We start from the raw sequence: 72,089 nt of genomic DNA, 5'->3' as shown, positions 1-72,089 counted from the left end.
ATGACCTGTGCCAGATACTTCAGAGGGAATGAACAGAACAGGGCAATTATCAAGTGATGCAACCCATCATCCACTCCCAGCTTCTGGCAGTCAGAGGTTTAGGGACACCCGGGGCATAGGGTTGCATCCCTGATTATCTTGGTTAATAGCTACTGATGGATCTATGAACTTATCTAATGCTTTTTTGAACCCATTTATACTTCTTTCCTTTACAACCACCCCTGCCAACAAGTTCAAAATGATGACTGTGTTGTGTGAAGACTTTTTCAGTTCTGTTTTTTCTTTTTCCATTGTGCTAAAATGAGTTGGTTAGCATTTCCTATTGGCACCAGCAAGCACACACAACCTGCTTGGGGCTGAATGGTTTTCCTTGTTTATAGGCCCTGAACATGACATACTGTACTAGCTTTAGCTTTAGGTTTGTTTTAAACCTGTTACTTATTACTTTCATAGGGTGACCCCTGATTCTTCTATTATGTGAAGAGGTAAATAACACCCTCTTATTCACTTTCTCCACACTATTCATGATTGTATAGCTTTCTATCATATCCCCTCCCTTAGCTGTCTCCTTTTAATCTATCTCATATGGAATCTGTTCCATACCCCTAATCATTTTTGTTTCCCTTCTCTAACTTTTCCAATTCTAATATATGTTTTTGAGACAGGGGAACTAGAATTCAAGATATGAGCATACCATGTGCCCTATTTTTTCCCTTAATGCTTATCATTTATTTAGAGATTTCCCCTCTTTCCTAATGGAAAATGAATATAAATTGCTATAATTTATAGCATTCATATAATTGTTGTTAAACACTTATTTTTTAAGATGAACAGTTCCTTTTTAGTGCTGAATACCCCTCATTGCAAGTTTTTTATTCAATGTCAGTTATTTTTAATAAGGTTATAGATAGACAGGATTTTTGTCTTTTAACTGCAGTAATTACAATGCTCTGATCTTGGATATGCGATTAGTACTTGGGTTTTTCCTTTGCCTTCATGTGATTGCCATTCTATCCAGGTCCACACCCACAACTTTGGAGTCATGTCTACATTTTTGTCTTAATTACATTCAGATATCACAGTCCTCTTAATCTTAAGTGTTTGTGTTCTCTTGATAAGAACCCAGGAAAAAGAATAAAGACATTGTTTATTTTAATAAATTACCCAGTTAACAAGCTTCATAGACAGGCTGATAATTACTACAGCCCCTTTAAAAGAAATAAGCTGACATCATCTACCAAAATTGTATATCAAGTGTCATTTTACTTGTTTGTTCCATTTACATCATTCTTAAATAATGTTAGAATCCCTCAACACATGCATGTGGAGGAGCACATAGTGATGGTGCAGATAGCAAAGAAAATAAATAAAAAAATCTGATTCAAAGTTTTGATGGCTTCTCTATTCTTTCTATAGCTGTTAAAGTCCCTCTGAGGAGTTGCACTGAGGAGGTCTTAGTCTATGGGGAGAGGGAGATTCAACTGGAAACTAAGCTTAGTGTTCAATAGGTTACAAGAAAAAGCTCACAAAAGATGCATTGTGAATGGATGCAAATTAAATAAACCTGAAGCAGATACTCCAACAAAATATACTGCTGACTTCCAGAGTGTGTATGATTTCTGGGATGTAGTAAACACATATGAAATACCTATATACCTGTCTCCTGAAATGTCTAGCCCAGCTGTAAAGCACCAGCATTGCTCCTAGATCTGATTTCTGGACATACCTATATCTGACTGCATACTTCCAAACTAATTTCCCTGTCAAGAAACCATGCCTGCTCTTTCGGTCTCCGGCTGTTTTCTCTCAGTGTCTTACCCTTCCTGAGGATCATCTTTTTTACTGTTTCCTCCCCTATTAGCCTGTGTTTGCTTAGAAGGAATAAGGAAGCCTATTCCCCAAACTGAGCCTTTTCTGAAATATGAAAAGATTTGGTTCCCTCATCCCTTCACCCCACCCCTTTTGTATTTCTCTGAACTTCCTAGTTCCAACTGGGAAAATGCTAGAATTCCACTAAAATGGATCCTGACATGGTGATTTCAGTCTGCATAAAAAGGAGTGTCACAGGTGCACTGGGTCATTTAAGAGAGAACTAGTCCCAACCCCCCTGTGCCTCATTAATAGCCTCACAATGCAGCTGCTCTCTATAAAGAGCCAGAGGACAGCAGGACCAGGATGCTCTGGCAGAGAATAAAAATGGCTGCTGTAGGGAAGACCCCCGAGACACCAGGGGAGTTTTGAGATAGAACCTCAGGGCGGGAGAGGCTGTGGCCAGCTTAAGGCTGGGAGAAAACTGTTTATTTTAAACTTTTTGCCAAGAATCCAGATCCTAAGCATAGGTATTATTTAACAGAAAAAAAGCCTTCTTGAGAGTTATTGAGGTGCCCTAGAGTCACCCATAGCTCTACTATTTATAGTTGTGCTAGCTCTCATTGAACTACCATGAGTATGTGTATGTGAGCTAGTGAAATCACACCCCTAGCCTGTCTGTACGGGTAGCCTATGTTGACTCTACACCACCTGGCGATTCATCTGACACTAAGCTTCACTCAAACAAAGGTTTCTAAATAGTATGCCATCTGTCTTCAATAATTTAACTAAATCAGGAGTTTTCCCTAGCTCTATAATAAGGATGTGTGGGTATGGGTGTGAGTATCCTGTGTACCAATGTTATGACCCCAGAGAAACCGAATTTTTGTTTGGGACATGCAGAGCAAGTAGGAAGATGTTTCCCTATGCCAAAAAGGTTAATTTTAGCATTCATTTGTGAATTGCCTATTTTGTTCTTGTAAGACTGGTGTCCAAAACCAAGATGTGTCCACAAAAAATGGACAGCTAAATGTAGTAAATGATGCAAGCAAAGACTGGAACCATACTCTATACCAAGAATACCTGAGTTATAGAGGGCCAAATTGCCACACTGATACCTTGTGTTGTATACCCCATTGACTAATAGGTTTGCACTGGTGTAAATTGTTACCTCTGTTCCCCTAAAAACCAACCCAGGGTCACACTTGTATTGGTTTTATTACAATGTTGCTGTTGGGTCAGATAGAAAAGAGATGGAGCTTATTCATACACGTGCACATTCACCGTATTCATGCACCCACACAGTTACACAGGCGGAGAGTTACTGGAGACAGCGTGGAGACCGAGAGGCCGAAGCGTGGGAGATCTGCTGTGTCCGCCTGTGGTCATGAATCCAGGCTGCTGAGCAGGTCAAGGAGCAGCAGCTGCTTGTGTGCATGGCTGCTTCCTTTTTCTGGAACTGGGCAGCTCCTGTCACATACAGTGAGTTTTCCTTCTCAAGAAATTCCCAGCTACAGTACGGGAACAAATCTACATGGACACACCCCCAGAACCCGACCAGCGGTATTCTATCTGCTACCCAAGATCCATAAACCCGGAAACCCTGGACGCCCCATCATCTCAGGTATTGGCACTCTTACAGCAGGATTATCTGGCTATTTGGACTCTCTCCTCAGACCCTACGCTACCAGCACTCCCAGCTATCTTCAAGACACCACCGACTTCCTGAGGAAACTACAATGCATTGGTGTTCTTCCTGAAAACACCATCCTGGCCACCATGGATGTAGAAGCACTTTACACCAATATTCCACATGAGGATGGACTACAAGCTGTCAGGAACGGTATCCCTGATGAGGCCACAGCACGCCTGGTGGCTGAGCTTTGTGACTTTGTCCTCACCCACAACCACTTCAGATTTGGGGACAACTTATACCTTCAAATCAGTGGCACTGCTATGGGTACTCGCATGGCCCCACAGTATGCCAACATTTTTATGGCTGACTTAGAACAACGCTTCCTCAGCTCTCGTCCCCTAGTGCCCCTCCTCTACTTGCGCTACATTGATGACATCTTCATCATATGGACCCACGGAAAGGAGGTCCTTGAAGAATTCCACCTGGACTTTAACGATTTCCACCCCACCATCAACCTCAGCCTGGACCAGTCCATACAAGAGATCCACTTCCTGGACACTACAGTGCAAATAAGTGATGGTCACATAAACACCACCCTATACTGTAAACCTACTGACCACTATACGTACCTAAATACCTCCAGCTTCCATCCAAGACACATCACATGATCCATTGTCTACAGCCAAGCCCTAAGATACAACCGAATTTGCTCCAACCCCTTAGAGACAAACACCTACAAGATCTTTATCAAGCATTCTTAAAACTACAATACCCACCTGGGGAAGTGAGGAAACATATTGACAGAGCAAGACAGGTACCCAGAAATCACCTACTACAGGACAGGCCCAACAAGGACAATAACAGAACACCACTGGCCATCACATACAGCCCCCAGCTAAAACCTCTCCAGCGCATTATCCACCATCTACAACCTATCCTGGAAAATGATCCCTCACTCTCACAGACCTTGGGAGGCAGGCCAGTCCTCGCTTACAGACAACCCCCCAACCTGAAGTAAATACTCACCAGCAACTACACACCACACCACAGAAACACCAACCCAGGAACCAATCCCTGTAGCAAACCTCATTGCCTACTCTGTCCCCATATCTACTTTGGCGACACCATCAGAGGACCCAACCACATTAGCCACACCATCAAGGGCTCATTCACCTGCACATCTACTAATGTTATATATGCCATCATGTGCCAGCAATGCCCCTCTGCCATGTACATTGGCCAAACTGGACAGTCCATCCGCAAAAGAATAAATGGACACAAATCGGACATCAGGAATGGTAACATACAAAAGCCAGTAAGTGAACACTTCAATCTCCCTGGTCATTCTATTACAGATTTAAAAGTCACTATTATTGAACAAAAAAACTTCAGAAACAGACTTCAAAGAGAAACAGCAGAACTAAAATTCATTTGCAAATTTAACACCATTAATCTGGGCTTGAATAGGGACTGGGAGTGTCTGGCTCATCACAGAAGCAGCTTTTCCTCTCCTGGAATTGACACCTCCTCATCTATTATTGGGAGTGGACTACATCCACACTGATTGAATTGGCCCTGTCAACACTGGTTCTCCACATGTGAAGAAACTCCCTTCTCTCCATGTGTCAGTATATAATGCCTGCATCTGTAACTTTCACTCTATGCATCTGAAGAAGTGAGGTTTTTACCCATGAAAGCTTATGCCCAAATAAATCTGTTAGTCTTTAAGGTGTTGTTTTTGTAGATACAGACTAACACGGCTACCCCCTGATACTTCAGTTTTCCTTGTGTCCATCACTGAGAAGCGTTCCCAGACCAGTTCCTTTCATGCATACCAGGTTCTTTTTCTCTTTACAGCACTTTGTGATTGCCTTGTCAGGGTAGATTATATCAGACACACCTATCTCCTGTCTCTGGGCTCCTTTCTCCTTGCAGTTCCTCTCTGCCCAGTCCCACATACACTCCCTTGTTCACACTCCCTTATCTTCCCCACACACTCCCTTGTTCACACTCTCTCTGATTATGTGATGGGATATTACACAGCTTGGAAGTTCATAGGAGTGGTAACTTGAAAAGGTTACAGAGCTTGCAAAGGTTACAAAACTTAAAAGGCTATGCTAACAATAACTGAAGTTACAAAGTCTGCAAAAAGGTTGTGGAACTTACTGGTACAAGTTAGATCTTACAATCGCATTTGAGCGGAGGCTTTACATAACATAAATCAGGGCTGAATTTGGCCTAGTATATTTAAGAACATGTTCCTAAAGATATTGAAGCATGCAGTTTACTTACTCAAAAGAAACAATGAGCTGGGAACTGAAGAAACAGGACCAGTTTTCCACTTCCAAAGGTGTAAATCAAGAATGTCAATGGAGTTACATCACTATAAAACTACTGTGAGATAAGCCCACCTAGAATGTTTACTCTCAATATACATGTAAATGAATGTGCAGTCCATACCTCTCTCCCTACAGCTCATGAAGATCCATGCTGTGAGGAGAGATAAGACTGACTTCAGGTAAAAATGTTTTTACCTCACTTTAGCTTTGCCTTGAACTCTTCGATCTGTTTTGCCTACATGCCTCTTAAAGATTGGTTTAAACTACTGTGGTCCACCAAACTGACCCTAAAGTCATTCCACATAAAATGGGTTCAATCTGATCCATCGTATCAAAGGTAAAAGGTCAATGTTTCATGTACTAAGCCACTAGCCTCTGGCATTGTTATTTACAAATATCATGCTGAAATTATGTTCTGAAATTCATGCCTCAAGTCATTAACATCAAGAGGGACATTAGAATTGTATGACCATATGTTACACCCAATTAAGATTTTGCCTAAAAGACAAGGGTTGCCTCTTGGGCACCTAGAGACAAATCCTACCAATTGTGACTGAGGTGGGTCCTGCCTGCTGTGAAACTTATGCAGTTCTGCAGTCCCAGGTGAGCAAATGCTGGGATCCCACCCAGTGAGTGCACTAGCTGCACTAGGCACTCATTCAGTTTGGGTGCCGGGGAGAAAAAGCCAGGGTGGGGATGGTGGATATGAAGCTATATGGATACAGTGACCGCTTCCCCTCACTTGTTCTAAGCTGGTATAAAAGTGACATAGGCACAACTGCAGTTTCATTAACACTTTGGGGATGTGGAGGATTCAGTCTTCTCCTCTCCTCTCCTTCCTGTTGGACCCTGCATTTGCCAAGCTCATTGCAGGAAATATGTTTTTACTCAAGCTTGTTGAGGGGGAAAGATAGGATTTACCCACATAGTGAGTAGATTAGTTTAATACTAGCTCCATAACGGAAGTATAGTTTGACTATTAAGTTCTTGCATATACAAAAGTTAGAGCTTTATATAAACCTAAGATAATTTTATTCTGCTTGTTTTTTTAACTTCCTCTTCTTCCACAACATTAGCTATTCCATTGACAGCTGATGTGTACTCCAGCATTTCCCATCTGACTGGTCCTGTATCATCAAAGCACAAAGGAGAAACTATCAAGGAACAAGAGAACAATTCAGACCCTAATGAAAGGCTGATACTGAGCAGATCAGAGCTGGATATTAAATGTCCTGAAAGTCTCATAGTGATTTGCTAATCACTGCCTGGAGATGGGATATTTGAGGAAAGTGAGTGATAAAGACTCACTCAAGAGTGATGTGCAAGTAATCTCTCCTCTCTAGGTAGTTGACACATTGGGTTTATAGAAATGTACTAGATGGGTTGAGAATGTAATGTATGTGTTATTGGATAGTTATTAACTGTTTATATATATGTGTGTGTGTGTGTGTATATATGAGTTAATTTTTCTTTAAGAGGGAAGATATAAAGATATTATTGTGATTTGGAGATGCTCCCTCATAAGAGACTGTGTTGTGAGTGTGGGAATTTGGAGAGGTGCCCTGGAGGTGAGGGTGGGGAACACCGCATGGCTGTGTGCAGCAGTTCACCAGAGATGCTATCAAGTTTGTTTTATTAGTTGTATTCCTTTCTCATTCACTGGTCTGTTATTCAATGAACCCCAAAATTGTTAGTCACCACCATTTTAACACTGCACAACTCCCTGCCTTACAGTGATATCTCCAGCAAGCCAGAAAGCCTAAAAGGCTAGCATCTGCTGTTTGCTTTTTCTCTGAGGGCTATGACAAGTGCATTGCCAGCAGTTATAAGTTACCAAACAGTTCCTTCTAAGCAAGCACACTTATTCTTAAGGTAAAAGCATTACAGAGAAAGTATTAAAAACGATAAAAGACCTTATGTACATGCTAAAAAGCTTTACCAGAGGTCACCTCCTTAGGCTTTGGTAGGCTTCAGTTATCCAAAACCCACAATTGCTTTTTTCCCATGATTACAAGTTCATCCATCTTAGATCCAGAATCAGAATGAAGGCTAGGCAGATCAGCCATTTCTTTATACAACTCAGGCCTTTGATCTTGGGATTCTGTAACAAGTAAACAGCAGACAATGACCTTACGCTTAGGCCATAGCTTTAAATAGCTTGGTTTTAGTGTAACTGGAGTTGGGGGATTTGTATTAACCTCTCTCTAGGGATTCTGAGATAAACAGAATACATAAACCATGAGTTTGTACTTTGTGCCTTCGCTTTTGAATCCGTTAGGGTCTGTTTAGCAAGAGTTTGGAATGTGAACCTCAGGTTGCTGATATTGTGGTACAACTCCTTTAATGTCATTGCCATTGTGACATTTTGGGAATCACTCAGATTGGTAGGGGGTTCTGTCACTGTCTGCCTTAATGCGGTGTTGCTATGGATCAGATTCTGGGCACCAGGAGCCTGCCCATAAGCACAACGTCTCACCTGGCTTCCAGGAGCTAGTTACTCCATTCAGTTTAACACCAACAGCCCTTCCAGTCCCAATTCTCCTCAAATCTGTCTTTCCTGAGTTCCTGTACCAGACATTCTGACTATTCCCCTGTGCTTCATCACCCCCAAAAGCATGAAAGCAGCCCCACAGTTGTCAATTCACTTTGGCAACCACATTCTACAAAGTTTGCATAACAGAGACCTGTTGTCGGTAAAAATAAACCAAACATTTATTTAATAGAAAAACACAGATTCAAAGATGAAACTGTAAGAAAAGCAAGTATAGACAAGTTACACAAAAATACACAAAGATGCAGCTTCAGGATTTACCTTCTCTATTAGATAAAATCCCTTTTCAAATACATGTTACCTATTGCCTTTGAACAGTTTCCCAATGTGCCCCCTAACTGTTGGGAGGCGGAGAGGTAACCAGTGTTTCACAGACAGCTTCCCCCTTGGTTTCTGGATGAATTTCACTTCAAACACCTTACATTTTAAAAGTGTTTGAAGTTTTCTTTCTTCAGTCACTACAGATATTAAAAGTAGAGTAATTCCCAGTTGTCTTTCCATTAACTTGTATGGCCACCAGGTTCTTTTCCTGGACTGGACAATGGATGGATACTTGAAGTCAGTTTTGTATAAGAAACTGGCTTGGAAGGTGCTCCTCCCTACCTGACTGCTCACTGCCCTGCTGTGAAGTGGTTATGAGGTTTATGAGCAGAGTTTTCTATATACACAAATTTGTAAATTAATAACCACAGTCTGTAAACATCTGTCATAATGAGCATCAAGTTCAGAACATGACAATCTTTCATAAAGACATTACTTAATAACTTCTATTGTACAATAATACAGTAGGTAATAAGTTGGTTTAACTGCTCCTTTTTTGGAGTTTTAACATTCTGTTCTGCCTTTGGGGTGTCTGGACCCCAATTGTCACACCCAGGAAATCCACTTAACCCTTATTGTCCCAAGAGTCCATGCTTGTCTGGCACATTTTCAGTATAATCTTTTGAACTCCCAGATCTCACAAAAATACATACACTTACTACAGTAAGGTCTTCCGAGGATATTGCAGGAAATTTCCATATCTGTCACATATGTCATCTGGGAACTTTTCCAGATGAATTTTGAAAAAGTTAAGTGATATGCCTAAGAGTCTTTTATCTGGAAAAAATGCTATCAGGAATCCTGGAGATCAGTTTAGGAACCTAATGGAACATGGATACAACAGGTAGAGAAGAGCAATTCTTGTCAGAGCTGTTCACTGATAACTTTTGAATTTCCTATATGTTACAGGACCTTCTTTGACATCTACAAATGCTTCACAATGGTAACGTTCTCCCCCCCACACACACACATAGATACAAAACTAAATTTGCCCAAAGATTATTAATTTCACTTTGAGGAAATGACAAAAGATTCAGCCATTTCATGTATCAAAGGGGTAACCGTGTTAGTCTGGATCTGTAAAAACAGCAAAGAGTCCTGTGGCACCTTATAGACTAGCAGACATATTGGAGCATGAGCTTTCGTGGGTGAATACCCACTTCTTCGGATGTGTATAGTGGAAATTTCATGAATCTCATTTGCATTATGGGATGTGCCAGAAACATCTGGACCTTTTTGTTTCGTATCTACCAAACTCACTTGAGGCTGGAGATACAGAGGAGGATAATTTGGACATGGTCTTAGATGTTGTGTTTAAGAAAGTCTTTCTAGAAAATATTACAGATGAGCCATAGGTACAAAATTCTGGTCTGGATTTTATTTAGATTTATTTTATTATCAATCTCCAGCCTATTAATAACCTCTAGGTGCTTATAAATATTTTTCAAAAATAAAGTGAAAAGGCCTCCCCTGGTCCTACAGAAAGTCAGCCACTCATGACCCTAGCTTTCTTCCATAGGATATAAACATACCTACAACATATCAGTCAATCTCCCCATAAAATAATGACTTTTCAACATTACCACCTTAATAACTCCTCTACCTCCTACCCCTCAAAAAATTTCCTTCTTAGTAAGAGCCTAAGAGAATTGGTGACTCGTGCTCTTAAACCAGGAAATGTTAGCTAAATCTCCTCAGATGACTACAGCTGCTGAGTTGTTCCACAGGGAGATTGCCATCTGGATGGTATACAGAAAGTCTTTTTGAATTGGGATCTTAGGGCCAGCAGCAAATTTCAGACCCAGACAGTTTGAATTCAGACACTTCTCTTACTCCCAGTAAAGTTCAAGTAACATCAAGATCCAGAGTCTTGCTTCACGTTCATCTGAATTTTCTGCATAGGGGAGTATAGTGTAAATTTTGCACCTGAGATGTGGGTTAAACAAGATTGCATATATAACTTCTCCTTTCAAACAGGGAACATATTCCAGCATTTATAGACTTCTTTAACAAAAATGACCAGATGTAAGTTTTAAGAAGCAACACCTTAGCTGCAGATTTTGTAATGCTTTTCAAGCAAAAAAATGCAAATAACCAATAACGCAAGTGAATCCAATCCTTTTCTGATACCTATCACTATAAATCTGAGCAACCAGTTCAAACAAGTGGATGTTAACTAAACTGAAATAGAAGGAAATAAAGTCAACCTCTGCTTCTCATCCCTTCTGTTATCCCATATTAAAAGCTACAATACAATACTGTAATAAACCAAAACAATATTCTATGATCTCTTCCAGCTGTAATATTTCAGATCATTACTGCAGGATACTGTACTAATTTATTTAATACATATGGGATATTCCTGCTAAACTTTTCTTGCACCAAACTTTGTCACTTCGTGTAGAATTAACTGGAGCTGAGCAAATAATTCAGCCTTTTTCTGGTCAGGGAACATCTGCAAGCAGATCAATTTTCTTTAATTTATTATTAATCCATAGAAATGTCATGGAGTAATTTTAAATAATGAGCAGTAAACTGAGAATGGTACTTGATATTCCAAATTAAAGTTGTGCTAATTAGTCCTTCGATCATACAAGTCACATGGGTTGGGTCCTGTTTCCTTACTGGATGACTATATGGAGTACTTGTTCTGAATACTCTAGCATGAGTGTCTGACATTCACTTCCATGAATATTCACAGGAGTAAAACTCAATCAAATATGTTTTTTGCAGTATTCACCAGCTCTGGTAATGGTGTTTATCCACATATTCCTTTAAAAGGATTAAATGTGCTCATTTAAATTGGGTTAAACCAAAAACACAACAAGCATGAACAGGATACAACAAATCATAAGTGAAATGCCAGACTAAAAGTGAAAGGCAGATTTTAAAGTTTGCACATGACAATGCTAGAAGTAATCAATGAAGAGTGATGATTGACACAGTTTCACTTTGATACACCTTTATTTTCTTGGGCAGTGACCTTGTCAAATCTCATTAAGTAAAAATGTTTGGGCCTGGCCACTACTTGTATGGAAGGTATCCTAGACAAATACAGGTGTTAAGATCTGGTGGTTGGTCAATTCAACAGATGGCACACTTCCTTCTTGCATACTAGTGAACCATGATATTCAGGAACAATCCTTCAGCAGAGATGAAGAACCAAGAACCTTATGAACTGAAAATCACATTGCAGTTTTCACAAAAGTAAGATTATTGGCTGTGGGAGTTGCCTTCCTCTGCAGGGTGTGGGTGGGGTCCCTTGCTATGATTATCTGTGTATCTCTCACTTAAATATTTCCCTGCCATTACAGGGGCTCAGGCATTGGTGCACCTCAGTCCCTCCTATTCTCTGCCTGTGGCACACAACAGTCCAGTCTCCTGTGGGCTGTAATATTTTGGTCTCATTCCAACTGTGTTCCATGTGCAGGTGCTGAGTGGTGCTGGCGGTCTGGGATATAGAGGAGGACAGACTAGATGATCTGGTATTTCCTTTTGGCCTTAAACTCTGTGACTGTTAACTAAGATGTTCTGGCTGAGAGAAGCTAGGTGACTGCCCAATAGCTGCCTCTAAATTCTTCATTTATTGAATTGGAGTTTCTAGAAATGCCCACAGAGCGAGCGCTAGACATAAACCGACTAAGCAATTGCTTAGGGCCCCAAGCAGCTCAAGGGAGCCCTCAATTGCTTTTTATTATTATTTTCATAAGAACTTGCCTGTTTAGTATTCGGGGGCGGGGGGTATTCCTGCTTAGGGCCCCAGTGGTCTAGCACCACCACTGAATGCCCCCACCTTCTTTTGGAGTGGAAAGCACTGTCTGGGACAAGGGTGGAAAAAGGATTATGCTGCGATGAAGAAATGTCACTGTGACAAACTCGAAGCATAGCAATCTATTAGTTTATATTTTCAAAGCTATCTTCACACTGAAACGGGCTGGGAACTTACTTCGTTAAACACTTAGGTTAGCTGTGATATCTAAATTGTTAACCAGCAACTCTGATAAGTTCTACTGGGGTCTGATGGCCTTTAAAAGGCCACACTTTTCAGAGTGACTTTTAGTTTCTAAAATAAACCAGCCAAACTTTCTAAAAATACTCAAATGTTCTGACTATCATTGCAGACAACTGAATGCAACCAATCTGGGGTTTCTAGACACTTATTTTTTATATAACTTGCTACAAACAAACTAGATTTTTCAATCTGAACTCGAATTTTACAGCTGAGGCTTATTTCCTGTTTCCAATACACTTTAAGTTTAATTGGAGCATAAAGTTAAAGGCTATGGTGCCTGACAGGGGAAAGATACACTGCCTTGGCAGGAACACATAGTGGCATTGTGCTGCAGGCAGGCACAATGTCCTCAAAGAGTAGATATGACTGATGCAGATTTTGTAAATTGCAAACAACCTTCAGAACTTCACAAGGGACAAGATTATCTGTTAGAGCTTTCAACAGGAATAGATGATGTCAAGAAAGGATTTATTGTCTCGATAATATTATATCTGCTGGAAAAATGAGACAGAACAGCTAAACAATCCTCCCAAATTATAAATGAAATTCTCAATGTGGTCTCAGCCCGACCCACTTCTATCTCATTTAAAATCAGCCAGCTCTGATTTTGTAAATGTTTATATATCTACTAGTACTTAAAAGCTTCTAGAGTAAGCTATGCAGTCCGTGCAATACAATTACAAATAAACAAATCAGTAAGAAAGATTAAAATAATTGTTGCTAAAGTTATATTCAATAACACTATCCTAACATGAGCAACAACAAATACTTTCTATGAATAAAAGGGATGATACCAACAGTAATGGTGATCAGTTCCATGGAGGAGTCTATCTTAGGAACCTAACTATTTATTTTGGTCCTTATAGTGGTGTTCTCTCTCATTTATTGTTGAATTCTAACATGATTGTTTATTTGTTTTGTGGTAACACCTACAATGGAATAAAGCTTTCTCCCATGGTGAACACCAAAGCTAAGTGAATGCTGCTCAATGCTGCTCAAAAGAATCCATAAATATTTGCTTGAATTTTGATCTGTCATCACATTTTTCAGGTGTAAAGTTTAATATAAATATCAATTCAATGTGTTGTATTTCCAGCAACCTAATGTAAAATACACACAACTGTTTGTAATGAAAGTATATTTTTGCTCATCCAGCAGGAGAATAGAATCACTATAGGGCTTAATTGCTTGCTCGCAACTAACAAGCAGCTCAAATAGCTAATCCAGAAATGCCTGTGATCAATCCACAGTTAAGGGGAAAAAGGTATTTTTAAAAATAAATATATCTAACAAAATTATCCATAAAGCACATCGTTCTGTTAGTAGAAGGATTGAATTAATCAGATTTATTATTTTTTCTTGCGGATAAGGCACTGACCTGGGACTCAGTAGATCTGGGTTCAAGTCTTGGCTCTACCACAGTCTTGCTATGGGACGCTGGGCAAGTCAATTTATCTGTGTCTCAGTACTCCATCTGTAAAAGAGGTATAATAATTCCTTGCCCCCCCCTTTTTTTTTCTATTTGGAGCATAAGCTTTTTAGGGAAGGGACTGTGTCTTACCAGGTGTATTAAAGCAGTTAGCAAAATGGGATATGCATATCAGCTGAGGCATCCAGGCATTATCATGATACAATATATAAATTAGAATCACAGCTGTGCCCAAAATCTACAGTGTTAGGTGCTGTACATAGACTTAGAAGTCCTGCACCAAGGAATTTACAAAAGTTGGGGATAAATAATTTGAGTAGGGAAAATGGTGGGTTCAGAGATGTGGCTGAGCATGTCTGTCATTGCAGATTCCATTTTTAAGTAGAATTAGGAATCTTGAGTCCAGGAGACTGACATATTACAGACTAGCACCAAACTGGATGTTGTCATTACATTTCAAGTACATCAGCCTTGAGGGTTGCCTTTTAGTTTGGTCTGATAGTGGTACCTTATACATTTTTATAAAATAGGCTTTGAAATGATTGTATTTTTAAGATTATTCATATATTCTAAAGCCAAAATAGACTGCTGTGATCATCTAGACTGACCTCCTGCATAGCACAGGCCCTAGAACTTCACCAAAACAATTCCTATAGCAGATCTTTTAGAAAAAAAAAAACAGCCAAACTTGATTGAAAAAATTGACAGTGATGGAGAATCCACCATTACCCTTGGTAAATTGTCCCAATGAGTAATTACTCCCACTATTAAAAATATACATCTTATTTCCTGTTTGAATTTGTCAGCCATTGGATCATGTTATACCTTTCCCTGTTAAATTGAAGAGTCCATTATTAAATATTCCCCATGTAGGTACTTACAGATTGTAATCAAGTCACCTCTTAATCTTCTCTTTGTTAAGCTAAATAGACTGTGCTTCTGGAGTCTGTCACTATATGACATGTTTTCTTAGCCTTTAATCATTCTTGCGGCTCTTCTCTGATACTCCTGCAGTTTATCAGCATCCTTCTTGAATAGTGGGCATCAGAACTGAGCTCAGTATTCTAGCAGTACTCACTCCAGTGCCCAATACAGAGGTAAAAAACTCAATTCCTACTAAAGCTTTCCATGTTTATGCATCCCAGGATAAGATTAAGTCTTTTGGGCTCTGCATCACACTGGGAGCTCATGTTCAACTTTATCCACTATACCCCCCAAACCTTTTTCAGAGTTATTGCTTCCCCAGATAGAATCCACCATACTGTAAGTATGGCCTACATTCTTTGTTCACGGATGTATAAATTTACATTTAGCCATATTAAAACAAATATTGTTTGCTTATGCCCAGTTTACCCAGTGATCTAGACTGCTCTGAATCAGTGACCTGTCCTCTTCAATATTTACCACTCCCCCAATTTTTGTGCCATCAGCAAATGTTGTCAGTTATGATTTTGTTTTCTTACAGGTCATTGATAGAGGTGTTAAAAACCACCAGGCCACAAACCAATCCCTCTGGGACCCCATGGAAAGCGACCAGCTCAATGATGATTCCTTATTTACAATTACATTTTTAGATGAAGGAAGCTTGCAACACTAATGGCACAAATCAGTATTTTCCACACCTGTGGGTCTCTGTTACCTGTGATAATAACTTCTTCTCACTGTTTCAATAATGTGTTGCTATGGAAATGCAGCCACAAGGTAGCTGGTGTTAATTTAGTTATGGCTAGAAGAATATATGTGGTTCCTTATCTACTACATATAAACTACTTCTTCCCTTCCTTCAGAAAGGACCCTGGCTGCATTAAACGTGTGCAGCTCAGCTGTACAGTTAGGGACAGAATCTGAGAAACCTGTGTAGGAAGCGTTCAACTCCTGTGCATCACATAACTCAATACTGTGGGGGATTCCCTGTACATGGCCATGGAAAAAGATTTGGGGGCAGGGTCAAGGGATGCAATCCAAGCCAAGGCTCTTATAGTCCTAAAGCTGAGGACCGCAGAGTGACTCCATCAAGTGTTATGAAGTTTGGGAATAAAGAAAAACAAAACAAAACCCTCTCCTGAGCCACTGTGGGATAACTCTGAACTTAGCCCAGCTAGTAGTAAATAGACTTGATACAGGGAGTAGTGGAAAGGATTTTCCCTATAATTAATAAGCAAAGTAAGGAGCTTTCCCATATCTTTATCTAAGGGCATAGACTTCCCTCATTTAATATACAGAGTAAGGAGAAGGCTTTAATGCTTATATAATGCTGTAATGCTTTTATAAATGAACTACAGTCCACATGTGATAATTGTGGCCTCTGTGCCCATGGCTGCCAAAGAATTTACTTGGATCACAAAAAAAAAATGTAGAAGGTTAATGGTAATGGGATGTATTTAAAGCAAAAAACTAATTGGTTTCACAGACATTTTAAGCATATTAAAAGCATTAGTACATTAAACATTAACATGTTCCCTTTCTAACTCCTCTAAACAAGGATGGTGTGATAAAAGAGTATTTCAAAATACTATTGGAGTCAGATTAATAGAAGACTTTCAGTATTCTCCAGGAAAGAGGGGAAGAGGAGAAATGTTATGTTCACTGTTTTCATAAGATGAGTTGAGCTACAATAGGTAAATTTAGACCTCTCTTCCTGATGTTATGGTGGCAAATCTGGTTTAATCTACTGTAGCATAATTGGTGACAATATAAAATCATAATCATTACTGAAATGAATATCTGCATAGAGGACTCATGGCCACTGGAGGTGCACGTACCTAAGTTACAATAACTCTGTGCATAAAGGTACTTAGATGAGAACAAATCAATGACACTTTTTTTTGGAATGATAAACTATAAAAACCATGCGGTGTCAAAGTATAAAAGAGACACCTCTCTGATAACATATCTGTAAAATAATCCAGGAGATGGGCTTTGTGTCCACCCTGCATTTGTCAAGAATATTCATTCCTCATCCAGTAGCAGGTTGCTCCATCATATGTCCTCTCTGCCCAACTCTAAAATAAAAAAGAGATACAGAAGAGTGAATAGCACATGTATTGTTTATAATAATCCACACTCTGTTTCTGACAGCGTCTGATTTGCCTTTTGATAATAACAATATAACTTAGCTCTTTTAAATAGATCAGAAGAGCGTTAGCATGCACTAAAGGCACCTGCCCTTATCCAGAGAGTTAAACATTCCTGCTGAACTGAGCCCAACATGATTGCTACAGGGCAGAACCAATTATTTTTAGAACTTTACAAGAGACTATCTTAAAGTTATATGAGTACATAGCATTTCAAGAATTTCAATCATAAATGTGATATATTTGATTTTAGTGAGGCTTTGAGACTGTCCTATATGACAGTCTCATTAGCAAATTAGGAAAATGTGGTCTAATGAAATTACTATAAGGTGGGTGCATAACTGGATGAAAGACCATACTCAAAGAGTAGTCAAACTAGTATCTAGTAGGGTACCACACGGGTCTGTTCTGGGTCTGATACTATTCAACATTTTTATTAGTGACTTGGATAACGGGGCACACTTATAAAATTTGCAAATGACAGCAAGTTGGGAGGAGTCACTTTAGAGGACAAGTTTAGAATTCAAAACTACCTTAATCTGAAATCAACAAGATGAAATTCAATAAAGAAAAGTGCAAAGTACTACACTTAGGCAGGAAAAATCATATGCACACCTAGAAAATGGGGAATAACTGGCTAGGCAGTAGTACTGCTTAAAATGATCTGGGGCTTATAGTGGATCATGCACTGAATATGAATGTACAGTGTGGTGTAACTGCAAAAAGGCTAATATGATTCTGGAGTGTATTAACAAAAGTGTCATATGTAAAACACACGAGGTAATTGTCCTGCTCTACTCAGCACTGGTGAAGCCTCAGAGGGAGTATTGTGTCCAGTTTTGGGTACCACACTTTAAGAAAGATGTAGACAAATTGAAAAGAGTCCAGAAGAGAACATCAAAAATTATAAGAGGTTTAGGAAACTTTACCTATGCAGAATAGTAAAAACTGGATATGTTTAGAAAAAGAAGACTGAGGGGGCACCCAATAACACACTTACAATATGTTAAGGAGAGTCAGAAAGAGGACAATGACTAATTATTCTCCATGTTCACTGAAGATAGGACAAGAGTAATGGGCTTAATCTGCAGCAAGGGAGATTTAAGTTAGATAGCAGGAAAAGCTCTTACTAGAAGAATAGCTAAGTACTGGAATAGGCTTCCAAGGGAGGTTTGGAAGCCCTGTCATTGGAGGTTTTTAAGAACAGGTTAAACATAAACTTGTCAGGGATGGTTTAGGTTTACTTGGTCCTGCCTCAGCATTGTGGGCTGCACTACATGATCTCTCAAGGCTCCTACCAGAGCAGCATTTCCATGATTCTGTGTCTGAGTAAATTAAAATTGAGAAACAATGAGCCAAATTGATCCCTGGTGTGGATATGGCATAAAGAACAAAATGCTTGGAGCTTATGATAGTTTATTCATTCAGATTGTTCATATATCAACTATATGAGGCTAAATGCACTATGTGACCATAGAAAATAACATTTTAGAATGAGATAAATTGTTCTTATGAAATGGAAGATTTAGCTTACAGACTTACACACACACACAAACCTCAGCTGAATAATTCTTTTCTCTTTAGTGTTGTGCTGAATCAAGCTTATAACCTTTTCTCTATAGAAACGAAAAAAGTACCCTTGGTAAGTGGAAAGAATGTCAAGATTCACTATTGTAAAATGGCTAACTTATTTTCTATTAGCCTTCATATTTAACATAGGAATTAAAATCTGATGGGTATGATTATAATTTATACATTACATGGCCTTGTGGAATTTTAAACATATTTATTTATCTAGTCATCTTGTTGTGCCTTCAAACCATGCATTTGTATTAATCTGTTCTTTCCTATTTGTGTCAACAAGAGTGGTTTTGGAAGCTAATGACAAGGTTACTTCTGGAAGCTTTTCATAATTTGCAGCTGTTGACACCTAATATTCTCTATGTAAGACTGAAGCTTTTGTCAGCCTCTTCAAGAAGACTCAATAAGCAAATAAATTACATTGAGCTCCGTTTCTTTATCAGAACAGGATTGTGGCAGTTAAGATGATAATGCCCCAAATGGGAGAACAGCCTCCAATGCTTTGCAATATTCTAAAAATGACACAAAACAATATAATTAGGCTAAAAACAGCCAACTGTGTGGGAAAGCATCTGTGATATTAGTGGAATGAAAATTAAAAATAACTCTTAGATAAAATTATTGCAATGGATATGCTGTACTGTTATATACAAATCAAATTAATTTCAGTGTTCAAACCTTAATTTCACTAACATGGGAGAAAGAACACTTAGAGTTCATGGAATTCATTATAAAGAGATCTCTGAAAATTTAAAACATCTCAGATAGTCACATCACAAAATTAAGGGAAGATAGAGGAGTGCTTTCCATTTGGGGCTGTCAAGATTACATAACCCCTATCGACATACAGCTAAGAGGATTTAAGTTAGTACAAAAATATGTAATTCGAAAGTATGAAAACTGCAGTGATGCAGTCACAGGACTTGTATGAATTTTCTCAACCTCAAAACAAGCCTAAAGAGCTTAAATCTTGGCATGAGCTTAACTCACCCAAAATAGTGACGCATACAAAATATAACTCTGTCGTGTAGCTACAATGACATTCTACATTACAAATAATTCCAAGAATGAAACCAGTTAGTATTAACGGGAGAACTTGTGGTTGTTACAAGTTGAACATTTTCCCTTCTTTAAAGGGCTACGTCCAAAGACCTCTTTGTGTAGGCTATCACCATTCTGTTGCTGGCAGAATCAAAACTGATTGGACAGCTGATAAGGGAATATCCCCAATTTTCTAAAGACCCCTTCAGTTTCAAGACAATTTCAAAGTTAGCCCCTCCATGAAACAAAAAGCAAATCTCTTGTCCTGCATCAGCACCTTGCAAAAACAATAATCAATAAGAGTACACCATAAACAACAAGAAAAAATTAATGACTGCAGATGCAGAGAACATTAACCATAAGTTAAGGGAGGGCTGGAACTGTGGACCTATCCCTTAGAAAAAGGGAAGTTTTACAGGTAAACAACCACAATTCTCCCATTCTCTCTCAGGGCTAGGTCCACAGATCCTCAGTGTAGGATTTTTTCATCCATCACAAAATTCCTAGGGAGGGAACAAACTAATGTCACTGAGATAATTGAGATAATTCCTTACTCTAAGGAATCACCATAGCATTCAGGATCTGCCTGCCAAAGGATGCATCAGCTGAAGACTATCTATCTTGTAACAGGAATGACCAAGTTGCAGTTTTACAGATTTAATCATAAGGGGTCTGCCTTTTCTCAGGCCCATGATGCCACTGTGACATTCTATACCTTGGGGGAGCATCCTGTAACCCCCATATTCCTCATTTTTATATAATCATGATCTTACATATAAAGCATGCCTTGTAAGGTATCAAGGGAAAGGTTATGATCTGCTGAAAGTAATTCTCTACCCATATATGTATATCATTAATGCATATGAAGTTATGAGAATTGTGTTGTATGGTTGCCACTAAAACATGCTGTACATTGGGGAATCAGCCAGATATTAGCTCCCTAGAGGCAACAGCAAGGAAAGTAACCAACACCCGGGTGGGGTCTCAAACAACCCATCAACAACCATTGTCCAGCAAGGGAGCCACAATTCAGTGACTCACCTGCATGAGGCCACACAAGCGGAATTGATCAATCTTGCCTGGAGACTCAGTAATGCCCCGAGACATGCCTGGACTTGTGTTCTACAAGCACATGGACAGAGGGTATAAAACTGAACACAGCGGGCATAAGGTTGGCCTTTTCTCCTTCACCCACCTACACTGCAAGCAGCAAGGACACTCTGAAGACTCCAACTGAGAGGACTGGCCCAGATTTCAAGGGTGAATTTGTATGTTAAGGACTGCAATATCCTGTGGGGTGAGAAAAGCTGCTTAATCTAGATGTTGCCCTGTCTAATAGGATTGAGAGTTTAGACTGCATGCTTATATTATATTTTATTTTGGTAACTAACTAACTTTTTGCCTATCATTTAATATCTATCTTTTGTAGTCAATACATTTGTTTTACTGTTTATCTTTACCAGTGAGTTTGCCTGAAGTGTATGGTAAATCTGCTCAGGTTTTGCAAAGGCTGGTGTTTGTCCACTTTCCATTGATGAGGTGGTGATTCAATTAATAAATCTGCACTGCCCATCTTGAGCAGTGCAAGATGGTATATTCCTGAGGTGCAGTGCTGGGAGCTAGGAGGATTTGGCTCTGGTACCTTTCTGTGTGTGATTCATGAGTGGCTCTGGGAGCATTCATGCAATCTAGGTGAGTGTGGGGTCTTCACATGCAGTTGTGTTGAGTGATAACAGCACCTGGAGAGGTTTGCTGCTGGTCACTAGCAAGGCATTGTGAGAGACAGTGCAGGCTGGAGAGAGCAATGCAACAAGAAACTGATGATTTAGATGTCTTAGCACCTCTTTTTCCTGGATGACATAAGACCAATAAGGCTGTTTTTTTTTTTTATGCTGTCAGTTCTTTTCAGATAAAATGTTAAGGCTTGCCTTATACCCAGCAAATGCCTTATCCTTTGGGTGGGAAGAATGTGAACAAAAAGAAGTCAATGAGATCTCTTTTGACCGATTAAAAATCCAATTTTTGGAAAAAAGGTGGGATCCATTCTCAAAACCATCTTATCTTTGTGAAAGATGTAGTAAGATGGATCAACTGAAAAAGCTCCCAACTCTGACACCGTTTTTGTTGAACTGATAGTGATTAAAAAAATCAGTTTGATAAACAAGTAATATAATCAAACTGATTTTGTAGGTTCAAAGGGTGTTTTCATTAAGGCATTGGGCTCAATGTTCAAATCCCAGTACAGAGCTCTATGCACCTTAAAAGGACACAATAGATTAACTGCTCTAATGAAGTGACATATGTACTTATGGTGTGAAATGTAAAATTTTCTGTGCAGAAATATGGTATTTGTCTGCAAGCCATTATCAAAACCATCTTGTAAAAACTCCAGAACATGAAATGCTTTGACTACATATTTCTTTCTACACCAAGTTTGAATTTAGACCAGATCCTGAGTAAGCCGTTTCTTGATTTTCTCCTACGTGATAATAGAGTTTCAGTGAGACTAAAAAAGTAACCCTTTTGTACTAGAAACTAGAAATGCCAAACTGCTAGATTTAACTTGTTTGGATCCTGGTGAAGAATTACACCCTGGCATAAAAAAATCTGACCTTGGATTCAGGATCAACGGTGGCTCCATTGACATGTTCACAAAGTTGAGAAACTGAGGCCTGCTTACAATACTCCTGCTAAACCATCCCAAAATAATGTTCACTTTTTTTGTTACTGCATCACATTGTTGACTCATATTTAGTTTGTGATCCACTATAACCCACAGATCCTTTTCTGCAGTACTTCTTCCTACGCAGTCATTTCCCATTTTATATGTGTGCAATTGATTATTCCTTCCTTAGTGTACTTTGTCCTTATTTATTTCAGACCATTTCTCCAGTTTGTCAAGAACATTTTGAATTCTAATCCTACCCTCCATTAAACTTGCAGCTCCTCCCAGCTCGGTATTTATAAGTGTATCCACTCAAGAGTTGTTTTGTTCCAAGTTTCTTATCTGAATCATACTGTCCCAAGCCAGGAATGCTGGGCTCAGCTTGGGCAGAAACAAAACTTCAAAGGCATTGACACTGCTATTGCCAGTTAAGTGCTTGTGATTTACTCATCTAAAGCCATAGTCTGCTTTTCTGAATACCTAAAGTGAACTCCTGTAGGAATTAACCTCTAGCAAACAGCAAAATAATCAAAGGCACACATAATATTGATAATAGCTATATCCCATATCTTTCACAGGAGGTATTATAAGAACCCAGCTACAGATGGAAAAATTGAGGTACAGAAACAAAATGGCATACATCTGTCCCAGCCTGAGAAGCAGATATTGGAACAAAACCCATACTTCCTGAGTCCCAGACAATAGCTGCAGTAGTGTTCTTTCTTGTCCTCATAGAATTGTGAAATCCACAGAGACTTGTACAAATATTTTATGTGGTTTAAATCTACATAGGTTTGGTTCTCACCTTTGTTTCTTTTGTTAGTGTTAGGCTCAAGCAAATCCAAAACCTCCAAAGCAAAATTCTGTGCAAACGGATGAGTTTCACTTGTTTTTACATGAAAATCATGAACAATTCTGCAAAACTGATATAAAGCCATACATGTCCTCTTTCCCTTTAAAGCTGTGCACGTTTGCTAATTGTAGCATTTAAATTTAAATCAGTTTCATGTGATTCTATGTGGCACACCGCTCTAACCAATTGAATACTTGATTTAAAAAACAACAACCCCACACTTCAAACATCTGCCTGTTGTTTGTCATTACTTTTTCCTCTTTTACTTCTATTTAGCCCCTCTGATTCTTCTTTTACAGTATCTCAGAGGTAGTACATGAGCCTAATAATATTAGAACTGAAATAAAAACTTTCCAACACATAATATTAGAGCAATTTTAAACTCATGCAAAATAAGATTCACAGCTACATATCTCTTCTCATGCATTTTCCTTTTGAGTGGGCCTTTGCAGGCAGAGAGGTGAAAAACCTGATTAAACATTTTCCACAAAACTTTTAAAGAAAATCTTTGCAATTTCATTTGGGGCAATTTTGTGACCTTAAATTTAGCATCCCTGCAAAATTGAAATTTCATGCGTCATCTTTCCACTCTTTTATCAGAAACGGTCTCATTTCAAGCTAAAATTATTTTCATAACGTGGCCATTTTTCCAATGGATGAGCCCATTTTCAAGTTTGTAACAAAGTGAAAATCCAGATTTTGATTAGTTTTGTTTTTGCAAGTCTTTCACTCTAAATAAAAGCTATTAGAAATCCAAAAAGGACACTCAATGTTGCCAAGTCTCATAATTTTATCATGAGTCTTGAACTATATGGGATTTTCCTTCAAGCCCCAATTCCTGGACTCATGTGAGCACAAAAGAAAGACAGCTTACTTACTGGTAACTGTTATTGTTAGAGAGTGTCACCTCTGCATGTTCACACTTGTGGGATATAGTTTACCTGGCATCAAACAGTGGATTTTTTTTTTTTTAGTGAACAGTGTCCATCAGGCTACTTGCCCCGCCCCGTCCCGCCCCACCCCACCCTCATGGAGCATTCCAACTATATAAAAGGGGGAATGACTCCAGTCATCCATCACTTCATTCTTTAATTTCTGAATTCTTTACCTGATACTCTGAAGAAATGGCGAAGAAGGATGGCGACCATGAATATAAAGAGGCAATACTCTAAAAGAACAACAGTGGCTAGTAATTAACTTCTCCTTCCTCAAGTGGCCTCAGGATATTCCCTCTGGTGGAAGACTAGCAAGACTGTCAGGTAGCCCAGTTTGGGTGAGTGGTGCCACTTGCTGTTGTGTCGGGTGATAACAGGGCCTGGGTGAGGCTGGCTGTATCCCCAAACCAGCTGTGTGTCGGAGAAGGGTGCCGCGGTTTCCACAGCTCCCGGACTGCACCCCAGAGGTGACAACCCATCACACAACTACTATATGTTTATATTAGAGAAGGAAAGTCAAAGAAATGTATGCTGCTCTTAGAGTGAAAAGAGGTGAGGTTTGTTATCATTCTTAGTTCCTGGAGGGAGTTCATTCCACAGACATGGACAGCCCCCAGAGACACATGTGTCTCCTGCACAGATGAGCTTTACTCTTATTTTTGAGAGTTCCATTGTACCAGAAGAATGCAATTGTTGACCCAGCTTCTTCCTGGAGCTCTAGGCGATCTTGTAGATATCTTGGGTCCAGGTCATGAAACACTTTGAAGAAGATAAGGACTGAGACCTTGAATTTGATTTGAAATTCTATGGCAGCCTCAGCACAGGATGATCGGAAGGTTCTCTTGGCCTGTAATTCTGCCTCAGGATAGGCACTGAGGAATTAATTATGTTTCATCCTGTCTGATTCAGCCTTTGTTTTCTGCTACTGGTGCTGGAGATTCTGCCCATCTGTCTTCATCTGGTGTAGGGAGTCAGAAAACCAATCAGTTATGTGTAGGTGATGGGAAGGAAGGGGCTGTTTTGCAGCCAACATGTCTATAACCAAGGCCCTGTAGAATTGCAGGTAACGATTCACTGGGTCCTCAATGCCTCATCCCGAGGATGGGATGCTGTTGTCCTTTATCAGGTTTTGGAATTTGTCAGAGTCTATGAGTCTTAATGGTCAGATCAGCATCACTAGTCTTTCTCGTTGCCTGGGCACTGGAAGGTCTCTGACCATTGCCCTAATGAGGTGATGGTCTGTCCAAGACAATGGCTGTATTGTGATGTATTCTATCTTGACATTTAAGCTGAAAATCAGGTCCAGGGTGTGACTGACTGTGTGGATTGGACCAGAGTTGACCTGTGAAATTTCTAGGGAGGCAAGTAACTAGATGAATTTTTGAGATTTTGCATCTTAGGCCTTATCAATATATGTGTTGAAATTTACCAGTAAACTCCTGTATGAATCCTTTTGTCTATAATTGTCTAGAATTCTACTTTGTATTATAGACGGCACAAATTGTACCCCCTTTGTTGAGGCTGTCTATCTCTTTCCACTAGAAAATTCTGTTTTCCGTTGCTTATAACTTTGCCAAACTTAAACCAATTGGGATGAATTTTTCTATTTTCTATGATTCAGCCTAAGGCAGACACTTTTTTTTAAAGTTTTAGCTAAAACATTTAGAAAATAAAATAGTAAAAAAAAAAAATACCTTTTGCCAAAGTATATAAGAAATGGTTTTACATACATTTGGTCCAGAAGATGTAGCATCTCCTTGCATTAGGGAGATATGAAATGTTGCAGGAGTTTAATGGGTACCTTTAATTATGGCAATTCTTAACTTGGTCCTTGACTTTGCAACTTTAATGTTCTTAACATAGTTTCTTAGATGCAATTATACACCTCTACCCCGATATAATGCGACCCAATATAACACGAATTCATATATAACGCAGTAAAGCAGCGCTCTAGGGGGGCGGGGCTGCGTGCTGTGGTGGATCAAAGCAAGTTCGATATAACGCGGTTTCACCTATAACGCTGTAAGATTTTTTGGCTCCTGAGGACAGCGTTATATTGAGGTAGAGGTGGATTATATCATTTTAATTGACAAGGTCCATAATATGCAAGGATCAAACTAGGCCCCTATCCAATTCAGACTGAAATTCATGAGTATGTCTCTTGTCTTTGTTGGAAGTTGGATCAGGCCTTTACAGATAAGCACAAGAAGATAGGGTTAAATTTGATCTTTCAGTCTAATTTCTGAATTTCTTGGCTTTGGGGAATTTTATTTCACAACCTTAACACTGCATTTCTTGACATTTTAGTGCTTGTTTTCCCAAATTTAATTTTCCATTGTACATTTTTTGCATTAAATAACATGTACATAAAAATAGGAAGATTTTGTAACAGTGTTCTTGTCCAGTTTATCAATGCATACATCAAACATTGCCTACACCTGTCTTTTTCAGAGATTCATAGATTCTAAGTTGAGTAGAGATCACTGTGATTATACAGTCCGACTGTCTACATAACATAGGCCATAGAACTTCCCAAAAATAATTCCTATAACAATAGCATATCTTTTAGTATCTTAAGGGATTACTATTTCCCTCCCTTAGGCTGACTCCACTTCATTTATTTATTTATTTCAGTTCTAGAAGGCTTTGCTTTTAAAACAAATCTGTTCAGCTGCAATTTTTAATTGACTTGGGGGGTGGGGGAGGTTAGATATTGTAGCAGCTCCTGAATTATTAATAGATCAGTTCAGTCCCTCTAAGGCAAGGTTGCTAAAATCAAACCACATCTCTGCACACACAGGGACAGAAGAATCAGGTCATGTTCATGTAAAACATTCTTCACATTCATTGTCTTTACATTTTCAAAGCTAAAACACCCTAAATTCATATTTGTTTCTCTTCTGTGAGATATGCTATTTTAATATAGTGGAGACCTATCTTAGCAAGCAGCGTCAGAACATAGCATACCTGCTGCTATAAGGCTGCAATTTTGTTAAATCTGGAGAAACTGAACAGAGTGCTATTATACCGAACATGACTGCAATATGGAGGGTCAGTTTTTAAGATAACTAGGCAACCAAAATCAAGGGAGCCATGGATGTTACAAGAAGGCATGAAAAATTAATTGCATTTTTTTAAATACTAAGTCCAGTTTCCTGAATTTTAGAAATTTTTAGAATAAGATTTTAGGAAATAAACAAGAGAAATAATATACAATATATATGAAATTCTAGATGAACAGTTAACTATCTCCTATAAGGAGTCACAGTCAACTTAAAAATAACTCCTTGGTCTTCTTTTTACCTACCAAGATTTCAAGTCAGACCTAAGATTACTGTAACTGAAAGGAGATAGTAATAAACTGGGGGGAAATTCTCCATCCGTTTGAAAACACTTCAATTGACTGACTATCCAATGAGAAAGAGTGAAAGTCAATATGTACAACTTCCCCGAGGGCTTGTGTGGACCCTTCTTGTTTATAAAAATATTTCTCTCCCTTGTTGGTATGTGAAAATGTGACTGTAAAACCACATTAACTAGTAAAAGGATGTACAGGCAAATATAGGTCCTGAAACTACTGATCGTCCTTTTTTGGAAAGTGTTTGATTCTTTAAGTGCCATTAATAACCTGAGAATTCATCATACATGCACCAACGACCTTGGGTAATTCTATACCAACAAGCAATCCTCTTTATCCTAGCCCCTCAATGAACTCAGACTCATAAGGTCTTCTCTTCATTAGAATCATTAAACTCACTAAGTTGCTGTTCTGTCCTCAAAGTGCACCATTACTCACCAGGAGCTTCAGGCTTCTAGTCATGGCTCTGCCACTAACTCATTGTGTGGCAATGGACAAGACACTTTACTGCTCCACATTCCTTTTTTCCCATCTTTAAAATAAGGACACCACCACTTACCTCCCCCACAAGTGTGTTGGGAAATTAATATTCATACAATGCTTTGAAAAGCTAAAGCTCTCTGAGATCTTTTTTTTTTTAAGTGAAAACTTTTGTTCTAAATAAATAAGCACCTACCCAGAACAGCTGGCAGATCAAATTGAGAAACACACTCTGTCACCAGCTGTTTTTATTCTGGAATTAGTCATTTGCTGGTGAATTGGGCATACTTGTTGAATATTTGTGTTCATTAAGTAAAATGACGATATTAAACAGCATTTGGAAACGACATATTACAGCAGGGGTAGGCAACCTATGGCATGCGTGCCAAAGGCGGCACGCGAGCTGATTTTCAGTGGCACTCACATTGCCCGGGTCCTAGCCATTGGTTTGGGGGGCTCTGCATTTTAATTTAATTTTAAATGAAGCTTCTTAAACATTTAAAAAACCTTATTTACTTTACATACAACAATAGTTTAGTTATATATTATAGACTTATAGAAAGAGACCTTCGAAAACGTTAAAATGTATTACTGACATGTGAAACCTTAAATTAGAGTGAATCAATGAAGACTCGGCACACCACTCCTGAAAGGTTGCCGACCCCTGTATTACAGTGTACTTGGAGAAATGCACTGTACCAGTTAAAACTGTCAATACTCTTTTCTTTAACAAGGATTCCTTAACAAGCATGATTGGAAGGCCCTGTTTTTAAACATGAACAGATTGTGGACTTTTCAATTCTCATCACTTATACAGTGTTACACTGTAAGCAAACATATGCAGTGTGCAGGTCAAATTGCCCCCAACTTTAGTTATATAACTAGTTGACCCAATTAAATCAAGCAGGAAGTCTTGCCAGATTTGACCTATAACCATATAGTAGCCCACACCATTGTGGGAATCTTGTTCAATACAGACTCATTCATAGGAAAAACTCACATGCACCTGCCTTCGGAGGACTGGGAGCCACCAGAAAAGGGTCACCTTTGAGAATGGCTAGTAGCTGTCAGTGCTCTGCCTGTGGATCATCCAATTATACTGAACCCTCACACAGCTGTCCTCCTTATTTTTGGTAAATAGATTTAAGCCCCATCTCAGCACATGCACTTGGATCCAGTTGTTTCCCAAAATTGTCCTTAATCAGCAAGGCCAACCCAACAGGATGTAAAGAGCAATTTGTAGTTAATTTTTATATTAGTGCTTAGAGGCCACACCCAACACTGGGGTCAGTGCCAGCCAATAGTAAGATAATCTCTTCTCCAAAGATTTCAGTCTCAGATTTACAAAGAATCCAAAGAAAGATAAGTATTCAAATCCCACTGACTATCAATAGAATTTGGGTGCCTCGCTCCCTCAGGAACTTTTGCTTGTCTTTCCCTATGTAGGTTGGGTTTTCAAAGGTTGGGAGAAAAGAAGCATTATTCCCATTTTACACATGGAGAACTTAGACACAGAAAGGTAAGTGACTCACCTGAAGTCTATGGTAGAGCAAATAATTTAACCCAATCTGCTGAATGAGAGCCCATTGTCTCAACAACAAGACCATCCTTCCTCTCCAGGCATAAAGAAAGATAAATACATACAGTCTACTTCTTCTTAGATTCTCTTCCTCCCACTAGATGCTCACTGCCTGATTATTTTAAGTATATAGGATGCCCTAATTTAATAATTTGGCCGGGGGACTCTCATCAACTTGAAGTGTCACTGCAACTTCTCCGTTCATAAGAAGATGTAACTCCAACAAAGTCACCAGAACTGCACCACTTATACCACATCTTAATCTTTGTGTCTGTGTCTTACTAATGTGTACAGAACTAGGGAGGTCAGGGACATGATAACCTTGCTTCCTTTGTAAGGGGTAAGAAAGTTGCATTTTACAAACAGTTGTAGGTAAAACTTTTTTTGATTCACAGAAAAAAATGAGAATATTCACATTGTTAATGGAATTTCACAAGTAATCTTTTGGGACAAAATGTTTTTTGTCAGGAGAGCATCTCCCATCAACATGGTGCAATGTAGACACGTCTGTACATTGACCTAAATTATGTCTACTTCTGTTACGTAATTTACGTAATTTACGTAACGTAAGTAGGATAACTTAGGTCGACTAACAGCTTTAGTGTAGACCATCCCTAAATGACTTGGCCAGGTCATATAGTCTGTAGCAGAACACAAAATTGAACTCACAAGGATGGTCTTGTTGTTGAGACAATGGGCTCTCATTCAGCACATTGGGTTAAATTATTTGCTCTACCATAGACTTCAGGTGAGTCACTTATCTTTCTTTGTCTAAGCTCTCCATGTGTAAAATGGGGATAATGCTTCTTTTCTCCCAACCTTTGAAAACCCAACCTACATAGGGAAAATTGAACTCACGTATCCAAAGTCACAGGCTAGCATTCTCATCACTGAGCCATTCTTCACCTCTGTTTCATCTTCTAGAAAAATGTAGGGATTTTTTCCTGCATAAATATATAGTGTAAACAAGCAATTACTTTTTTTCCATCTCTTTGACATAATGGCACAGATAACATCTGATACTCCTGCAATCTGAGGAAAGAGAGTCATTTTGATCAGAAGATTGTGGCCAAATAAAGATAAGGCCAGAGAACATCCATGGCTGAATGTGTCTGAATCTTTCACTGCTGAATGTTGTGTGTAAATTTTTTGAGATGTTTGGGAGGAACAGATTAGCATATGTAGATAACATTGTGATATTTAAAAAGAAAACTTAAATTAATGTATAATTGGGGGAGGGTTAATGGAAGGAAATACTTTGAGTTTCTGACTTTGGAGCAATTTCTGCTTAGGTAGGCCTTAAAACTCTCAATTTAGTCTTCACCACAGAGGAAATTAGAGATATACCTAACCTGGATTTGGTCTTTTCTACTAATAAAGATTAGGACCAGCAGTGACTGCAGTATAAAGAAGAGGTGGTAGAATAAATGTGGGACTTTTTTTTTCCCCCCAAAGAACTTGATTTTTTTTTAATGGAACTGTAAGTTCATTTCTTTGCCAGTTATAGGAAAGCTGTTACAGACCAGAAAGACATCTTTTTGGGTGGCAGATTATCCCACATCCACCCAGAAGATGGCAGTTTCTTGCACCTTAAAGTGAAGCATCTGGTGCTGGCCAGTGTTGGAGACACAATACCAAATTAGATGGCCATGCAAGTCTGATCAAGTATGACAGTTCCTATGATCCTAATGTTTGGGTCAATGTTATTGGGGGTCAGTGGTAAAAATGCATTTGTTTAATGTAATGTCGCTACACTGTAGCACAGCTGATATAGGTTGTACTTTGAAAAGGGGAACGTTAGAAAGAAATCAAGGGTCTTTTGGAGATAATCAAATTAATGGAAATAATTAATTAATTTTATGGAATTTTTGAATTAAGGTTCCAGTAACAAAAGTCAAATGAAATAGTTACTACTCTGTAAAATCCATTTAAAGGCAAAAAGGCTGAAGCCCTTCAAATAACTTCAAACCAGCACTAGGGCCTTATCCCAGTTTGTTTCTTAATTATGTGTAAGACTTTTTTTGTGATTTACTATACTGAGCAATATGCAGTGTAATATCTTAATGTGCTTTTTAAACAAGATATAACTTACAGCTGCATTCACAGAGCTACGGTGATTCATGCATCATAAATGCTTAGGGTAGATCAGCAGACAGGGCCTAGACTGTGTGGACACATGATACATTCACTGAACTCCATCGAAAATAACAAAACTTTTTTTTGTAGCTTTATAGCTAAAACTCTTCATTTTCAGTTTTTATTTGTTTAAAACTTCCTGGGAATTTCTGTATTTATTCTACCCCCCTGATACTTGTATTTATTCTAAAATTTATAACAGGCAAACGCAGTAAAACCCCAAAATGAAGGGGAGAGTGTGGGGCTGAGGATGTCCAGTACTCAGAGGTGGCAGCATGTGGGGGAGTGAGGGTGCCCAATTACTCATGCCGTAGAAGTTGAGGAAGCTTGCTCCTTGCAGGCCAGCTGCTGTGGGTCGGGTGGTCCTGGCTTCCGTGCCTGTCTCACTTTCCCACTGCAAAGCAGCAGCCACCAACTGGAAGGTACTCTCCTCTGCACAAACGTGCTGTGCCATGTGGTGGGAACTCTGCGAGGGAGACTAAGCTGATAGGTCAGCGGATTTCCAGCACTTCAAAAATTTGTGTGCAAATTGGTAAAACCCAAAGAATGGGTTGTTTTTTGTTTTTGTTTTTGTTTTTTTAAAACAAACAGGATTTTCTTTGGAAAAAATCACTAAAAACTGGAATCAAAGTACCTTACTAATCAGAAGTGTTTTGAAACACCAGAAAGTACGTATAGACTAATCTTCATGATACCATAATATGTATATTTTCAAATGTGCTGGATGTAAAATTATCTTAAAACAAATAATCTAACTCTCTGATTCAAATTCAACAGACCATAATTTGCTGAAGCCAGTGAGACCTGAATAATATATACCCAAATATACCCAGATTCCATTTCTTTTAAATGCTAGGGCTTGGCTCAGCCTCATGCCATATGTTGCTACTATAGGGCCCAACCCAGTTGACATCAGTGGAGTTATTCACATGAATGAAGTTGCTTGTGTGCCTGTGTATTATTCCTGTCTGCTTTATCTTCCTACTTCCTTTTTTCCCTAAAGTAAATGACAAAACTCTGTTTCACCCTGTACGTTGAATAGTTAGTCAGACTCTTGAACTCAAGAGGAAAACAATGCTGACAGAGGTTCCCAATTTTTCACTTTACACTTACCTTATGCTTCTTGGGGAGCTGGAGTACAGAAGTCAATGGGAGAGTGCTCTGTGATCGACTTAGCAGGTCTTCACTAGACCCACTAAATCGACACCGCTGCATTGATTACAGCAGTGCCGATTTAGATGTAAGTATAGACATGCCCTTAGTCTCTTCCTACCCTAGTTCTCCATCTGTAAAGTGGGGATAATAGTACCTCCCTACTTGACTGAGCATTGGGAAGGTAAATATATTAAGAATAAGGTGCTCAGATACTGTGGCCCTAAGTACACATAAATAGACAGAAACTGTTTCCTGATCTGGAAAATTAAGTTTCCAGACCTCAGGCTCTACAATTTGAAAGCTCAGCTCCAATATCTCCATCTGGCTTCTGAACCTCATTAAATAAACTTCTGTACTCCATGTGAGCATGTTGGGGAACATTGGGAGCATCCTTGTCTGCTACAAGCTACTATGCAACCTTACCTTTGGAACATTAGGTCAAATCCATTGTTAGTCTACCATTTCAAGGCTTCCAAACATATGATTCTTTCATAGAATCATACCGTTGGAAGGGACCTCAGGAGGTCAGCTAATCCAACCCCCTGCTCAAAGCAGGATCAATCCCCAGACAGATTTTTACCTCAGTTCCCTAAATGGCCCCCTCTAGGATTGAACTCACAACCCTGGGTTTAGCAGGCCAACGCTCAAACCACTGAGCTATCCCTCCCCCCAACCTGGCTTTCTCCCCATATCTTCTGGGATCCTTATAGGACAACACTGTAAAATGGGTAAGCAGGCTGACACCCTGACACTCCAATATTCACCACTGTCACGTAACACTGATCTACAGCCAAAATGCTTCTGAAATAAATGTAGTCAAACTTTACTAATTCTGGGTCACTGAGAATGAAAATGATGCTTAAAATTGTTGATTGGCTCTAGTTTTCAAGATATGCTATTGGGTCAGTATATACGACCCTTGACTTGGGAACGGCGGAGGATAAGTGAGTTATAAAGGGAAGGGATCTCAATTTAAACCAGAAATGACTAAAATCCATCTTTGACTGGATCTATGAATAAATCTATGACTGGGTTTGGACAGTACTTGCTTTTTAGGCAAAACAATGAATGATGCAATCTGAAGCTGGTATTGCATCATACATGAAAGGAATTGCATCATGTTATTCCTAGAAGTCATGGATGATGCAATCATAACGAAGCTTACATCACTCTGCTGAACAAATTGCCCTATATCAGCTCTAGAAATCATACAGTGTTGTGCTCTCTTATTTGTCACTGTTTGATTTTGCAAAGGGACACATTTCTGTTTAGCCAAAGTGAGCAGAGATGCCTCGTACTTGTGTGAACAGTGCAGATAACTTCTGCTATGTTTGTGGTGAAGTGACTTTTGTATCACAAAAGCGCAGTATAACCACTATGGTTAAGAAAGCCTATCACCTTTATTTTGGCTGCAAAATTGGACATCAGGACAAGAGGTGGGCCCCACACAGATATGCTGCAACACTTGTGCAACAAATCTTCACCAGTGGTTGAACAGGAAAAGGAAATCTATGCCTTTTGCAGTGCCAATGATTTGGAGAGAGCTAACAGATCATACCAGCAATTGTTACTTCTACATGGTGCCTCCAGTTGGGAAAGGTGTGTCAAAGAAGAAAAAGTGGACTGTGCATTATCCAAACATTCCATCAGCTATACGCTCAGAACCCCATGGAGAAGGACTGCCGGTTCCTGATGCACCAGAATCATTCTCACTTGAGTCAGACGAGGAAGAGGAAGAGGATGAAACTTCTGGTCCTGAACCATCAATGTCACAGGACCCACATTTTCTCCCATCCTCCTCCTCTGAACCACACCTCATAACACAAGGTGAACTGAATGACCTTGTCAGGGATTTGGAACTACCCAAGAGTAAGGCAGAGCTGTTGGGCTCCAGACTACAGCAGTGGAATCTCCTGGCAGGTGATGTTAGGGTTTCCATGTTCCGTGACCATCAAAAGGATCTTGTCCCATTCTTCTTCATGGAAGGTGATCTTGTAGCCTGCAACAACATCGATGGTGTGATGGCAGCCCTCAACATCTTTCACGATCCAGATGAGTGGAGACTGTTCATTGATTCATCGAAGACGAGTCTTAAAGCTGTTTTACTGCATAATGGCAATGTTTTGCCATCAATTCCAGTTGGTCATGCAGTCCATATGAAGGAAACCTATGAAAACATGAAACAACTTTTCAGGTGCATAAACTATGACCAACATCAGTGGCAGCTTTGTGGCGATTTGAAGGTTGTTGCTCTCTTGCTTGGTCTGCAGACTGGATACACAAAGTACTGCTGTTTTCTCTGTGAATGGGATAGTCGTGCAAAAGATTCCCCCTACATCAAGAAAGATTGGCCACTCCGACAGTCATTGGAGCCTGGGAGGGAAAGTGTTCAGCATCCACCACTTGTTGAATCAAGGAACATTTTGTTACCACCCTTACGCATCAAACTGGGTCTGATGAAGAACTTTGTCAAGGCCATTGACAAAACAGAAGCAGCTTTCAAGTACCTCCGTGGAAAATTTCCAAGGTTAAGTGAAGCTAAGATAAAGGAAGATGTCTTTGTTGGTCCTCAGATTCGTGAACTTCTTCGAGATAATGCATTTGACCATGCACTGCGTGGTAAGGAAAAGACGGCATGGAAAGCCTTCCAGTTAGTGGCAATACATTTTCTCAGAAACAACAAGGCAGACAACTACAGGTTGTTGGTGGAAAACCTCCTCAAGGTATACAAAAGCCTTGGTTGCAACATGTCACTAAAGATACATTTTTTGCACTCTCATCTAGATTTTTTTCCACCGAACTGCGGAGCAGTGAGCGACGAGCACGGCGAGCGTTTTCACCAGGACATTGCAACAATGGAGAAACGCTATCAGGGCAAATGGAGCCCATCAATGTTTGCAGACTATTGCTGGACAGTGACAAGAGATGCTGCATTTAATGAATACAAGAGACAAGCCAAGAAGCGCCGAGTAGACACTGAATAGGACTAAACTATGTACATAATAGTTTTTGCCTTTTGTTTCATAATAAATTTATTTATATAACCCTTTTGCTGATTTTTAAAGTGTTACATAAACAGGACAGGTGAAATATTATCATGTAAAGCAACCATAAACACATGAAAAGATCTAGGTTTACAATTTATGATTAAAACTCTACTATCTACACAATATACATAGACATAAAATGTAAAAACTTAAATATCTTAGAAACAGTAGCCAATCAGTTGTTTTAATTGTCATATTTGAATTCAGCACATCAAAATACATAATAAATAGCACATTTTATCTCTGAAGCAGACGACTTCTCAAAAATTGTAGACCAGTGTTATTAAACTGATCTGGTTATTAGTTCATTTTAACAGAATGCTTTAGTACTGATGTAGAATCTCCTTTTCTAGATTCATGAGTGTCTGCATTACTGAGCTAGATGTGATTGAGTATTTTGCACCAATGTATAACAAATGCAAGAAATCTGAAATTGAGTCACTGAAATGCGTCAACTGGAGACCTAAGGAGGATACCTTCCATGGACAGTAGGAGATTTCTTGGAACTTCAACCCCCAGAACCAAATATTCTAGACTTATCACTGTGAGCGCTCCAACTTGCCTTCTCCCACAAATGCCTGGTGTTGTGCCCTTTCTTAACACAAAAAAATGATGTTGCAATATTCTCCTTTTAATCTGTAATGCGTGTTGTTTTGAAATAAGTTGAAGATTTTATTGGCATTTTATAGAACAAAATACATACAAATTAGTTTAATTTTAAATATCTGCGACTGGACACTATTTAAAGTGCTCTCAAGCGGCATCAGCCTTAGGCTACAGAATAAGTGAGTTAAGTATTCCCCAATATCCAAATGTTTCCATCACTTTATATCATGATGCTGTCTCTTGTAAACTGAGGTCTTGTTTACACGGCAAATTAGTGTGCAGCAAGCCAGGGTGTGAATCTACAGTACATTAGCTTGTCACAGCAAAGACAAGCCCTTAGCTTCTAAACCTCACACTGTTTTTCTCCCTAGCATAATCTTCCAAATGACTCCCTTCCCTATTTAATCACTTACATATAATCTACCAATACTTTCATCTCATAAAGTTACCATGAAAGTGTTATCTTTTCCAAGTAGTATCAGAAATACACTTTGGCTTTTGTTTAAGCCATCCTCTCTCTTTGAAGTTAGTTCAGTGTACAACAGTGACATACCATTAACACTGAGTCAAAATACATATGTTTCTTATTAAATATCCTACTTTTTCAGCTGCAGATAAACATTTATTCCTTCCTGACATTGGCTTAGATGAGCATGTGTCCAGTTCCAATGTGTTATCCCATTGTCCTGAGTCCACCTTTGTAAACAGATAAAACAGTAAATTTCCCTACAAGTCTTTCTTCCAGGATTCAAAACTTCTGGTATATATTTAATTACCTCCTTTGTCTGGCCAGCTGAATTTAAAAGGTTTATAGCATATGTCATAAATATACACAGGGCAGCTGTACTAAATTGCCTAAGTGGCTCTTTTTCCTAAATTTTTGTCTAAATTACTTGGTGGTGGCAGCAATACCGTCCAAGGACAAGGAAAGAATTTGTGCCTTGGGGAAGTTTTAACCTAAGCTGGTAGAAATAAGCTTAGGGGGTCTTTCATGCGGGTCCCCACATCTGTAACCCAGAGTTCAGACTGGGGAGGGAACCCTGACATGGTGGCAGCGCGGTGGGATCATTTTGAACCAGAAGCACAGGATTTTAAAAGGACACACTTTTTTCCTTTTGGCTTTCTCCAGCAATCCACCTCGTCCCAGTGACCAGTCAGCTGGGCAATGTTTTAAATGTAAAGAGCTGGGGCATGTAAAGGCCAACTGCCCCAAGAACCCCAACAGATTACAGTTCATTGCACTGGGGTTACACCAAAGGTCCTCAGGCCCAGATGCCTCCCAGATACCCTCAGAGTGAAGGGAAATTGTGAGTGTGGGTGGGAAGAAGGTTATAGCATGGAGGGATACTGGAGCACAGATGTCAGCTATCCACCAATCCTTAGTGGACCCCAAATTCATCAACCCAGAGGCCCAAGTGATGATTTAACTCTTCATGTCAAACTCTTTTGACTTGCCCGCAGCCAAGTTGCCTGTCCAGTACAAGGGCTGGTCAGGAATGTGGACTTGTGCAGTCTATGATGATTATCCTATTCCCATGCTGCTGGGGGAAGACTTGGCCAACCATGTGAAGATGGCCAAGAGGGTGGAAATGGTCACCCACAGACAGGCTAAGCAAGCTTTCATGCCTATCCCTGTTCCTGAGCTTTCTACAAGGGCCCCGTCTGTGTTACCAAAGACCCAGACTGAGGTGGTGGAACCGGACCCCATTCCAACATCTGCGACAGCAGTAATGGATCCTGTCGCAGAGACCCAGCCAGAACCAGTCCCAAAACTGGAACTGGTGGAGCAACCAACACCAAAACCATTGCCAGCACTGAATTCAGCACTTGCAATCCCGTCTGCAACTCCAACGACAGAGGGCACCACCGAGCCTGCACTGGCAGCAGCAGCTAAACCTGCACAAGAGGCTCAGCTGGAGTGCACCTGAGGAAAGTGGTTCACAGACAATGGAAACAACGCCATGAACTGCATCACTTCCAATGGGACCAAGCCCAAGTCCACAACCCAGTGAGGAACTAATGTCTCCAGCATCAATGGAACAGTTCCAGGCAGAGCAGGAAGTGAATGACAGACTCAAGGGAGCTGGGACGGCAGCAAGGAGCAATCCACCATGTCTCAGCTCTTATAACAGGTCCAGGTTTGTTATAGAAGGAGGACTCTTATACAAGGAGACTCTTTCTGGTGGGCAGAAGGAGGTCTGGCATCCTCAGAAACAGTTGGTAGTTCCAACTAAGTATAGGGAAAAGCTCTTAAACTTAGCCCACGATCACCTTAGTGGCCATGCTGGGGTGAACAGGATCAAGGACAGTTTGGGGAAGTCATTCCACTGGGAGGGAATGGGAAGTGGCCCCTCTCCAGCCACTCCCCATCATTGAGGTTCCATTTCAGCATGTAGCTCTGGATATTCTGGGTCCTTTCCCTAAGAAGACATCCAGAGGAAAGCTGTACATATTGACTTGCATGGATTTTGCTAGCCGATGGCCGGAAGCAGTAGCTCTAAGCAACACCAGGGCTAAAAGCATGGGACAGGCATTAACAGACATTTTTGCTAGGGTAGGTTGACCCTCCGACATCCTTACAGATTCGGGAACTAATTTCCTGGCAGGGACCGTGAAAAGCCTTTGGGAAGCTCATGGGATGAACCACTTGGTTGCCACCCCTTACCACCATCAAAAAAGTGGCCTGGTGGAAAAGTGTAATGGAACTTTGGGGGCCATGATATGTAAATTCATAAATGAACACTCCAACGATTACGGCCTAGTGTTGCAGCAGTTGGTCTTTGCCTACAGGGCTGTACCGCATCCCAGTTTGGGCTTTTCACCATTTGAACTTGTGTATGGGTGTGAGGTTAAGGGGCCATTACAGTTGGTGAAGCAGCAATGGGAGGGGTTTATGCCTTCTCCAGGAATTAACATTCTGGACTTTGTAAACAACCTACAAAACACCCTCTGAGACTCTTTAGCCCTTGCTAGAGAAAATCTAAAAGATGCTCAGGAAGAGCAAAATGCCTGGTATGATAAACATGCCAGAGAGTGTTCCTTCAAAGTAGGGGACCAGGACATGGTCTTGAATGCGCTCCAGGCACATAAGATGAAAGTGTCATGGGAAGGGCCATTTACGGTCAAGAGTGCTTAGGAGCTGTTAACTATCTCATAGCGTCCCCAACCTCAAACCTAAAGCCTAAAGCGTACCATGTTAATTCTCTAAAGCCCTTCTATTCCAGAGAGTTAAAGGTTCTTCAGTTTACAGCCAAGGGAGGAGATGACGCTGAGTGGCCTAAAGGTGTCTACTATGAAGAAAAAAGTGACACTGGCATGGAAGAGGTGAAACTCTTCATGACCCTTGTATGTATGCAGCAACAGCAGATCAAGGAGCTGTGCACTAGTTTCGTGCCGATGTTCTCAGACACCCTGGGATGGACCGAACAGGCATACCACTCCATTGACACAGGTAATGCTGGCTCAATTAGAGCCCAATCTTACCAGGTGGCTCCTCAAGCCAAAACTTCTATAGAACGGGAGATCCAAGACATGCTAAAAATGGGTGTAATCTGCCCCTCTGAAAGTGCCTGGGTATCTCCAGTGGTTCTAGTTCCCAAACCAGATGGGGAAATACGCTTTTGTGTGGACTACCGTAAGCTAAATGCTGTAAATCGCCCAGACAACTATCAAATGCCATGCACAGATGAGCTATTGGAGAAACTGGGACATGCCCAGTTCATCTCTACCTTAGACTTAACCAAGGGGTACTGGCAAGTATCGCTAGATGAATCTGCCAAGGAAAGGTCAGCCTTCATCACCCATAAGGGGCTGTATGAATTTAATGTGCTCCCTTTCGGGCTGTGAAATGCACCCGCCACCTTCCAGAAACTTGTAGATAGTCTCCTAGTGGGATTGGGAGAAACGGCAGTCGCCTATCTTGACAATGTGGCCATATTTTCATGGGATTCATGGGAAGAACACCTGAAGCATCTCCAGAAAATCTTTGAGCGCATAAGGGAGGCAGGACTAACTGTTAAGGCTAAAAAGTGTCAAATAGACCTAAACTGAATGATGTACCTTGGACACAGGTGGGTCAAGGAACTATCAACCCCCTACAGGCCAAAGTGAATGCTATCCAAAAGTGGCCTGTTCCAAAGTCAAAGAAACAGGTCCAATCCTTCTTAGGCTTGGCCGGATATTAGAGGCGATTTGTACCCCACTACAGCCAAATCTCTGCCCCACTGAGAGACCTGACCAAAAAGAAACAGCCAAATGCAGTTCAGTGGACTGAAGAGTGTCAGAAGGCCTTTAACCAGCTTAAAGTGACACTCATGTCTGACCCTGTCCTAAGGGTCTCAGAATTTCCTAGTAACCACAGATGTGTCCAACCATGGTGTGGGAGCAACTTAATGCAGGAAGGACCAGATCAAGAATTCCATCCTGTCACGTTTCACAGCAAAAAACTGTCTGAGAAAGAAAGCCACTGGTCAGTCTCCGAAAAGGAATGTTACACCATGCATATGCTCTGAAAAAGCGACACCCATATGTTTGGGGATGGTGTTTCCACCTGCAAACCGATCATGCTGTGCTGAAGTGGAAAATCAAGGAAAATAACAAAAAAATTCTTTGGTGGAGTTTAGCTCTCCAAGATTTTGATTTTGAAATACAGCACATTTCAGGGGCTTCTAACAAAGTGGCTGATGCACTCTCCTCTGAAAGTTTCAGAGAATCAGTTGATTAAAATCTTCCTTGAAATGTAAAAAATATTGTTAGTTCTTATATAATCAGTAGTATGTCTAGATGTGCATGTGTCTTATTAACTCTGTTTTCTCCTAGAGCTCCAGGAACAAATCACAGCCAGTGTGAAACAGGCTGTCCAGCAGTGCCTGTGATTTGAGGGGGAGGGGCATGTCATAAATATACACAGGGCAGCTGTACTAAATTGCCTTACCTGTAAGGGGTTAATCAGTTCAATTAACCTAGTTGGCACCTGGCCGGAAGGACCAATGGGAAAAGAAGATACTTTCAAATCTGGGGGTGGGGTGGAGGTTTTGTTTGTGCTCTCTTTGTTTGTTCCCTCTCTGGATGGAGAGAGGTTCCAGGCAGAAAAAAAACATCTCCTGAAAACATACCTGAAATGAGCATCTAAAATTACAAAAATTGTAACTCAGGCAAGGAAATGCATTAGATTCTCTTTTGTTTTATCTTTTAAATTTTCCCTATGCTAAGAGGTAATTTCATTCCTGTTTTGTAACTGGAAAGCAGAGTCAGAGGCGAATCCTCTGTGTTTTAAATCTTTTTATTTACCCTGTAAAGTTACCTTCCATCCCGATTTTGCAGGTGTGATTCCTTTACTTTTTACAAAAAAATAAAATTCTTCTTTTAAGAACCTGATTGATTTTCAGTGTCCTAAAAAACAAGGGGTTTGATATGTGCTCACATTGTAACCAATTGGTTAGTATATTATTCTCAAGCCTCCCCAGGAAAGGGGGTGAAGGGGCTTGGGGGAATACTTTGGGGAAACAGGGACTCCAAGTGGCCCTTTTTCCTAATTTTTTTGTCTAAATCACTTGGCGGTGGCAGCAATACCGTCCAAGGATAAAGAAAGTATTTCTGCCTTGGGGAAGTTTTAACCTAAGCTGGTAGAAATAAGCTTAAGGGATCTTTCATGCGGGTCCCTACACCTGTACCCCAGAGTTCAGAGTGGAGAGGGAACCCTGACAGCATACATTTAAATTAAGTGGCCTATGTAGTATGAAGATTTAGGGTAACACCTTTGTCAGAACCCAATTAATTCGGATGAAGATGGGTTATTTGCACATAACATTCCTCAATTACTTAATAGGGGTGTTAGGATCTGGAAAGATATTAAGGTCCCAATTTTGCAAACCTGCATGTAACTTTTCATGTTTCATCCTACTGAAAGAAAGATCTGTTCATGTTTGCAGGATCAGCTCATGTTTGCAGGATTGGGCCCTAAAACTATAACAGTTGGATGACAGATTTTTAATGTCAAATGAACAAGCAGGCGCAACTCTCCCTGAAGACAATCCACTTAAATCAGGTATTGATTTGGATTACATTAGCTAATCACTGAAGTCCTTTTAGCACTAGGGATGATCAAAAAGTTTCCATCAAAACTGTTTTTCAACATAAGTGAGTTTGATGAAAAAAAATTGTTCACTAAAGTATCCATCTTCTCTAGAAAATTTATTTTTTGTTGAAAAACGGAATGCCCTAAAACTGAAATAATTCAGGTTGGAAATGCTGGCACAGTGTCTCATGGGAGTTGTAGTTCAGGTGTCTCATGTCCCCATTCTCTTCTAAAGGCCAGACTCCCTGGGTGTACAACATCTCCCATGATATACTACCTGCCGTCCCAAGAGGAGAGATTATAGGGCATCATGGGAGAGAGAACCTGACCAGAGAACCTGGCCTGTAAGGAGAATGGGTGCCTCAAACTCTCAAACTACAACTCCCATGAGACACTAGAGCACCACTTTCAAAATATTTTTGTTGTTGTTGTTTTCAGCCAAAATTTTTCAGTTTTCAAATTTGGTAGAAAATCTAGATCAAAGATTGCCGCTTCCTGTCCCATCTTCATCAATTTTCCAATGGGGATGGGAATCTTTTTCTGACTAGATGTAGTTAATATTCAATGCTCCCATCTTAAAATAATCAGTTATTAACAGACACATCCAGATCACCAGTCTTCTTGGGATGCTTCAGTAATCTTCCCATTGCTGCTACAGGAATCACTTAAAGATCAGGTTCACAATACCAAATCATTTGGACATTATGTAGAAAAAACTCCTCTTGTCTTTAATGAGAGTTTTTTGTGAGTAAAATATGAAATATTTGACATAAAGATTTTTTATATATAAATACATATATGCATCCAATGATGCAAAATATTTTTCCTTACAAGCATAATGTAGTTATGGGCCCTATTTCCCTATTTTAAATTAGCCTAGCCACAAAAAAACTAATGAAAATAAAGGAAAATACAACAACAACAAAAAATCATCCACGCAGTTAGAAATAGCTTCCCAGAAAAAGCCTTATATTCCTTCTGTAAAGATACTGTGAAACAATGCTGCCAGTGGGGATTTTAGTCTTCTTGCAAGAACATTTTTCTTTGCAAGGTTTCAAGAACACTGTAGTCTGACTGGGTCAAACTTTGTGATAGTTTTGATATTTCCACGTACAGCGGCAGCTGTACCTAGAAGTGCAGAAGCGCATGAAAATGTAAAGCAAAAATGAATGGAAGTAGCTGTTACAGCTGCTCAAAAATGTATTTTACATGAAAAATAAACCAATGAAAATTTCATGTTTTCAAATTGAAGGGATTTTTGCTTTGTTAAAAAAGCTAAAAGTTTGCAGTTGTCTAAAAACATAAACTTTGGCTTTTTTATTCCCCTTCCAAATTAATGAAAACAAATTATTGCAAAAAATTGTTTTTCCAAACTCATCTTATCTTGTGTTATCACTTGCCTTTTAAAAGGGGGAGGGGGGTAAAATGAATGAGGAAATATTATACTTTGATATTTAAAATCACAATCCCTGATTTTCTAAACTCCATACAGGCTGCTTTCTTCAATTTATCAATCAATATAATATTCTTATGCTATGGTATTTAGCAAAAGGTTACATACACAAGTGCTTAATTTGATATTCTACAGTTTCCCACTCCTGCCCACAAATACCATTTTTAACAGACCATCAAATATTACAAAATCACTGGGAGTGACTTCATTGGGAGTTTTGCCTGAATAAGGAGTGCAGAATTGGGCCCTAGTTTATTTTAAACATAGATTGCATCCCTTTAAAATGGTTTGAATTTAAACAAACAACACAGAAAATACAGCAGCAGGCACAGTTCTGGATTAATTCCTCATTCAACCAGTTATCTCATGAGAATTTCATTTTATTAAGAATATTACAAGCAATAAGTGGCAAATTATTTTTCTACATGATGATATCCCTTATTAAAATGGCATCCTCCTAATTGTTGTATTAAGTAGCTAACAATTAATCTTATGTCTTGTCTATGGAATATGTTCAATATATAGCCCCCCCCCCCCATCCTAATAGGTTTTCTGGTGAAGGAAAGGACTAATACATCCAAAGTGTCCAGGTGTCCCTTTTCTAACTGACAAATATTAGCTGAAAGGAAAAATTTTTATTTTCCTTTTAAAAGCATATATAATGTGTTAGTATTTAGTGTCTCTTTTTCATAAGTATCTGCCTTTGTTTTATTAATATCATTTACCCTTATTTCTTTAATTGAGTAATTCAGACAACTTTTTGCAGATGTATTCTATAATGAGGAGAGGATTAAAAAATCTATTTTTCCTTTGGGGGTTCTCTCTATAAAATTCTAAATTCCTAAATATTGAAGTTGCATATTCCTCTTCTTCAGGACTGTGGAGACATAATCTCCTGATTGCCTGATTTCTTTGTACTTCTCAGTGTGAGCGAATTTTCTACTACTGGATGTCCCCTGAAAATTTAAAATGATCTTAAATTGTGCCTTTTGACAACTCAAGGGGAAACCTTTTCAAAGCAGACAACTTTAGATGTTATGTCTAGTCAATAGCTAATCTGATGGAAATGGATATTAGCAGTGTTCCTGTCTTTGTCCACCTCAGAGCTCAAGTTTCCATCAGTAGAATTGACTTTACTAGGAGAAGACAATGCTGTTTGACCTTTTACACATCACTTTTCCTTCAAAACAAAACACTATCCTCCTTCTACAAGTGTTAAAAGTAATGATCCTCTATTCATCTTGGGTCATCCAGATAAATAGAATGAAGCTGGAATAAAAGTGTTTTGCTTCACTCTAGGAAAATGTTCTAAACAAATCTTTAAGCTGTCTCAACATCAGAGCCCTTACATGCACACAGCCAGTACATAACTGGCTACTGCAGTAGAATGGTAGATGTCGCCTGCTGCTTCTCTTCAACATAAGGTTTGGATATTGTGGATTTGTATTGTTCTTGAATCAAGAATTCATACCTGAAGTAGCCTCACACACATTGAACAAGATGAGCAAAATGAGTCTTAGAAGACTATCAGCGACAGTCCTAAAAAGGAGCAACTCCACATCATGCAGGGCACTGGACAATGACCTCTCGAGGTCCCTTCCAGTCCAACAATTCTATGATAACCATCTCTGAGGGGAATGAATGAAGCTATCTGAAAGTAATTCTGTCCACCCCTACCTGATCCTGCAGTCATGTCAGCCACAGCCCATAGACATAGACATAGCATAGACATATGATTGATGTTGGTGTGAGGAGATAATCCATTAGCATTATACATTATTTCCATTGCATATCAAGGCCTGAAGCCCAAAAGACTAGAGGAAATTACATACCAGTGGAGTAAGCCTGTTGTCACAATCTTCTTAATAACCTTGCCCAAAGAGGGAGGTGAGAGACCATACTAAGTGATTATTTCTTAAGATGACCACTGAATTTAGAAGTTGACAAAAGCTTGTTTAAAGGAGGCATTAACAAACTTACAGATAACAGGAGTTTGTACAATGCAGTCACCCACCCAAGAAAGTAAGGGATTTCATCCTTCTTATTCTTTAAATATAAATTAATATAGTTAAATATCAACAAATAAGTAAAATACAGCAACAAATCAAAGACGAAACCTCAGAGCAGAACTCTAAAGTATAGTATCACTCTTTTGTTCAGCTACTACGCAATAGCCTACTCTATACTGTATAACATATTCATTACTTAGGGTGGCTTTTTCCTCACTCCTCCAGTTCAGGAGAGCTTTTACCCTTCAACCATTGGTTATTCCCCACAAGGTTTTGCTAAAAGGAGAAAAGTCTTTTCCTCTTTCAACTCTTGCAGATGAGCTTGATGTTAATTTATCCCAGGGTTTCTTTTTATGTGCCAGCTCTGCACCTCATTTTTAGCTTACGCTTGTAGAAACTAATCAATCTTATATGAGTGCAAAGATGACAAGTCTAAAACTCAGGAGATATGTGACTGGTAACGGGAAAAGATTGAAACTTTCTCTATTCACTTCTACACATAACTTCATTTATACTGTGGAGAGAGATGCCTTAAATTCCTAATAAAATTCACACATTGCCCTTGTTTACAAAGATCATCTGGGATCAATTACTAAGAGTGATAATGGATGGTTACATCAGCCTTCTGGACTCAGACACTTACTTATCTCTACTGACAATGGACACTGGTATTCTCCTTTGGATTTCACCAATGGTAAAATGGACTTCGTCCAAATAAGGTTCATGTTCCTAAAGGAGCTAATTATGGAAGCAAAGCAGCTTGCACAGATGTTCAATGCCCTTTAAGGAGTGCATTTTTCTGTATGAATAATATGGTGACTGTTTTCAAATAATTATGCATGCATTTAGACATGCTCTTCATGAGTCAGCTTTCAGCCTGCCTAAAATGTGAGAAGGTATAGATGTTGGCAACTTGTACAGCTCAGTGGTTATATAAAGGAGTGTCAGAGTGTCATTCTGCTATACTGCCCACTTGTTGAACTTGTATCTCAGTTTCACACCAGCACCTTTTTTGCATCTTTAACATAGATGTATCCTGGGAATGTTACTTGATCATGTAGGATTACCTCCTATCCCCTGCTCTGAACAAGTTCAAGATAGGCTGTCCCACACAAAAATGTTTACTAATAAATAACCTAGCACTCTTAAAATGTCACAGTATTATAATAACCACTCTCAATCCAATACAGACATTATCATACAAGTGACCCATAATGTAATATAAGTTGTCTATATCCCAGTCCTCTGCTTGAACCCCTGAAGCTCTTTCCTTATAGTCAGCAGGTGGAGAAAAGTTTCCATATAACAGTAAACAAGTGAGGAAGATAAGTTCTGCTGCTGTGAAAAGAAGGCAGCTGGGATTTCCAGCTTTGTTTCCTTTCTTAGAACCTGTAAGAATATACCAAGTTAATTTTCCAGTTTCCTTGGTAACCTTCTGTGAAAGGGAAGATACTAGTAGAGCGTGTGAGGCAGGAAAGATCTGATGAATAAATACAGTTCCAAATATTTCTTCGAGAAAGTGAGTTAAGAATGCTTAGCTCTATTAAGACAAACTTTCGGTTTCAGTGGTTTAACATTTCTCCAGATTGGTTTCAATGCAATCTAACTCTTCTTCAGAAATCAGAAATACTTAGCATGATCCACCCCCTCACCCCCTGCCTGAACAAACAAACACAGGTGTCTCATAATTGCCTCTATATGGAGGATCATGTTAGTATGGGCAACAAACCAATTCACTGTAGCATGCTTGGGTAGAAGAATGGTCACCACAACTGCACACCACAGGGGCATCTACACTAACTATGGTCAGAAATGAATTGGCCAGAAGAGTGGTGGGAACACATGTACTACAGTGTGCGACTTTAGGTTTCAACCCTAGGAGCAGGAATACATTGAGATCAGTCTCTTTCAAGTTATTTTCCCCCATCCCCAGAATTTTTTTTATTCATTCTAGTTTAGAGAAATGTAACTATCCAGTTCTACAACTGCAGTTGCAATCTATAAAATAACGCATACAGAACTCTAATTAGAGTGGTATCACCATACAAAGCCTCCCAAGCCCACCAAAACGAAAAATCTCTTGCCTTGTAGCCCTTTTGTTGCTTTCTCAACTCATCCCCTCACAGAAACCCTGGGAAAATAGATAGGCCTTGCCAAATGCTTGAGTCAACAGACAAATGTTTTAAATCAGGGAGGGAATGAGCTCTAGACCAGAGATCCGTTCACATTGAAAATGCCCGGCTAGCAAGGAGCTCTCATTTAAACCAAGGACTATTAATTTGAGTGCCTGAGCCAATTGCCATGGAACTAAGAAAAGAGGTGGTCTCTAAAACTTTAAACTGTACCCAGAAAAATACTAGAAACTAATTCAGACTACAAGGCAGAGGGATCTTGCCAGCACCCATCCCTAAGTAAGCTGCATTCTGCACCAGCTGAAGTTTTAGGTCTAGAGATTCATATCTAGGCACAGTGCATTACAGAAATCCAGCCCTGGATTCCTTGGTGAACAATTATCTATGCAAAAATTCCTATATTATAGGACTAGTGATAACTTGAACCACCCCTGGAAACCACTTTCTAAGCAATTTCATATACTTTACTGATTCCAATGAAATGGTCAAATAACTTGATGAACAAATAAAGCATGTCTCAATTTTGTAAATCATTCACCCTATACAGGTAAATAGCAGCATTAGATGCTCTATTTCAGGGGGTGGTCATCCCTGCTCATGCTAGCCCCAGGTCTGACTGGCTCTGACTGTGTTGACAGCACCCAACAAGGTCCCCTGCTCAGGGTACTGAGGGAAGGCAACAGCAGACCCAGTGAATGAGATCCAAGTTCCCCTATGGTAGTGAAGGTAAATGACTGCAGATGCGTACACTGCACAGGGCGGAAAAGGAACTAGATCTTCAGAACCGTCATCCACATCCTCAGGAACCAATGTCATCTGGCAGAAGAATTCCCAGGAAGGGGGATGGTTCACCCTCTCCATCCCCCCCAAAGCATCTCCGAGTCCAAAAGAGGCAGAGCAAAATAAAGGGGCAACCAGCCATTACAAACTGCAACAACAAGCCCTGGATAAACCCCTTATTATGACCAGCTCTCAGAGGAGGAACGGGGTTTGCATGCATATGATGGGCATGACCCAAACCCCGCTCAGGGAAGGCACAGCCCTGATGGCCCTAACTCCCCAGAAGTCCAAACCAGACCTCAAAGGTGAATTCTATGTTGCCACATGCAATGTGTTAATACTGAATAGTACTGCATTGCCAAAGGCCTCACCCACTACAAGACTGTAATTTCTGGCATCACAGAGGCTTGCCTGGCACAAAATTATCAAATCCCTATGGAAGGATTCCATTTCTACAGGACACACCATATTCAAGGTGTGGCACTTGTTATTAGACAACCTCTTGCACAGACTTTAACCATGTGAAACCCCAGCTCCCCACTCTTAATTTATGCTCAACTTCAACATGGGCATGGACACTTATCTTTCATTGTGGCTAATGCACCACTAGAAGATGCATCATCTGTGGAAAAAAGACAGATTCTACACGAACTAGCAGCAAACATCCAGTCAGCTCCACAACATGACACAATGCTCCTGCTCAGAGATTTCGGTGTTGTGACTGGTTATGATCAAACTGGGTATGAAAACATGATATTGTAATAGTAGGATTTTAGTGATATTATTTAAAAACAAAACCAATTCATTTTATACCTACAAAACAAGAGTTTTACAAACCAGGAGTGTTGGTTTAAACATTCCACATATTTATACAATATATTTATACACACATATTCTGTTTTCTTAACATCCCTTACACTGCTTTAATTTTTACACAGCTGTACATAGATTACATTTATATACATTTGGGGGCAATTAAGTTCCAATAGAAACCCCTTATGTTCTTTTAGAGAATTTGACTAAATTGTTCGTAGTCAAATGATTTAAATCAGATTATCTCTTTGCCTGGCTTATTTATAGACATTCCTTTGGAAAAGGGCCCATTTTTCCTTCAGAATGGCTGCAAAGAAACCAAGAATTCTCTTTCTATAACACTTTTCTTTTTTAACAGTTTTGCAGTGTTCAACTGCTTAATTCCCTCCAGCCTCCTCAGAGTTAACTTCTCACTCTCTTTCCTTAAATCACTTGCTTATCTCCCAAAATGATACTTTAATCAACTCAGATTTCACCATTCCAAGTATTGTTCCAGGGATCTGAAATCCCCATGCCCTTACTTACTTTTTTTTCCCTTACTCCTGCCACTATGCCTTCAAGGCTTCCAACCTGTTTTCCCATTTTTTTATCTGCTGCCTGCCTGCTTGTCTGGGCCCGATCCTGCTTTCCTCGCTGAACCTTTCCTTTTCATGGACACAGGCTTTGTTCCACTACCAATTTAGCAAGGAGGGTAGGCTCCTCAACTAGCCCCCACCCTTCCTGGTTCCTTTCCTTAAATATTTCTTTCAAAATTGTGAAATCACCACAATATCAATCACACAAAATACTATATGGCCCAACTCCTATATCCTTCAGAGTTTGGTTTAACAGAACAAGATCTGTTTAAAAGGAGTAATCTTTTGAACAAAGTATCATCTTTGGATTGCTTCCTTTTAAACATTTCTTACACTGGTGCTACCACTATTTGCCCACACTCCTATATCCTTCAGAGTTGGGTCTCACATAGAAAATACCACCTGGACATATTTCTTTATGAATCTCTTTTACCTTTATAACTCTTTCATGCCCATACTTGTGCTGGGACTTACAAAACACAAAAGTCTATACCCACTAAAAAAACCTCTGCCTAACAGAGCAGGCGGGGGAAAACGCTAAGACCCCTACCTTTTGGGCTCGATCCTGCTATGATCGAGAGTATATTCACCTATGCAATTTTTCCGCAACAGATGGGTAGGAGCGAGGACTCTAACCCTCCGCATTATGGTCTGGCACATGTACGACCTGAGGTATGCACACATGAATGATCGATCACTTTATACGTATGGTATATCTTTTAGCAATATTTAGCAGTATGTTCAAAAGTCACAGTGCATGTCTTCCCCCTTTCACAATTCTCCACGAAAAATGTTATGCTTATGAGAAGCACACAGGATCTTTTTCAGGGGAAAAGGCAATACACCACATTTATTGAAGATACAACTATTAACATATGCATTCAATCACACCACACACACACACACAGTCCCACCAATCGATTTATAGTTACCAGTCCAGACTAGTGGCCAGCTAGGTTGATCATGGGTAGGGAGGAGCCGGGTTCCTTCGGTCATGATACAATGATCCGGGGAAGTCTTGGCAGGATAAACTCAAAATTTCATGGCAAGGCACCCTATTTAGATAGTGATTTTCCTTCATTGGGACCAATGAGTTTTGCTCCATCATGCTGTAATCAATTGTTGTTTGACAAGTGCTTGTTTTCTTAAATTGTCCTTCTCATTCTTTATCACAGCTATCGTGTCACTATTGATAGGTGCCTGTCTCATCTTTAAAGTAATCAATCTGCCCTCCTCTGACATTTCAACATGGGCGTGTTGCAGCCTCCTGGTGCCCTTGCATCTGTCTCTGGTTCCTCCCTCATACATCTGGCTCAGCGATGGCCTTCACACTTATCTCTTTACACACACATTCCTCATTCACACACAAAACAGAATTAATTTACACAGAACATTTTAAACAGGAACATCAAGTTGCAATGCACAAGAAAACAATCATGGCATTCTTTTACTTATTTTAAAATGCTAAACCTACAACAAAATAGTGACCTTAAAACATCTGTTATTGTCTTGAAATTAGCCCAGATGCAGATTCTGGCTGATGCATCTTTACCAAATGGCCCATTAGGCCATTCCTTTTTGCTATTCAAAAAGGGTGGCTGACAGGAGATGATCAAACCATACACCAATACATTTAATACATGCTAAATTATCTCATTATTCTTCATCCCTCATTCTAAATCATACGAAATATAAAACATAACATCTTACTATTACAATATGTCCCCTTTGGTTCAGATTCCCCAAACACCACAACCACTTAGCTTCTGACACTGTGTGCCAGACATTGTCATGGGCTCCTGCTTTAGGCACCTCAATAACCATAGCTGGAGCTGGATTTCAAACCAGCGATGTGCTATGACAGAAATTGATCACATCCTCATCTGAAATTGCTCCATAGTGAAATCTCACTTGGTCTTCAGTGGCACAGAAACATCAGCAAATTCAGCCCCTAGACTAGTTGCCGCTCAGCTCCCACTACATCTTCCAACTCCTCAAAAGCCAGGTGTCATCAACAGCACAATGCCCAGCATCATTCCAAGGATCCTGTTGAAGCCATGGAATACACACAGGTAATTGAAAATCACATATATCATTTCAGTATGCTCTTGGGTGATATGAAGATAGCATTACATATACCAGTCCAGGCAATGTCACAGACCCCTGCTGAAACAATCAGCTTTTGATCGTGCAAGCAACTCTGGCTTTCTGAAGATGCTTTTGATATGTTAGTGAAAAAAGCATAAGCATGCAAATGGGGAGATGTCTCATCAGCAGATGAGGTCCTGGACAAGTGGAAAACACATTATGAAAGCATACTGAACCATATGCTACAGTTCAGGGCAACTGCACCTATTTTTCCCCCTCCATGGTCCACCAAAGACACCAGCATTGGTTTCTTGATCCTGAACCATACCTTTTCCTGGTTGGAGACCAGCATATCTCTCCGCCCAGAGATTTTTCCAGGATGCACATACTGCCTGCACTGTGATAGCCCCAGCAAACCAGACTGCCTGAACAGTCCAGCACCTATGCTTTGCTTTCTCTTGGAAGGCTTATGAACAGCATGATTGCAAGCAGTTATAGTTTACCAAACAGCCATTTCAAAACAAGCACATTTATTCTTAAGGTGAAAGCATTACAAAGAGAATATATTAAAACAATAAAAGAACCTACTTTTGCACTAATAAGCTTCACAGGGATCACACCAGCTCCAACATGTGATCTTGTAGGAGTCAGTCCTTCAAACTCCACAACGGATATTTTCTGTGGTTACAAGTTCATTACAGCCTTAACTCAGAACAGGCACACCAATGAATAGTTCAGTCTTTCCTTTATACATCTTGGTCTCATGTAACAGGTGATCAGCAGATAATGGCCGCACTCCTCAGAGCATAGCTTCAAAAGGCTGTTTTTTTTCATAACTGGGGATGGGGGATTAGTATTCACCTTCCCCTAGAGATTTCCCAGGAAATCCACTTCACATGTATTGTCCCAAGAGATCATTCTTGTCTGCCACATTGTTCAATATAGTCCTTTGATTATCCTGGCCCACAATAATACATAAACCATTAATTTAATATAGACCCCAACACTAATTAAAATTAATTCAGTAAGGTCTCCCAAGGATCAGGTAGGAAATTGCCATGTCACACCACACACCTGTTGATAACTGTCCAAAACCATGTGACCTTCAACAGATCCAGGGACAAACACTGCTCCTCCATCGCTTGAGGAAGTACAAAAGGTCATCCAAATGTTTTAGAATGGATGTGCTGCTGGACTTGAGGGTATTCCACCTGAGCTGCTCAAGAGTGCCTTGGAACCAGTGAGCATCAGCCTACATCATAGTAACCCTGTACAAAGGAAAATAATCTTGCATCAAATAATCCTGGTAGCTACAGGCCAATCTCCTTGCTACCAGTCTCTAGAAACATCTTTGCTAATATTCTTAAGAGACATCATCATCCACAGCAATCAGGTTTTACTGCTGGTCAGTCTTTATCCTCCAGCTTCTGGCTCAGTTGAAAATTTAACTGCCTGCTTCTCGTGGCATATATCAATATCTAAGCAGCTTTTGATTTGGTTGGCAGGCTACCACTTCTACTCACACTTAAAGGAGCTGATGTCCTAAATGTTCTGCTAAAGCTGATGTGCAATCTTCACAACAGAACCGGAATGAGTATGCATTGGTTCATGTCTTTCACTGTGTTTCTAAAAACCTTAGGTGTGTGGTAGGGATGTATACTCACCCAGCCACTATTCTGCCAAACTATCAGCTGGATATTAGGTCTTGATGCTCCACATGTCAGAATCAAGGTTGGTCAATAAATGTTCACTGACCAAGACTATGCCAAAAATGTTGCCTTGTTTGTGGCAAAAACAGAGAATTTCAGCCCCGTACTTCAAGGTTTCCAAGACCTTCATTGAATGTCTCATGGCAGAAGACCAAGGTCCAGAACCTCAAACTCGGAATCCGTAGTGCAGGTAGGGTTGAGCACTGTGTTGAGCCCTGATGAGTTCTTCTCCCAAGGTCGCAAGCAGAGTTCAAGTGGTTACAACAAATGGGATGTTCTCTGACAAATAGGTCTCACCGCCTCCTGCAGGAAGTCCATGTCTCACTTATGGATGCAAAACTGTTTCTGCCATGAGACAAAGGTCAGAATAGATCAAATCTGTATACTGCCTGTACAACTATATGGGTCATAGACCTGGATCCTCTTACAGACAGACTTGGAGCAGCTAGAACGTTCCATGTGCACTGTCAGTGCCAAATCCTCAACATAAAGTGGTTTGACTTTGTGCAAAATGTCATAGTCCCGCAGAGACCTAGCCTTCCTCCAATTGCTCACTACATTCAAAAGTGGCATTGCATTCTCTTCAGTCATGTCGCCACGATGGACAAAAACACCCCAGCACACCGTGCTCTCAAACTGGCCATCGATGCACAAAGGGGTGCATGCCTTGACACTACCTGGTGTCACCTGTTGGGCTACCCCAGAGATTCATGAATTTGCAGGAGTGAACCATATCTGGGAACTTCACTACATGATGCCTGGTATGATGTCATCAATCATGGTCACCCTGGCTTGCAGACTGATCCTCAATAGATTATGTGTGTTTGTCATTCCCCCAGTTTCTAGAGCTGTTCAAGCAATCTGCAGACATATTGAATCATTTACATTTTTGCTGCTGCTTGTGAAGTAGCAATAGGGGGATAGGATCCTCTCCCCATCTATTGCATCAGGAGTAGCAGCCATAAAATACTCATAATACATTTACTCACTTACACTTATGCAGTAGGATCAGAATCTGGGCTCTTATTAAAAAGCACCATCTCTATGACAGAGAACCCTTCACAGCTTGTTTCAAACATTTCCCTACGCATGAAAAACCTTAGCAGCTCCCTAAAACGAGCTGCAATATTGTTAAAATGTCAACAGCTCTGCTGGGCAACTTTCCAACAACAACAATGGGGCTAGGTTTATTTGCAGTTACATACACATGCACTGTCTGTTCACGCTGTCTTCCTGCCTTTTATTGTGCATGCAGTAGATTGAAATGTAAAATGAAAATCTCATTCACTGTGTGCTTCTGAGAGCAAGGTTCTTCTATATTTCAGTGCTCCACCTGCTCACAAACCTGCAAGCAGCTAGCAGCGTGGATGAATAGCATGACAAAGCTATATCTTGTTAGCAAGCTTAAGAATTTCCAGGTCCCTCACAGTTACGCTTTCTAGGTGTGATATCACCAAACTTGTCAATATGCACTTGCTAGATCAGGCTTCAATAGTGAAACAACAAACAAGCAAAACAAAAGCAAAGCAAAAAACAAAGCAAAAAGAAAAAAAAAAGATGGGAGTAACACATACAGAACCAAATACATTGCCAGTATGTCACATATATAGATAGGTAATAAGATATGCGCCCAAGCTGGCACAAGGACAGGCTGAAAGCAGTTGGATTCTGCACAGATGCTGAATCCATCCAAGTTAGTAGATCCCAATGCAGGGTGGGAGCATAAGATGTCTATTGAATATGGTGATGGTTCTATGTCAAATAGACACAAAAGTGAAGGTGCATCTTTTGTAAAACAAAAGGTGCCAAAGGCATTTAAAGCAGGTGAGGCCTTCTGCAATGATGAGGAACATATTTTCTACCACAGATTGTTACTCAGCTGTGGGCACAAGTGATGGTATAGTGGCATCTTATTACGGGAATTTGCTGTGCAAATGTTCAGATATAATTGTGCAGCAGAATTTAGACAGGCCCACACTTTCAGAAGTGTCTAAGTGCTTTAGTTTTTGGTTGCTGATGTTTCTATCTGGGCACCTAAGAATTAAGGGACCCAATATTAGAGGAGATTTTGGAACATTTTATGCTCTCACACGAGGTAGTTATGTGCCCACAAATGAGAGAGTTATCTAAACACCTACCTTTCACTTGCATCTGCCACTGATGGCACCCACCAATTGGGAACACAGTTGACTGCAGGCAGAACACTTCAGTTGCAAAATTAGAGGTCTCCCCGAAAATTTAGAAAGATGAAATTAGAGACTTCTGTCATAATACTCTTATGGCTCTTCTCCAGGTCAAATTTTCACAGAGGTGCCAACGTTCTGTTGTTTTCGAAATATTTGATCTACTAGGGCACTTTTTGAAGAGAAGTAAAAAAATAAAATAAAATACCGCTCCATCTCCTTCCCTCTGAAATTTGGATCAGGTAATTAAAATACCATAGACAGAGCTGGATACCTATTATGTGATATCAGAATGATTTCCTGTGCTTCAGCCTGTATGTCGTTACCATAGCAACTGTAAGGTGCTGTGGCATGTTTCTTATCTGCAGAACAAAATACACTCATCACATGAAATGTAAGTGTTTCTGAGTAAAGCTTTTTCCTAGTTATAAAGGTAATTTCTGAATGAATTGTTTTATTTATCGTAAGCATATTTTATTTTCCCCTTTTTTTGCCCACTTTTAAAGTGAACCTTTACTGGATAGAGGGATGAAAGAGAAGGAGTAAGTTACGCTGATCCAAAAGAGTTTATTGCAAGTGTAGCATGCTTTGGTTTCCTATTTGTGGAATGCTCTGTAAGCAGAGTGTGACTGCTACTTGTATTCAATAAGAGAGGCTAAGGTGACCTCTATGGGCCAAAATGGGTGGCTGTTCCCCGGTTAACTGATTTTTAGGGCTATACATGTTAAAATTTACCCATGAAAACAGTCAAGGAGCATAGCACTGAGTCTCCCAGGGTAATTTATGCTGTAGATTTATTCCCTAACTGCTTGATTTTTCAGACGAGGTTCATGTGGGCTATTTTTTCCCCACATTCAATTAGTGGTAATATCTTACCTCAAGGGTTATTGATAATGTGGGGAAGAAGGCATAGAATGTATTTCATTTAAATGAAAGTATCATATTTTGCAGGTCCTTAATTTCAATTCAGGTAAAATCCAAGGTGCATGTCACAGAATATTTTTTGTAATATGTTTTGGTCCATATTATGCAAAAAAAAAAAAAAAATGCTGGGCTTACCTTACCTTTGATTTTTATTTCCTATATCCATATAAATAATTGCAAGTGGAATATATTGTCTTTTGCTTTGTCTGAGGTGTTTTTTTGTTTGTTTGTTTGTTTGTTTGGGATTTTGGGGGGGAAAGGTTAGCTTCTCTTGCACAAAAACCTCACTGTGATTAACCCAGTTCTGTCTTAATGAAAATAACTTGTAGGAGGTTTTAAATGTGGTACTATAATTTAATAAAATAATATATAGTTGTTGTGCTTAATGGTATCTTTTCCTGAGTTTTTGCTTCAAAAGTAATAGCATCCGGTAAAACTCTGCTTCCCCTTAAATCATGTTGTAAATGTTTCACAATACACTTCTATACAGTCATGGGATAAGGAAGGCCCTCTCATGGATCTGTAACTGGTTAAATGATAGAAAACAAAGGGTAGGACTAAATAGTCAGTTTTCACACTGGAAAGAAGTAAATAGTGGGATCTCCCAAGGATCTGTATGGGCAGGGCCAGCTCCAGGCACCAGCTGAGCAAGCTGGTGCTTGGGGCGTCAGATTGTTGGAGGCGGCATTCCACCCAGTCCTAGGGTGGCACGGCTGCTTTTTTTTGTTTTGTTTGGTTTTTGTTTTTTGTTATTGTTCCGCACCGGCCGCCCTATAGGGGGCGGCGGCGGCGGCGGCGTGGAGAACCAGGGCAGTCCTCTTCCTTCCCTCCCCGCCGACCTGAGCGGAGCCCTCACGGCAGGCGGCGGGAGGCGGCGCAGCGGGAGGGGCCGCATGGCAGTGCCCCCGCTGCAGCCCCGGCCGCCCCCTTCTCTCTCTCTCCCGGCCACTCCCTTCCCCTCCCCTTCCCCCAACCAGTCCCCCTGCACCCGCGCTCCATTTTTTATTTTTGCTTGGGGCGGCCAAAAAGCCAGAGCCGGCCCTGTGTACTGGGACTTGTGCTGTTCAACAAATTCATAAATGATCTAGAAAAGAGGATAAACAGTGAGGTGGCAAAAATTGCAGATGATACAAAATTACTCAACATAGTTTAGTCCAAAGCTGATTGAAGAATTACAAAGGGGTGTCACAAAACTGGGTGACTGGCCAAAAAAAATGGCAGATAAAATTCAATGTCAATAAGTGCAAAGTAATGCATAGAAAACCTAATCCCAACTATACACACAAAATTATGGGATGTAAATTAGTTGTTACCACTCAAGAAAGATCTTGGAGTCATTGTGGATAGTACTCAGAAAACATCCACTCAATGTGCAATGACAGTCAAAGAAGCTAGCAAAATATTAGGAACCATTAGGAAAGGGATAGATAATAAGACAGCAAACATTATAATGTAATTATCTAAACCCATGGCCCCACCGCACATTGAATACTGCATCCAGTTCTGGTCACCTCATTTAAAAAAAGATATATTAGAATTAGAAAAGGTATAGAGAAAGTCAACAAAAGTGATTAGGGGTATGGAACAGCTTCCATTCAAAGAGAGATTAAAAAGTCAGATGGTTCATCTTAGAAAATAGATGACAAAGGGTGGTTGTAATTAAAGTCTATAAAATCATGAATGGTATACAGCAAGTGAATAAGGAAGTATAATTTATCCTTTCACATAACTCAGGAACTAGGACTCACCCAATGAAATTAAGAGGCAACAGGTTTAAAACAAACAAAAGGAAGTATTTCTTCACACACTGCACAGTCAACTGTGGAACTCATTGCAAGGAATGTTGCGAAGGCCTAAAGTATAACTGAGTTTAAAAAAGAATTAGATAAGTTCCCGGAGGATAGGTCCTTCAATGGCTATTAGCCAAGATGGTCGGGAATGCAGCCCAATGCTCTGTGTGTCTGTAATCCTTCATCTGCCAAAAGCTGGGACTAGATGATAGGGGATGGAGCACTTGAAATTCTTTGTTCTGTTCATTCCCTCTGAAACATTGATACTGGCTACTGTCAGAAACAGGGCACTGGGCTATACGAACCACTGGTCTGACTCCATATGGCCATTTTTATGTTCTTACCTTCATGGAGATTCCAAGCATCCAAAACCAGGTATATTTCAATGGAAAATGGTTTTCAAAATATAAATTTTGCTGACTTCAGCAATATACCAAGTAATCTTAGCCCAGGTTCTGCCATCCACACTCTTACTGGGAATCACCTTACTCTGAGTGTACCCCATTGAAATGGGGCTATTTGTGGAGTAAGATGTTACTCAGACATAAGGGTGGCAGAATCTAGTATTTAGAGAGCTCCTTTTACATAGCATCTCAGATTCCTTTATGAAGCAAGATGAAAAGAAAGTGAACATATCTGATAAAGATTTAAACCTAGATTTAAAAGTTTCTGTGTACATTAATCTATTCTTTGTTTTGCTTTTCCAAAAGCAAAGATCCAACAAAAAACCCTGATCTCTGTTGATACCAAACAAACCCTAGAAAAAAATCAAAAAACAAATTACGAATGGGAGTAGAGAGAATAGTCAGCTTAGTTCTATGCAAGAGACCAAAGTCTATGGTAACACTGTCTATATAAACACTAAGTTTTTTAAATTTTGCAGGCAATGTAAATATTTATTTTTGGGGGTGATGTGCTGTTGGAGCTAATTGGATTGGGTTGTTAGGTCTGTTTGGATACGTTGCAGTAAACATTTAGGAAAATTTAGAGGCACCCGCACCTGGATATTAGGCTTGTAGTTTGAAGATATTTCTGTATGTATTAAACAATGTTTAATCAATTTGCTTCTCTCGTGCAAAACAATGAATTCCTGTATTATTGAAGCAGGTGACAGAACTCAATGTTGGACATTTTACCTAAGAATAAATCCTAATCAAATTGATGTGTAAATTCTTGGCACTCTGTAGTTAATAAGGGGTTGATCCATACATTTTTGTTCTCAGGAGGCCACAACAGGTTGCTCCAGCAAAGGGTGGCTATTGTAATTTCATCCAGTGCCTGATGGGGGCATTGCAGGGTTGGCATGTGATTAACAAGCAGCTGACCAGTGTCTGATTCCAGAACTTTACCATCACTGCAGTGTACGGTCCTACCAATACCAAGGACAATAATGCAGCTGTAGATAATTTTTACTATCAACTGCAGACAATCCTTAATGAAGCCCCAAGAAAAGATATTATCATTATCCTGGGCATCTATAATGTGCAGGTAAGAAGGACAATAATACCTGAGCAAGCAAACTCGGGGAGTTTAGTATCAGAAAGACGAACAGGAATGGACAACTTTGTGAGAACAATCACTCTGGCCTGTTCACATATAGCCTCTAGCATGCAAAACCACTCTCCGCTGAATTATGTGTGTGCTCTAGCAGTGACTTGTGAATTATATTGCAGAATGACACCACAAATTCTCAGTCCCAGACTTGTCCCCAGAAATGTGCATCTTATACCGCCCAGCAGCCTTCTGGACAATACAAGCTCATAGAAAGTCAGCAATTTCACTAATAGAAAATGATATGCACAAACATGTTATCTAAAATGGAGTTCCCAAGCACTTTAACCTAACACACTGGTTTGGTTAAAACAATAAAACAAGTTTATTAGCTACAGAAAGATAGATTGTATGTGATTAAAAGAAATGAGGTATAAAAGTTAAAATTGGTTACAAAGAAATAAAAGGTAAAATGCAAAATAACACCTAATTTTACAAACTAAGTGAATTTAAATCAAAAAAGGTTTTTCTCACCAAATGCTTAAAGCAGTTCAGCTTGATCTTTCAGCCAAGACATCTCCCCCAGTTCACTGATGCTTCCTTTGTCTATCAAATGTTGTTGATGCTGTGAGTAGAGATGAGGGGGGAGAGGTGATTTGGGGCCTCTCTTCCTCATTTTTATATCTTTTCCTCCTCTGAGAATCATCACCAGCTGAGGTTCAGGCAACGGTCAGTCTGTTTACACAGGAACCCCCAGATGTTCCACTGCCAACATGTTAAGTTCTTGATCACACCTTCTTCCTGCCAAAGAAAGGCCACTTAACCAGGCGATAGTTCATTTGATTTTGTTGACACTTGGCTGAGGTGTTGACTAGCCTTTTGACTCTGGGGAACTGGTCTGAAGTTGTTTAAGTATGTATTGTATTAAAAAATGAAGTCTTGGAAAGTGTTCCTTTCCATACCCAGTGGTAACAGCATGTGGGCTAAACAATTGCTAAAGTCATTGTTAGCTTTAAACGCTTAAGAGCCTTTTCAATTGATTTATTCAATACTGTTATAAGAACTGGGCAAACAATTTATTGCAAACATTTTAAAACATTCTGTTACAAATTGTCTAATGCTTATTTGTTATGCAAAATTCACCTAAAAGTTCTACAAATAATTCTTAGCTTCTAGATTGCGAATTGTTACATGTTCAAAACTTAAGCTGTGGTGGTTAGTTTTGACTGGACACAAGTTATAATATGGGTTGAGCTGGTAGCACTGCCTATCAAGGTTGCACATTTCCCATTATAAGACCTGATTTTTAGTTGTTTATATCTGTGGAAAACTTTAACAGTCTGGGCTAAAATTTATATGCCAGGTATCTCTAAAAAGCTGTTTTTTTTTTTATTTTTGTTTTTTGGAAAATTTGCCAAAACAGTTCAGCTGTTTCTCAGAATGAAGGTTGAGAAAAATGCAATTTGCCTATGTTAAAAAACATTCTGCAACTTTTTCTTTGAAAAGTCAAATGCCCCAATGCTTTGGAGCAAGATCTTGAGATTTGGCAATGGGATATTCTTTGAATAAGGCAGGGATCGGCTTTGTGGGCCGAGGGATGTCCTGGCTGCCACTTCCTGCCGTTCCCATTGGCCTGGAACAGCGAACCACAACCCGTGGGAGCTGTGATCGGCCGAATCTGCAGATGCTGCAGGTAAACAAACCGTCCAGGCCCACCAGCGAATTTCCCTGATGGGCCATGTGCCAAAGGTTGCCGATCCCTGGAATAAGGGATGCACATTTTGTCTTTTCTTTTGACAATCCACCCAAATTTGAAAAGTTGCATTTCACACATGTTCAAAAACCCAAGTCAGCCTCTTGCACCCTCTGCAGTGGTGATGCATTTCTGGGACTCGCCAGACCCCAGGGCTCCAGTAAGTATTGACGAGAGAGGTGTAGCTAATTCCCACATTAGAAAGCAATTCCATTTCTTGAGCCTATGCTATTACAAGTAGTACTACAAGTAGTAGCATGATTGGTATGAAAGGCAGGATAGGAGGTACAGCACGGTTGCTTTTCAACCTAGTCAGTGGATATATAAAAAGATATAGGTATAGGGAATATGGATGTAGCAGTTGCCTGGCTTTGGTTATATTTTTTCCTGTTTTATTAGAATTAACAAAGCATTGTTTTCCTGTATACCATGTTGAAACTCAAGACAACCTTGATCCCCATTGCCAGGATCCAAAACAACCTGGATAAGTTCACGCAATGTGGATTATACTGTGTGCACCTGGAATATACATTTAACCCCTCAAAACCCAGGCACAGATCAGGGGGTCAGGCTGCAACTCTTTCAGGGCATTAGAAACCCTGTCATCTAGCATAGCCAAATGTTTCATTTGTGGGAGAGCCAGTTTCTTCAGCAACAATTTGAAGAAGCTACTTACCGCACATGCTTTGTATCTCACACAACCTGGGAAATGGAAATTGTGGAGAACATGAAGGCCTGCAATATTTGGCTCTTGGTAATTTTTTTTTCTATCCTAATGTGGGCATGAAGCAATTACATTTATGAATGATTTTAAAACTAGAGATTCCAGCGGAACAGACTGTACTGGTTTGCTCAGCAGCTAAAAGGACTACATTGTAATCAACAATCTTTTCCCCATGACATAATTTCAATACATGCTGATAAATAGCATTTCTGATGCTAGATGTATTAGCACAATGTGATGATCCCCACGGATGTTAAAAGGCCAAGGTAAGCACTTAGTTAAGTTCATTCAAAATGACCTTGGTCAAGCATGTCCTTGGCAATGGTCAATATGTTATTTTCATTTATTATACATCGCCGTTAAAAAGACAAATGGTATGCTAGCTAGGAAATAGCAAATCATGCTTGATTCTAATGGTAGAAAGTGACAAATTAACTTTTTCTTCTCAATCATTCATCAGTACATTTAGTCAAGTGTATGAATGAACTCAAACTTTGAGCCATGAATCATTCAACATTTATGGATATCAAGTTTGTAAGAGTTGGAACTACAGCATGGTTGAATAAGCACTACTTAAGGTAATCTGATTATCATCATGTTGTATGAGAAACTTGTCCTAATTATATGGAGTAAGTTTAGTGAAGATGCAAAGTCAGACTGTAATAAATAGTACCATTACTTCAACAGAGGTTACTGTCATCACAGATGATAACATTTCTGATGCTATTTTCCATCCAAATGAATAAGGAACTTAGAGCACTCTTGAAAGCCTACCCACAGCTAGCAAGACAGTTTGTTTCCTTTGTGTCCCTTATAGAACCCCAAAAGGTCCTTCCCTTCCCATCTCTGTGGAGTGGCTTTTGCACCCAAAGTTGCAGCCCCACATCACAACAATCAATTGCCATATAGGCTGCTGGTGATCAAAGTAAAACATTCTCTCAGTTTCCAAGAGGCAGAATATTCTCATCCCCAGAGAACAGAAATTGAATGTTCTGTAACATCACTATAAGGGGACCAGCCCATTCTATTCTAATGATTACCTCCTCTATAGAGTCAACTGCCTGCATTTATGCTCAGATTTTTCAGTAACAAAACATGAAATTAGATCTTATGTTTCTTCTTCCTTAGCTTGCCTGTTTCAAAATAAGTGAAGTAAATTCTGTTCTGTCTCACCAGTTTAAATATGAAATAACTACTTTGAATTTAAGAATAATACTCCAGCTTTACAGCTGTGTAAAGAAGAGCAGAAATTGGTCCATAGCATCTTCCAGCGTAACTCAAAGTAACATTGTCACTAGCCAGCAGCGACAGAGCTCATATCCTATTTTAGATGACATCCATACAGAACAGGGTTACATGTAGGAATACAAATTAGACCTTTGCTAAGCTTTGGACATCTTTTATTCAAAGACGTGACAATATTTGACTTCTATTTTCTAGTTTTTCACTTTGAGCTATGAACTGTTTAGCATATTAGCCCTCATGCTGTTAAACAACAAAAGTAAAATAAGCTTGCAAAATATCATATTCAGTATTTAAAAACACCTATTGCCTAGTACCTTATAGGCTGGCTACCTATTGCAGCAAGTTCAGGGGTAGCAGCAATGTCTTAGCATCGTGCTCAATGACTAGAACATCACAGGTGAACTAAATTCAAAGGCACTGATTTTGAAAAAAAGGGGGAGGAGGAGCTAAGCTGAAATCAACATAAGTGCTGAATATTTTCATTACGCTTGCTATTTGACATTTTTAGCATATAACATGTGAGTCTATTGAACGCCGTGTATGTCTAAGGGTTACAACAGGTGTGCCTGTGTGGATCCCATTTGCAAAATCTAATCCTATGTGACTTTTGAATATGCCCCAACTGATTAATAGTTTATATAATTAAACTGATGGATTTACTTCTTTATGTATATACCTCTCCCCACACACACTGCTCCATCAAAGATAGACATTTTACTCTTGGTAAAAACTATTTCAACTACCCTTCTAAAATTGAAGGAGCTAATCATTTTTAGAGCATGTTTTACTGCTTTGTCATCCATCTCATTTCGAGGTATTCCAATATGTGCTGGAATCCATGCTGTTATACAGATACCTGCTTGCATTATTTCGGTAGTTAGGAACGTTATTTCATTTATGTCATTTCTGCATTCCAAAGTCCCTGTTCTGATCGTCATTATCCCTGACAAGGAATCAAATAAAATTACAGCTACAACCACTCAAACATCTCTAATCCAGGTTAATGTTAACATTACCCCCCTTAGTTCAGCTGTCGGAACAGTCATATAATTCAACAACCTTTTAGATTTCTGGAATCATAGACTAGGGACACAAGAAGCTGTTCCCCCATCTACCCATGCCGTCATCTTTTGATCCAACTGTATAGACTTGATGAAGCTGTTCTCATTTTTCATAAATAAATTCAAAAATGTCATTGATCACAATGTGCATTTTTTCCCTGCAATTCAAAATCCACAAATGGGGGGACCACTGTCTAGCTGTAATTTGATTTCCCATGACTCTTACTTTTTCTTTTTTATCTATCTCCTTTACCACCTTTTTGACCCTGATAATGTGAGGAAGTGTGTTGCAATGGTTGCAAGGGCCCCTAAGGGCAGCTAATCATCAATAGGAACACTTCTTCACTGTCACTCTGCTGTGGCCACAGTGCGTTTCAGGGGTCTGGGTTCTTAGCTATTAACTGTTGGTACCTCCACTTGACTGTTTAGGGTAGTCAGGAACCTTACCTTACTTCCCTATGTGGTTTCGACTGTCCCCTGATAATCGTATGAACCAACAATCAAGGTACACTTTATTTGCAAGGGGAAATACAGAGGAAGCATATAAAGGGAAGGGAAAGATTGATTTGGAGTAGATCTATCAGTAACAGCATGTGGCCCAACATGCCTGCAGTAGCCCATACTGAAAATGCCAAGGTCAGGGCAGGCTCCAAAAAGGAGAGCAGATTCTACCAAAACTGGTGGTTTTAACAATGTAGTTAATTTCACCAACCAGTCACAAACTGTACTCCTGATTCCCCACACTGGTTATCAATAAAATAAAATAAAAAAACTATACAGCTCCCTTTATTGCATCCCAGTCTCTGGCTTACAATGAGCATATAGGCCCAGTAAAATGAGAAGTTATTTAAATCTGTTTACTATACAAAATACTTCTCCTTGGGCTGCCACAATGACATGGTGGAGACTCATGCGTATACTTAAGACTCTAAGAGCAATGCCTCTGGAGTCCTGTACTCCTGGTAGGGTCACCCATGGTGGTAAGGTCAAAGTGCAGCCCAGCACAACACAACCCAGTATAAGACCTCAATGGCAGAACAGGCGGATGAAGCAGCATCAACTCTCAATGGCCGTGAAGGTGGACAAAGGCTGCAAAGGAGGAGAAACCTCCAGTCATCTTGGATCTCCTTGCTACTGGACACAGGTGCCTCTTCCGCCAACATTTGTGTGGCTGCTGGTGCACTCACGTGCAGGTTTCTTCCACAGGAAGAACTTTTCCCACACCCCTATCCATAAGAGTCCTGCAGCAAGTGGGCAAGTGATGACGGGGATAGGTGAAGTGATCACCAGCAGTCCCTAGTCACAGACCCATATGCAGGCGGTGACCATAAGATGGTTGTCATGTTTCCATGGACCAGGATAGGGGAGCGTTTTGGCAGCAGCAGTCATGACTAAGCAGGCCTTTTTAGGAACCCCTCTGCTCAGCCAATATGGGGAAGGAGCTAGAAAAGGTGCCCCAAACATAAGCTATCCCACCATACCTGACTGGATAACTGTGTCCAGAGAGATCACTCCCAATGCAGTTGAAAAACCAAAATGTTTCTTGTACCTTGGAATGTCTGTATCCTACTAGATGAATCAAAAAGTGAAAGTCCCAAATGCAGAACAGCAATTGTTGCCAGAGAACTCTCGAGGTACAACAGCAACATTGCTGTTCTCAGCGAAACAAGACATGCAGATGAAGGCCACTTGAGGGAAGAGGGCGGCAGTTACACTTTCTTCTGGAAAGGAAAACCAGCAAGCAACAGGTAAATACATGCTGTTGGCTTTGCAATCAAAAACCTTCTAGTCAACCGGCTGACTGAGCTCCCTTTCAGTATCAACGAGTGCCTTATGACCCTCCACATCCAATTGGTCAATAAGACATTTGTCACTATCATCAGTGCATATGCACCAACTCTTGACTCTGAACAAGAAAAGAGAGAATCCTTCTACACTGACCTTTATAAAATTTTGTCATCCATTCCAAAAACAGATAATACTCTTAGGCTGGGTCTACACTACCTGCCTGAATCGGTGGGTAGAAATCGACCTCTCGGGGATCGATTTATCGTGTCCCGACGGGACGCGACAATCGATCCCCGAATCGACACTCTTACTCCACCAGCGGAGGTGGGAGTAAGCGCCGTTGACGGGAAGCCGCAGAGGTCGATTTTGCCGCCGTCCTCACAGCGGGGTAAATCGGCTGCGATACGTCGAATTCAGCTACGCTATTCACATAGCTGAATTTGCGTATCTTAAATCGACTCCCCCCTGTAGTGTAGATGTAGCCTTAGGGGACTTTAATGCAAGAGTTGGCCGAGATTCTAACATATGGAGTAGCACCACTGGGAAGGAAGGAGTGGACAAGACCAATTCCAATGGCATCCTTCTCTCTACCAGCAAACATGCATAGCACAACCTTGTGATCACAAACACAATCTTCAGACAAAGCAACAAGTACAAAATAACTTGGTAACAGCCCTACTCAAAACAGTGGCACCTCCTCAACTATGGCATTGTAAGAACACAGGATCTAAGAGATGTCCAAATCACCCGTGTCATGAGAGGATACAATGATTCCTGGACTGACCATCACCTGGTGAGATCAGTCATGTCCATCAGGATTGCACCGAAACATGTAAAGCAACCCAAATTACACAGATGACAATACAACATCCACAGCCTTCATTCCTCAGTGCACCAAGAGAACTTCCAAACACTCCTCAGTGAAAAACTGGCCATATGCACACCTGGAAATGATAACATGAGTGTTGAAGATGACTAAAACAGGAGTAGTTTGACAATAACAACATTGAGATCACAGGCCTTTTGGATCAGAAGAGAAAATCTTTCTGTGACTGGCAAAACTAACCATTATCCAGTCAGAAACAGAGCTCTTTCCATCAGCTCAAAGCTGAAGTTCAAAGGAGGATCCAAGAAATGAAAAACAAATGGTGGGAGGAAAAAGCAAAATAAATCAAAACATTCCCTGACAGACATGATATGTGGAGCTTTTATTGTGAGACGAAGACCCTGTACAGGCCAAGCTCATGTGGCCTCACATCTCTGAGATCCGAAGATAGTAGTAGCCTTCTTAAAGATAACAAATCCATCAAAGAGTGCTGGAAGGAACACTATCAAAAGCTTCTAAATCGAGAATCGACTGTGACTGATGACACCATTGACTCCAGACCTCAAAACCCAATCTGAGAAACTCTTTCCAACCCACCAACACCTCAGGAGGTCTGCAACACAATTAAACAAGCAAAGAACAATAAAACACCAGGTCCTGATGGCATACCAGCTGAAATACTGAAAGTGGGGGAAGAAACATTGACTAACAAGCTTCACTTGCTGCTCCTCAAAATCTGGTGCACCACAGAAATCTCTGCTGATTTACGTAATGCTAACATTGTCACCATTTTCAAAAAGGGGGACTGGGCCAACTGTGGCAACTATCGAGGCATTGCCCTCCTCTCCATCGCTTGGAAGATTCTTGCTAGAATCTTACTGAATCGCCTGCTCCCTCTTGCACAGGAAGTACTTCCAGAGTCACAGTGCGGCTTCAGACCATCACGAGGCACAACCGACATGATTTTCAGAGCCAGGCAGATCCAGGAAAAATGTCAAGAACAACACCAGGAGCTGTATATGGCCTTTATCGATCTGACCCTGACCAACGTCTTCAACTCTGTCAACTGTGAGTCTCTGCGGAAAATCATGTAACAGTTTGGCTGCCCAACCACATTTATCACCATTGTAAGACTCCTCCATGACCAGAAGACTGCCTCCATCCTGTGCAGTGGCTCTACCTCTGAGCCCTTTGTCATCCAAAGTGGCGTAAAACAAGGTTGTGTATTGGCACCCACCCTTTTCTGCATTTTCATAGCAGATATGAAAACATTAGCCCAAGACCATCTACCACAGGGCATTGGCATCCAATATCGGATTGATGGCAACCTCTTCAAACTTTCTCTTCTCGTGCCAGAACTAAAGTAATATCGGCAACAATCTTGGGCCAGAGGGCATATTTACGCAACACACCATGCTGCCAGCCAATCCTTTAGTATCTAAAACTAACGGTTTATTATAAAAGAAAGGAAAAAGAAGAGAGTTGTTAAATGGTCAAAGCAATCAGATTCATGCATATGACTTCAGAGTCCATATATCACGTTCTTAGTAGCATTGGTGAGTTTGCTGGCTTGTAAAGTCCCTCTGGAACACATCCATCGCTTGGATGGGTCTATCAAACCTTTGTTCAATGCTTCAGTTTGTAAAGAAAATACTCCAGAGGTGAAAAACAGGAGTGAAGACAAAATGGAAAAGATGCAGCTGCCTTTTTATATCCTTTGCCATGTAGCTTGTACATCCTTTGTCCCAAACAACAAGCTCACAGCTCATGGGCATGGAAGAGCTCTTGGAGTCCCCTGTCCACAGGCATATACCCATATGTCCTGCTGACTCATAGGTGTAGCCCTTTTATACTTTTGTATGATATTGTCTATGTTACCTTTCCAAGTTAATTTATTATCCAACACTACTCCTAGGAAAATAAACTTGTGAAATATCTGAATTTTTTCATCATAAAAAAGTAAGTCCCACTCTTTCCTAACTTTCTTCCTGGTTAAAAGCATTCCCTTAGTTTTTGCAAGTGAGAATTTAATTCCTAACCATTTTCCCATGTAGAAAGTCTCTGGAGTGCCTCAATTATCTTTTCCACAGCTACTTTAAGTCTTTTATGCTTAGTCTACATAGTACAGTCATCTAAGAAAAGGGAAATACCTATTCTCAACTCCATGCTTTCTCCAAGGTCATCTATCATAATGGAAAACAAAGTAGGAATGATAATACTCCCTTATGGAATTCCATTTGTTAGTTTGTAGGTTTTTGATAAAGTTGTTCCCACTTTGACTTTTATAGTTCTGTCACTTAAAAAATCCCTCAGCCTTCGCCCTTTTATTCCAATTTTGGCTAGTTTATATAGGAGGCCTTCCCTGCATAGCATGTCATATCCTTTTTCAATGTCCAGGAAGACTATTATCATAATGTTCTGAGTCCTCATGTTTTTTTGTACCTCTGTTTCTAGTCTCACAATATGGTCAACTGTGCATCTTCCTTTTCTAAAACCACTTTTTACCTCAATTACAATATTTTTCTCCAACTATTCCACTAGTCGTACATTTATCATTTTTCCATGATTTTCCTCACACTGGATGTGAGGACAGTAGGCTTGTGAGCATCAGGTCTCGTACGTACCTTGCCTGGTCTACTAATTGGTATCACCAATGCTTGTTTCCACTCTATTGGCAACAGACATTTTTTTCCCATTGTCATTATATAACTGCAATAGACTCTTTATACTCCCTTCTGACAAGTGTTGCAGCATTTTGTTACTTCTATTATCTTTACCTGGGCCTCTATTTTCCTTTCTTCTAATGGCTGCAATAAGCTACTGCATACTAAAACTTTGATTGGCACATCATCAGTATATTTTCTCTAGCCATTTAATAGTTCACAGTTATCCTCAATAAACCTCCTATTTTTCCTCACAAAACTCATTGTTTTGATTCAAATCACTACTGACCTTTTGGAATTCTTTTGCTTGTTGCCCAATTCTTTAAGTGATTCCATTACTGATTTTAAATTAATTACTAATTTAAAGAGCTGGGGATTGCAGGGTTCTAGTCCCAGAATCAGGCACAACTGCATCAAGGTTATCAAGATCAGTGTCTGGCTGGGAACCCCAATGTGCACAATGATGTCACTCACACCAAGGGCAAAGCAAAACTTTAAGAAATTTTGTTAGCACAACTAGTAAAGACACAAATGCTCCAAACCACACAAAAAATAGCAATAATATAAAATTAAATTGATATTTTGTACCACTCCTTACATATACTCACACCCTTTCCTGAGGATCTGCTGGTAAGAGACAAGTGGTAATCTACTCCCTCCCTTGCATGCCTAATGAGTCTAATGATTCAGCTGTCCCCCTTACATGGTGGTCTAGCCTATTATAGGGCCTGACAGTTGCCATGAATAGTCATACAAATGTCCATCCTTCTTTGTCCACATTTATCTTCCTCACCCTAATAGTGTTGTGGTGTTCTTATAATATAGGTTAGTATAATAATGATTTTAACTTACCATCATGTGCATCGATTTGTTGCCAGGCCAAATTTGTGGTTACTTTGTATCACTTTGTACAACCCCCTCCCTCAAGCACAATGTTCCCAGTTCCACATAGCTCTGTTTCATTGTTGGGTCACTTACTTATGCTAAGGCTCATAGGTGTCAAAGCCTTATGCTAACTGCTTAAGCTAATGCCATACGGCAGTGGTTTTCAACCTTTTTTCATTTGTGGACCCCTAAAAAATTTCTAATGGAGGTACAGACCCTTTGGAAATCTTAGACATAGTTGGCAGACCCCCGGGGTCTGTGGATCACAGGTTGAAAGCCACTGCCTTACAGGATAGGCCTGTAGGTTTCTTGCCTTAGTGCTAAGTCAAATGCTAAACTTGCTCTATGAACTATATGCTGAAATGTCTGTCCTTCCTAAGTTGGAGAGCTAAATTTCATTGTTTGCAATAAGACCAGATACAGATTTACTTTTACTTTGAATTACATTCATTCTTTGAATTTGCTTATATATTTCTGAAAACCTTGAATTTTTGTTTCATTTCCCACAGAAGTT

The 72,089-nt window shown here is 39.9% G+C and overlaps 1 long non-coding RNA gene across 1 annotated transcript; it reads right to left on the bottom strand.

The window, feature by feature from the left end:
* Positions 1-16,114: 16,114 nt before the first annotated feature.
* Positions 16,115-51,879, bottom strand: LOC117871582. Its single transcript, XR_004644289.1, has 3 exons — positions 51,378-51,879; positions 30,522-30,607; positions 16,115-17,099 (listed from the first exon to the last, which is right to left on the bottom strand). It is a non-coding gene; the product is annotated as an uncharacterized LOC117871582 (long non-coding RNA).
* Between the last annotated feature and the right edge of the window lie 20,210 nt (positions 51,880-72,089).

Source organism: Trachemys scripta, chromosome 2 (assembly GCF_013100865.1).
Source record: "Trachemys scripta elegans isolate TJP31775 chromosome 2, CAS_Tse_1.0, whole genome shotgun sequence".
Taxonomy (NCBI): domain Eukaryota; kingdom Metazoa; phylum Chordata; order Testudines; family Emydidae; genus Trachemys; species Trachemys scripta.
The sequence above is the reverse complement of the archived record's forward strand: the minus strand, read 5'-3'. Positions and strand labels throughout refer to the sequence as shown.